Raw genomic sequence first — 60112 nt, forward strand, 5'->3', positions numbered from 1 at the left:
AAAATGAGGTCACTAGGGTGGGCCCTGATACAATATGACTGGTGTCCCTATCAAATGGGGAAATTTGGAGACAGAATTTTGTATGTGAAATTGCCCCGGGTTTGAACATCACAGCAATATCGCATCTTGTTTGGTCAATACAGTGCTTTAAGGCATGTTCCAATGAGCTGTGCAAAAGGAGGCTGCAAAGGAGGCTGGAAAATGTCTTTATCTTGGGCAGGCTTCTGCCCAGCTAAAGTTCAGGATTCTTTCCAAGGAAGAAGGAGACATGGATAGTGCCTTCATGGTACCAAATTACTCCAGTCTTCATGTTCACAACTCCTCGAGAGAAAGAGCAAGGCCAGGCGGTGTCTGCTGACTCAGGGAGCCTCCCTCGTTGCTTCCAGAACAAGGGATCTCTTGTTCCATAACTCTGAACCACCGTACTTCACGTCACTCTGATTGGGCCAATCTGAACCAATCCCTAAGGCCAAAGGAATGCGGCACTCTGATTGGTTTAGGTCTGGATGGCTGCCCATCCCTGATCCAATCACGGTAACAAGGGGTGGGACTATAAAATGGGAATAGCTAATGAGAAGCCCACCCAGAGCTGGGAGTGGGCTCAATCCCGCCTGAACCCCTGGAGGCCTCCCACTGGCGGAGCAGTGGCCGGAGCTGGGGAGACATCCACATGTCCACTCTACCAACATGAATCAACTAATCACATAATTAAGTTAGTAAGCTATGAAGAAGTGTATCAGGAGTCTCCTTGGCCTGGGCTTGTCAGAGAAGGCTTCCAGAAGGAGCTGGGAACAGAAGAATGAGCCAGAGCAATAGCATGGGGACAAGAGCATGCCAGGCAGGGAGCCGTGGGTGATGAGGCTGGGTGGTTATATGGGGCAGCAGGGGATAGAACAAGCAGATTCGGGGAGAAGGGGCTCCGGATGTTGCAAGAAGCCTGGGCAATTGGGGGAGGGGCGGACAGGGACTGGGAGGCTCCCTGAATCCACAGACACAGCCTCCACCTTGCCCCTCCTCCTGAGTCACTCACAGAAGCCACTGAATTTCCACTTGCTCTTGTGGGCATTCAATAAAGCAGAAGGTGCAGAAGTTGCTAGCACAGTGTCTGGAAGAGGGACAGCCTTCTATCCTCTGCCCAAATGCAGCCTCTCTTGGCCTTGGTTTGCACCTCTGCAAAATGGGCCAAATTTAGCCACCTCCCTGGGCTGTGGAGACAACTATCAAATATGCCCAAATATCAGACAAGTCTGGATATAGGCTATCCCCTTCCTCCTAATGACAAAATTAAATTTCAAAATGGGCTTTGGACATTTTGAACAGGAAAACTTTTAGGGAGATGAGTGAAATAGGCAAAGGTCGACTTAAAATATTTATTAATGTGATTACACTATTATATATATATATATATATATATATATATATATATATATATATATATATATATATATAGAGAGAGAGAGAGAGAGAGAGAGAGAGAGAGAATGTAGTCTATTTAGAAATAACAGTCTTGGGCTTCCCTGGTGGCGCAGCGGTTGAGAGTCCGCCTGCCGATATAGGGGACATGGGTTCATGCCCTGGTCCGGGAAGATCCCACATGCCGCGGAGCGGCTGGGCCCGTGAGCCATGGCCGCTGAGCCTGCGCGTCCGGAGCCCGTGCTCCGCAACGGGAGAGGCTACAACAGTGAGAGGCCCGCGTACCGCAAAAAAAAAAAAAAAAAAAAAGAAAGAACAGTCTTCACTACTCACACAGAGCCTGAAATAGCTCATTCCCACCATTCAAGGGCTCTCAGGACACAGGCACCTCTTTCAAAATCCACGTGCAGCGGTCACTAGGCTCTCCCCCTATGGTGTGACAAGATAGCTCCCAGTGGCTCCAGGCTTATATTCCACCAGCTCAGCCACCCCAGAGGAAAATAGTACCTTGTTCCTGATAGCTCCAACAAAAGCCCCAGGGCTGCCTCTCATTGTCTTAACTTAAATCACTATCTTACATGAACCAATCACCATGCCCAAGTGTTAGAATGCTCTGATGGGCCAAACTTGGGCTATATGTGTAGCCTCGGAGCCAGAGACAGACCCAGCTCCACATGATCAAATGGATTGAGAGTAGGGAGCGGTTCCCCAAGGGAAAACCAGACGTAATTGCTAAAGAATGGGAGTGGATGGTGGGCAGGCAAAGGCATCAGATGGTACCTACCTTTCGGGGAGGGGGTAGGTGGGAAGGAAAGGGGCAGGGGGCCTCTTTCCCCAGGGGACAGTCTATTCATGAAAAATTCCTTCCTCATGAGATCAGTCTCTTCAGAACTTTGTCTCCTGACCTTGATTCTGAGCTGGTTGCAGGTAAGCTGTCTAATTTCACTGCCACTCGGTAATCCCCAGAGAATGAAAGCAGCAATCTTGTCTCCTCCCTCAACTCTTCCTTATGTGTTAGTTTCTTGACCTTCATGATTCTATTTGTCTTTCTCCGAATACATTCTAATTTGGAGGGTGGGGGGGAGACAGACAGCTTTCACCTCCCAGCCCAATTCCGATCAGTAAATCGACACATATGTGTTGAGGGCCCGCTATGGGCCAGGCACTGCTCTAGGCGCTAGAGAGCTTGGTGGGAGAGGAGGTGGGGGTCACATCTAAGTTCAGTGGGAATGGATGCTGTGATTGATTAACAATGTCTGCCACAGTCATATCAAAGGGAGTGGAGGCACATAAGCCATCCCTGCTAGACATCCTTCTTAGCTCAGGTGATTCAAAAAGAGGTGATGGGACAGATTTGGCCCACAGGCCACAGTTTGCCATAGTCTCTAGAGCAAACTAAGCCTTAGAGACTGCAAAATGGCATAGAACTGGGCTGTGAATGGTGAAAAGTTCCCATGATAGGAAGCCTACCTGAATATCTTGTAATCTCCAGAACCAAAACTAGACACCACGTATCCTGACCCTCTGACCAGCTTTCTTTCCAACAGAGCCAATGATTCTCTATAAGTCTGAAATATTTCCAAATAAAAAAATTTTTAATTTTGATGGGTTTTTTAAGTTATAATATTTTTAGAGATTTTTTATTTTTTATTTATTTATTTTTGGCTGTACTGGGTCTTCGTTGCTGCACGCGGGCTTTCTTTAGTTGCGTTGAGTGGGAGCTACTCTTTGTTGCGGTGCGCGGGCTTCTCATTGTGGTGTCTTCTCTTGTTGTGGAGCACAGGCTCTAGGCACGAGGGCTTCAGTAGTTGTAGCATGTGGGCTCAGTAGCTGTGGCTCATGCAGGCTCTAGAGCACAGGCTCAGTAGTTGTGGTGCATGGGCTTTGTTGCTCCGCGGCATGTGGGATCTTCCAGAACCAGGGCTCAAACCCGTGTCCCCTGCATTGGCAGGTGGGTTCTTAACCACTGCACCACCAGGGAAGCCCTAAAGATTTTTAAAATTGATGTGGACCATTTTTAATGTCTTTTATTGAATTTGTTACAATATTGCTTCTGTTTCATGTTTTTTGGTCTTTTGGGGCACAAGGCATGTGGGATCTTAGCTACCTGACCAGGGATCGAACCCTCATTCCCTGCATTGGAAGGTGAAGTCTTAACCACTGGATAACCAGGGAAGTCCCTAAAGTTATGATATTTTTAAAGGCTTTGAATCACATGGTGAAAAGAACTCCTTTTTCTACTCTTTTTGCATGATTCTGATAGTGGCAAATGAAAGTCTCAATCAGGTTCTAGTTAGCCTTTAATGCCTTTCTAATACTTGCTAACTTTTACAAAGAGAAAATCAGCGACCATATAGAGCTACAAGTCTAAACCACTGTTTCACTTTATTTTCCCACTTTCAACTTACCTTGGGCTGTACAGTTTTCTTTTCATTCACAATGTAACAGCTTCAGCCTGGTCTCTGTGCTTCCATTCCTGCCCCCAAGGTCTGTTTGCCGTTCAGCAGCCAGAGAGACCCTGTTAAAATCAGTCAACCCTCACTTCCAAGATGGCAATACTTTCAAGAGTAAGCTCTCTGAGCCTGACTGCATGCCTTCTAGCTCACTTGGTACCAGCTTTGTTATACAATAAATTGTGTCCCCCCAAATTCATGTTGAAGCCCTAACCCCCAATGTGACTCTATTTAGAGGTAGAGCCTTTAAAGAGGTAATTAAATTTAAATGAGGTCATAGGGTGGGAACCTAATCCAGTATGACTAGTGGCCTTACAAGAAGAGGAGGAGGGAATTCCCTGGTGGTCCAGTGGTTAGGACTCAGTGCTATCACTACAGGGGGCCCGGGTTTGATCTCTGGTCAGGGAACTATAATCCCACAATCCACATGGTGCAGCCAAAAAAATAAATAAATATAAAAAAAAAAAAATTAAAATACCATTAAAAGAAAAAAGAAGAGGACGAGGAGACACTAGGGATGCATATGCATGGAGAAAAAAACAGGTGAAGTCATAACAAGGAGGCAGTCCTTTGCAAGCCGAGGAGAGAGACTTCAGGAAAAACCAATCCTGCTAACACCTTGATTTTGGACTTTCAGTCTCCAGAACTGTGAGAAAATAACTGTTGTTTAAGCCATCAAGTCTGTGGTATTTTGTCATGGCCACTCTAGCAGACTAATATAGGATCTTACTACAGCCTAGGAAATGGCTAACATTCCTTCCTCCTTCACCACGACAAAACCAGATTTAACTATAATGATAATAGCTACAGTGAAGAGGGCCTGGCCTTTATACCTCTCCATGTCTGAATTTCTTAAGTTCTCAGAATAGCCTTGGGAGGTGGGACTATTATATTCCCATTTTGCAGATGGAGAAATCAAGATTCAGAGAGGTGAAGTGACTGCCTCAAGATCACACACCAAGTATAGGAAATGCCAGTGTTGCAGTCAGGATGAGCTGGGTTATGCTGCAGTAACAAGCAACCCCACACTCTCCATGGCTTAGAACATCAAAAGGCTCATTCCCTGCTCATGCTACGTGTTCATGTCAGGTAGGCAGGTGTGACAAGGGTCAGGAGAGCTCTGTGTCACATCTCCTCATTCAGGAACCAGGCTGACAGAGGGACTGTCCCTACTATGCAGGGAACGGGAGGGAACCTGGCAAAGCATGCACTGGTTTTTAAAGGCTTCCACCCAGAAGTGACACTCCTACTCGCATTCCATTGGCCAAAGAAAGTCACATGGCACAATCTAATGTCAAGAGGGCTGGACAGGTGCAATTCAACCACGTTCCCAGAATAGGGAGAACCAAAATTTGTATGAACAGCCCAGTCAATACACCATCAGGATTCACACCAGAGCCCACACTCAACCACTATGCTTTCCTGAGAGAAATTTCCAGGCAGGCCTGCCCTCCCCCATCTATTCTTTCATGACTCATTCATTCATTCATTCATTCAGCAAGTGCTGGACCAGAGTGGTGAGGTTGGCTGGGGAAGAAGTGCACAGAGCTGAAAGATATTTAGAATGAAACATTGATAGAGTTTTGTCCTGGATTAGATGTGCGGGATGAGGGAGAAGGGTGTTGTCAATAATGTGTTCCTTCATCAATTCAATATTTATTGACCACCTGCTGTGTGCAGCTGTTTTAGGCTCTGAGAAGATAGCCGTGAACAACACACACAGAGATCCCTACCCCCAGAGATTTGACAACAAACAGCATCGAATGTAACGTCCAGTGGGGAATGATGCTATGAGGAAGAATGCAACAGGTGCTGAGGAAGCCCGGGTACTAGAGCAGAGGGACCCCCAGGTGCCTGGTTTGCCAATGAGGGGTAGGAGACAGTGGTGGCGAAGGGTTTGGGAGGACAGTCTTGAATTCAGTTCAGTGTGTTAGCAGGGGAAGGCAGCTGGAGACCCGGGGTGTAGGACTGGGGACAATGAACGTGAGTGCACCCTGCAGCATGGTCGCCCAGGAAATGTCTTCTTTTGTCACTGGTTGGTTTTGGGCTTTACTGGATCCGTCCTGGTTGCCAGACTTGCAGGCAAGACACGATTCAAGGCGGAGCCAGCAGGGGGTAGCAGAGAGCCACGCAGACCCACGGACCAGGGCCTGGCCGCGTGGTGTCCCGTATCTACCTGCCTCCAGCCTCCGCCCCTTTCTTTACCCTTTGGGGCTCCCAGAGAGGCCACACAGCTGCCTAGGCCCCGAAACATGGGCGCATCCCTCCCTCGGTCTCACTGGGGCAGGCACTGTACCCTGCCCCCTAGTCGCCTGAGCTGGACCTTGCCCCCCTCCTCTCTACAGCCCAGCCCTGGGCCAGGCTGCCGTTTTTTCTCCCTTTGCCTCCCCAGCCTCCTACCTGGTCTCCTGCCCTCTCCAATCCTCCCAGCGCAAGACAGCCCAAGGGATCTTTCTAAAGCCCAAACCCGACGCTGCCCCTCTCTGCTCAGAACCATCCATGGCTCCCCAGTGCCCTTAAAGTCTAGGCTCCTCACCACAGCCTTCAACTGACTGCCAGGTCTGGCTCCTGGGGGGCCTCTCAGCCTTACCTCTCAGACCCCTGTCCCTCACCTCCACCCTGTGGACTGTGATCTGAGGGACTGAACTTCTTCAAGAATCTTGCATATTCCCTTCCATGCCCGGAGCCACATCACTTCACTCTACCTGCCCCAGGTCCATATTCATCCTCCAGACTCAGCTCAGATGCCTCTTCCTCCAGGAAGTCCTCCCTGACTCCCAAGCTGGGTCAGATCCCCACCTCTGAGTTTATATCCACCCCAGCCCTGCCCACTCTGGGTCGCCACAGTCTGGAGATGGGCTTATCTCCCTGCTGGACTGTGAGCCCCCAGAGGGGGCTGCCTCAGTCACCTAATGGGTCCCAGCACCACCCAGCACAGGGCAGGGGCTCCAGGAATGCGTGTGGAATAAGTGAACATGTGTGGATTCTCATTACCTATATCCTTCCCTTCCTGTGCCCAGCATCTCCATTCATTCATTGGCAAATGTTTATTGAGCAACTACTATACATCAAGCCCTGTCAAATGAACTCAACTGGGCACCAGACCAGCCCCCACTCTCAGGGAGCTCAGAGTCTAGTGGGGGAGGCAATATGGAAGCCAATGTAATAATAATTAATAATAAACGTTTCTTGAGCATTTACCAAACGCCATGCACTACGTTAAGTGCTTTACTTATTTATTTTATTTGCAAAACAGTTTCATGAAGCAAGTACCATGATTATCCCTATTTTACAGACGCAGAAACTGAGGCTAAGAAAGGTCAGGTAAGGGACTTCCCTGGCGGTCCAGTGCTAAGGACTCTGCGCTTCCACCGCAGGAGGCATGGGTTCTATCCCTGGTCCGGGAATTAAGGTCCCACATGCCACACGCAGCCGGGGAGAAAAAAAAAAAAAAAGAGGTCAGGTCACACAGGCTGTCAAGGGACAAACTGGGAATGGAACCAAAGTCTTGCTAACATCCAAGCTTTATCCTGTGCACGTTTCCAGCCTGAAAGGAAGAGGGACCAAGATGTAACCCACAACCACTAAAATGTTGGGATCTGTATGGCCAAGCAAAGGGCACCAAGGAGAGGGCAATGCTTAACCCAAAGGAGGTATCGCTGATGGTGGGGTCAGTGTTTGGCCCAATTAGGAAGAGACCAATGTCCTTGGCTGGGACTGGGAGCTCCCAGGCTCATTGGCTCTCTCCACCCCATCTCTACCCACCAGGGGTCACTGCCCACCACTACCTACTTCCCGTGAGTCCACCGGCACGTCTAGATTCTCAGGGCTGTGGCTCCTTGTTTTACAAACGAGGAAGTGGCTGCATGGGGAAGGAAGTGGACTGGGCCATGACCAAGAGTGATTATGATTCATGGGGAAAACCCTTCTCTCCCAGATTCAACCCCTTTGTGTGCAAAAGGACATTGCACTCTGAAAGAGTCGGCCGGGGTCACATGGTGTGGGTAGCTTGGCTTCAGAGGTGTAAATGCCCCCTCACCACCCTCCACACCTTTGATGAGAGTGCAGGCTTGTCTCTGTATCTGGGGGAGTGGGCTGTGTTGAGACTGAGGTATTTTTATCTGCTGGACACACTGGGGCTCCATGGAGGATTTTGCTTGAGGAAAGCGTTCCATGGATGAAGCAAGCATTTCAAAATATTGAACCATTTTTGGATTTCGGCACCAGGAAACCCTTGGGGGTGATGAAAGGGTTCTAAAACTAGAATTGAGGAATGGTTGCACAAGGTGAATATTATGGGATGAAAAGTATGCCTCAGTGAAGCTGGTAAAGAGATTATGACATTTAGGAGATGATTGGAAATTTGGTCACTGACTGGGAATTGAAGATACTAAGGAATTGTTCATTGTTGATTTTGTTTTCACATTTTAGGCAAAATAATGACATTGTGAGGGTTGGTTTTCATTTTGTTTTGTTTTTTGTGAGTCCTTATCTTTTAGAGATACAGGCTGAAGTATCTCTGAATAAAAGGATACCATGGGGCTTCCCTGGTGGCGCAGTGGCTGAGAGTCCGCCTGTCGATGCAGGAGACGGGTTCATGCCCCGGTCCAGGAAGATCCCACATGCCACGGAGCGTCTGGGCCCACGAGCCATGGCCGCTGAGCCTGCGCGTCCGGAGCCTGTGCTCCGCAACGGGAGAGGCCACAGCAGTGAGAGGCCCATGTACCGGAAAAAAAAAAAAAAAAAGGATACCATGGCTGTAATTTGCTTTCAAATAAATGAGAAAGGAGCATGGGGAGGGGAGGGGAAATAAGATCGGCTCAAGCTGGGTGATGGATGTGGGGGGAAGGACATTGCTCTGCCCTCTGCTTTTGATGGGTGTGTAAACTTTGGAATTTTTCCAGAATAAAATATGGCTTTTAAATTGCTTTTAACCATAACTCTAAACCCAAGTCCAACACATCCCATATTCTTGATGGGAAAACTGAGGCCCAGAGAGGAAGGATACCTAGCCAAGTCACACCTCCCAGGTCCTTCTGGCCCTTTTGGGGTCCCCGGAGAACCCTGGCACTCTCTGCCCCCCTCCACCTCCCTAATTCTGCCTTCACTTCCTGCCCTCGACCACCTTCCTGAAAAGCCCAGCCCCTCACATGTACCAACCTGTCCCCCTGCAGCTCCTCACCCCACACTTAGACCCTTCCCTTCTGTCCCTCACTGGCTCTCATACCACAGGCTGGACCTTACCATCACCTGACGCATCTATAATGGGCCACCTCGTGGCGTCCAAAGTGCCCTGTTCTGGGTTCCCTGCTCCTTCTATAACCAGCTCCTCCCACTGTCGCCCTCCCTCACTCAGCTCCAGCCACACCCACCTCTTGCCATCCTCACACTCATCCAAGACCTTCCTGCCTCAGGGCCTTTGCATTTGCCGAGACTTCTGCCAAAAACACTCTTCCCCCAGATCGTCACAGTCCCCCTCGGTCACCTCCTTCAGGTCTCAGCTCAAACATCACCTCCTCAGAAAGACCCTCCCTGACCCCTCCCTACCAAAAGAGCAATCCCTGCCACTCCCGATCCTCTTGCCCTATTTCATATTTTTATAGCACTTATCTCCACCTGACATGATACGCTCTATCAGTTTCTTGATTATGGCCCATCTCCCTCCAATAGGATTTAGCCCCACAAGGAAAGGGATGTCTGCCCAACACAGCGTGGCAGATAGTCAGTGTTCAATAAATATTTGTTAAACGATCGAATGACTTGGAAAAACCCAGGTGAATGAGGTGAGATGGGGACAAAGAGTGGGGGGAAGGGACGGGTATCCAGCCAAAAGGAACAGCCCGTGCACAGGTCTGAGGCTTGCCCCTCCAATCCACTGTTCCCTCTGGCACAGTAGCCTGGGTGTTCTTTCGAGGGTGAGGAATTAAGGGGATATAACAGCCTCCCCAGGACCAAGGCCAGACCTTGCCAGGCCGGCACAGGAAGCCACACCCTGAAGTCAGATCCATGAGTAAATATTACATCTCCCTCAGCCCTGCTCTGAAGAGATAAGGGGAGCAGAAAAGGGGGGTCCAGAAACCCGCTTCAGCTTCGCCCAGGAGGACAGGACAAAGGTCCTGCCACGGGAGCCCAGGCCATCTTACAAATATTAAGTCAGTAGTGGGCGGGGTCTCAGCGGGGAGACAGAATGAGGAGGTCCCAGGTCACCTCCCGTTCCCTAGGGCATTAACGATGTGGCTGGTGAGAAAAGAGAGCAGGGGTGGAGGGAGAGAGCAGACAAAACAAGGTCAGAGAAACTTGTCCCCAGCTGCGGAAAAGATAACGACTTACCCACTCTAACCTCCTGAAGCTAAGGCCTGAGCCTCAGTTTTCTTGTCTGCACAATGGGTTCTCAGGGAGGGAGGGTGATGCTGGCTAACAGGGAAAGCCAACAATGTCAACATGGATAATGTATCATTAGTAAGATATATCAACAATCTGGCCACTTCTCTTCTCTCTGGTCCACCACCTCCTGCTTGGTCCCGGGCCATGCAGCAGATACGATGTGAGCCACATATACACTTTAAGATGTCCTAGTATCACATGGAGAAAAGCAAAAAGAAACAGGTGAAACGAATTTATTTTACCCAATCTAGGCAAAATGTTATCATTTCAACATGGACTCAATATAAAAAGTGAACAATCTATTTTGCATTCTTTGTGTGTGTGTGTGTCTGCAATAAATCTTCAATATTTGGTGGGGTTTTTTTTTCACCTTCAGAATCATTTTTTTTCCCAGTTTTATTAAGAAAAAGTTGACATAGGTAGTCCCCTGGCAGTCCAGTGGTTAGGACTCGACGCTCTCACAGCGGAGGGCCTGGTCAGGGAACTAAGATCCCAGAAGCCACACAGCATGGCCAAAAGGAAAAAAGAAAGAAAAAATTGACATATATCACTGTATAAGTGTACAGCATGATGATTTGATTTACATATATTATGAAATGATTATCACAATAGGCTTAGTTAAATCTATCATCTCCTATAGATACAATAAGAAGAAGAGAAAACATTTTTTAATCTGTAGATGTTATGAGATGAAGTTTTCATACCTCCACCTCTCCTCTCATCCTCGCCCCAAAATTTTATCATACTTTTAATTATATCAGTAATTAGCATCTGCACCATTATAACACTGTAAATATTGTTCACTGCAGAACCTATTAGGATACTGTGATTACGTGTCCTTTTTCTTCTTTTAGTTGAAGTGAAATTGACCTACAACACTACGTTAGTTCCAGGTGCATAACACAGTGATTCAATACTCCTATACATTACAAAATATTCGCCACTTTGGTATGTACTTTTCACTCACAGCTCATCTAAACTCGGATAAGCTAATGGTAGTGGCTACCACACTGGACAGCATGGCTAGACTCTTGCACTCACCTCACTGCCTCCCAGCATCTGCCTTCACCTCCCACAGTCTGCTCCCCACACGCAGCCAGAAGGTCCTATTGACACCTAAGTCAGCTGCTATCCTTCTTCTGCTCACATCCCTCCCAGGGCTCCCATCTCAGAGTAAAAGCCAAAGTCCTCCTGCGGCCCACAGAGCTCTGCAGGATCCGCCCCTGTTCCCTCTCTGCCCTCACTCACTCTGCTCCAGCCACACCAGCCTCACACTCACCAAAACACTCCTGCCTCAGGGCCTTTGCACTTGCTGTCCCCTCCGCCTGGAATTCTTTTCCCCCAGATTCAGCACAGCTCCCTCATTGAGTCTCTACTCCAGTGTCGCCTCCCAAAACATCTTCTCTTGGCCCTACATGAAACAGTGTCCTAGACACCTCCATCCCCTCCCCTGCTTTCTTCTTCTCCATAGCATTATCTCCACCTGATATATTATACCTGTTTGTGTTTATTTGTCAGTTGAGTATCTCCCCAAACAAAAGGTCAGCGCTACGGGGCAGGGATTTTTGTCTGTCCTATTTGTGGCTATAACCCAGCGCCTAGCTCAGTGCCCGGCACCTGGTAGGTGCTCAGTAAACGTTTGTTAAAAAGTGAATGAACAGCGGCCCCCACGTACCCGGTGCCCACTTTGGTGCAGGCACAGCGTTGAGCCTTCCACGCGCCTGCTGTCCCTCATGCTCAGAGGAATCCCAGGGAGGTCAGTGTCACGATCACCCACCACCCACCTCCCAGACAGGCAAAGGCCCCTGCCCAGGGTAGCCAGGTTTACTTTCTGCCCTCTGAGCCTGGCATATAGTAGGTGTTCAAGAAACCGCAGGGCTCAATTGGACCAAAAATCTGGACTCGTGTCCGGGAGCACCTGAGGAAGGGCTGGGGAGGTGAAGGCTGGGAGCGGATCGGGAAGGGCAAGGACAGCAGAGCAGGGTCAGTGTGATGCTGTGGGTGGTATGGAGCCATGGCGGAGTCTGGACAAAAGCCGGGATCTGCCCCCGAGTCTCTAATAGCCGCAACTCTTCTCGCTACTCAGCCAGACGGCAAATCACCAGAATTCTGGATCTCCCTGGAGACTCCTCCTCTCTCTGTGTCACCTACCCCTGGTGTCCCGTTCCACAAACACTCTCTCAGCCTCTGCTCTGTATCCGATCCTGTGCTGGGCAGTGCTGGGGACACGGTGGTGACCACAACAGCCCTGGTCTTGCCTTCCCACGACTCACAGTCCATTTGAAGAAACAGACCAACCCCCTGACAGTAAGGACCCAGGGTGGTCAAGGCTGGGACTGGGGATGAGGGGTGCACCTAACCCAGTCTGAGAGTCAAGGAGGGCTTCCTGGAGGAGGAGGAGGAGGAGGAGGAGTTGTTGAATAGGCAATGAAATAGAGCAGAGGGAAGCAGGGATGTGCTGGGTAGTGAGAGCGCAAGTGAGGCAGAATAACTGGAGCAGAGAGTTCCCAGAAGGAAGGGATGTTCCGTGAGGCTGGTCAAGCAGGCAGGGGTCAGGCCATGCAGGGCCTCGGTGAGGAGCTGGGCTTTCTCCTGAGGGCACTGGGGAGCCATAGCACGTTCTGGGCACCACAAGGGGGCCAAACCAGGGCCAGAGACCAGGGAGGAGTTGGGGAGGGGAAGCCAGACAAGGTGGGCGGTCAGGGAGACCTGGACCAGGGCAGGGGCCATGGGGAAGGAGACAAAGGCACACAGGGCATTTAAGAGGCAGGCGTGATAGGGCGTGGTATGCGGTGGGGAGGAGGGGATTGGACTTCAGGGACAAGGCCCAGTCTCTCTGTCCCAGTGACAGTGGATGGTGGCGCCAATCCCTGATAAGAGGACGGGAGGAGGAGCCGGTCTGGGGGAAGATGTTGTCGAGGTCAGTTTGGGACAGGGTGAGGGAGTGGTGCCCAGGGACATCGGGGGAGGGCGGGAGGCATCCTGAATGACACTTAGAACGAGGTCCCGGGCTCAGGGGAGAGGGCTGGGCCAGGACAGAGAAGGGTGAGGTGAGGTCACAGGAGGGGTGGAGGCAGCAGGAGATGCCAGGTCACCCACAAGTCACCTGGCCGCACCCGCCCCTCTCACCTCACACTACTCCCCCCCCGCGTCAGAGCCCCTCCCTGCCAGGGCAGCTCAGGACGAGGTGCTAGAGGAGCAAACCAGGACAGGTGAGCCACAGGTATGGCCCCCTGCCCAGAAGCAGGATGCTCGGGCCTTGGAGAAACCAGGACCCAGAAGCCATTAAGATACCGATAATAGCACGTTTGTCAAGGACGCTCTTCCCCCAGATCCCTCCATGGCCTCTGTCCAGCATCATCTTCCCAGAGACCTCCTCCCTGACCCCCCCACTCTGCCCCTGACTCCAAAATCACCAGTCCCCTTTCTGGCTTTTTTTTTTCTTTCATTTTCTTTTTCTTTTTCTTTTTTGGCCATACTGAGTGGCATGCGGGATCTTAGTTCCCCCACCAGGGACTGAACCCGGGCTCCTGCATTGGGAGCACGGAGTCTTAATCACTGGACCACCAGGAAAGTCCCTTCCTGGCTTTATTTTTCCCCCCCCGAAGCACTTATCTCCATCCAGTGTGAAATAGACTTTGTTTATTTGTTTACCCTGCAAATGTCAGCCCCATGAGGGCAGGGATTTTACCTACCAGCCTCTAGGACAGTGCCTGGCAGACAATCTATGCTCACTAAATATTTGTAGGATAAAGGAATGAGTGATTTCTTGAGGCTTGCTCCGTGCCAGGCATCGTGGTAAGTATTTCACACTTCATTTTTTACAACAGTCCATGAGGAGTGTACTATCGTGACTCCCATTTTACAGATGAGGAAACTGAGGCCCAGTGGGCTCCATAAGTTGCCCGGGGTCATGGAAGCTTGGAACAGTGGAACTAGGTCCAGTTACGTCAACCACACCTCATGTTTGGGACCCGACTCTGCCAGGTGCTGGCTAACTTCCTGACATGTAGCATCTGCTCTCAACAACCCTGAGTAGGGGCCACACCATCCCTCTTTTTCAGAGCAGTCAATGGAGACTCAGGAAGGGGCTGCTCCCAGCCCCACTTCCAGTAAGTGCAGAGCCAAGGTCAAAACTGGACTCCCTCTAGCCTCAAAGTCTCCACATAACACCCATTTGACATATAGAAAGAACAAGGCCTCAGGAGGAGAAGAGAGAGAATGCGGATTTCTCAGCCCCACGCAGGAGGCCAAGAAGCAGAGCCCCAAAGGAAGCGTGCAGCCACCAGCCTTCCCTTCTGTGTGACTTTGGAAATAGAGTCACACAGGCCTCCCCCGCCTGCAAGAGCTTGGGCAAGTCAGAGCCCTTACCTGGTGCCTCAGTTTCCCCATCTGCCAGTGGGGGTTCTGACAGTGCTCACATCACAGGGCAGCCACTGAGATGACACCTAAAGGTCACCCACATCTTTGGGGCTGGGAAAACGGCAGTCACAACAGGTGGGTTTTATCCCTTGGTGACCGCCAAGTTCACCATGGAGACCAGGGACTGGGCCGTGGGTAAGAACTGCCCTAAGATCTCCCCCTGCCCCTCCTTCCTCCTCCCTGATGACCTGGTTCTTCTCCTGGTACCAAACCTGGGCCCTCGGCACAAAGAAGTTTAGGCAGCGCCCCAGGAGGCCTGGCCAGGTCGTGGCCCCTGGCCCGTGCCTGCCACACCTGCCCTGGTACCCAAACGGGGCCCCAGATCCTCGGTGACTCGATCCCTCCAAATTCAGGTGATCTCCCCCGGCTCCAAATCACCGAACCCTCCCACGCCTGGCGCCAGACGGAGCCAAACCCCAACCAGGAAGGGTCTCGGAGCATCGGGCCGCCAACGCCGCTGTCTCCAAGAGCTGGGTTCGGGGTGAAAGATGGTGCTGACCAGATGCAGCTGGCTCCTCCTCAGTGGTGAGCGAGAATGGCGCCCCCAGAACCTCAGTCCCCGTGGTCTCGGGGAAGGGAGGGCATCCCCGGCCTGGGGAGGGACGGTGTCAGCCGGAAATCCAGCACGTCGGGAGGACAGCTCTGCTTCACACAGGCACGATTTGCTCCACTAAGAGTCACCAGTGTGAGGCAGGCCGGGGGCCGTCACCCAGAGAGGTTTTCAGGGTGGACTTTGGAGATTTCTAAGAGCGGGGTGTAAGCTAGGGCAAGGGAGCCACTGCTATGCCTTCATTCACGTGGCAAACTTACTGAGCTCTGGAAGCCTTAACTAGAGCCAGTTGTAACCAGCCACTCTGCCCCTCCCTCGGGCTATGGTTTGGGCAGTTGCCTTCCTCTTCTCAGCCTCAGTTTCCTCATCTATGAAATGGGCCTAACTCCTGGGGTCGTTTGAAGGTCATTCCAAGCAGCATTTACTAGTGCTTGCTGGGTGCTGTTCTAAATGCTTTCCACGTTTTCATAACCACCCTATGAAAAAGGCCCACCCATGACCCCCCACTCCATAGACCAGAAGCCTGAGGCTCAGAGAGGTCAAGGCACCAGTCAGGGTCACACAGCCAGAAAGCGGCAGGGCTGAGTGCTAGACCCAGAGGCCTCGCTCATAGTCAGCCTTTATCAGCACGGAAAGTACCAGAAACCAAGCCAAGCATGTAAGCACTGCTTACGTGAGAACCGCCGCGACTTCCCAATCCAGGCAACCGCACCGCCGCGGCTTCCCAATCCAGGCAACCGCACACAATTCAAACCCAGGCAGCCCCAACCAGCTAGTCAGGTTTGAGGCTTATCTGTTGGGTTGAGAACAGAAGGGGTGGAGTGTATTAATCACGGCCCTACTTTCTGCCTCTGGAGAGGCAGAGGAAGGGCGCTGGACCGGGAGGACCGGGAGTCGGGGCCCAGGGGCTGCACGAGGCAGCCTGATCTCGAAAGTGGAGGCCTAGTGACTCTCACAGCGGTGGAGGGTGGGGGGATCCCTCTGGGTGGTATCCAAGGTCCTGCAGGCTGAGCGGGTGCTATGAGCTTGCTATGCGCAAAGCCTTAGGCTAGATCCTTAGCACAGCCCATCAAATCCAATCCTCAGATCACAGCCCCCTCCCCAGGACTGAGACTCCACACCTGGCTGACAGTTACTGAGCGCTTACTTGTGGGAGGAACACATGTGCCAGGAGCCACGTCTCCTCCTCCATCAAACGTGGGGAGCGATCAAGTCCACCTCATCCCACCCCTCTGGCTCCTTTTCCTCAGCCGCTTTCCTGAGCGCGGGGGCCGAGATCACTATCGCCCCCGAGCCTGCCCAGCCAGCCGAGGGCGACAACGTCACACTGGCTGTCCAAGGGCTTTCAGGGGAGCTGCTTGCCTACAACTGGTATGCGGGGCCCACGCTCAGTGTGTCTTACCTGGTGGCCAGCTACATCGTAAGCACAGGCGATGAGACCCCTGGCCCGGCCCACACGGGGCGGGAAGCTGTGCGCCCCGACGGCAGCCTGGACATCCAGGGCGCCCTGCCCGGGCACTCGGGCACCTACATCCTGCAGACTCTCAACAGGCAATTTCAGACGGAGGTGGGCTACGGACAATTGCAGGTCTATGGTGAGACACCCCCCAGAGCCCCCTTTTCCCCAGCTGGGCTTTCCCATCTCCTTCCCAATCCTTCTTTCAACAACAACAACAAAAAAAAAAACTCTAAAAAATATTAAAACCATCAAAAAAAACTGACTTAAAGTAACATTAAAATGCTCACCTCCTCCCAGGTGGCTTCTGGGATTAAATCTGCCTCTCATCCTGTTCTTTGACCCTCTGGCTGGGGGTTCAGGGGCACCACCGGGATCCAGCCATGCCCCTTGCCTGGGGAAGGGGAGGCCCTGGAAGCAGGCAGTGCCCGGCCCCCTCCCCCTCTGTCTGTTGCCCCACAGAGATCCTGGCCCAGCCTGTGGTCATGACCAATGGCACGGCATTGGTGGAGCGCCGGGACACCCTGCACCTGACATGCAGCAGCCCCAGCCCCGCCGAGGTCCGCTGGTTTTTCAACGGCGACACCCTGCCCATCGCCCTCCGCCTCGGCCTGTCCGCTGACGGCCGGGTGCTGACCCGGCACGGCATCCGCAGGGAGGAGGCCGGAGCCTACCAGTGTGAGGTCTGGAACCCGGTCAGTGTCAGCCGCAGCGAGCCCATCAACCTGACCGTGTACTGTGAGTCCTCCTGGCCCAGCCCCTGCAGAGATACCCAGTGCCCCAACCCCATAGATGGGGAAACTGAGGCCAGGAGAGAGTGCCCAAGGGCATGCAGTGAGTCAGTAGGCCAGCTGGGGTTAGAAACCAAAGCTTCCCCATATAAGGCACTTGACCCATCTCCTAAGGACGAAAGACAACCTTTGAATTTGAATAATCCTTCCCTTTGAATCAATACCTCCAGGACTGGTTGGTTTTGAAAGGGAGCGGGGACGGCGTGAGTGGTGAAATGGGAGGGGAAATAAAATTAAAAACATAACCAAAGCATGGAGTCATTCTCAGGGGCAGCAGATATGCAGTGTGGCATCCAGAGAAAGGAAATCACTCAGGTACACGAGGGCCGGCAATGTAGAAAAACTTAGAACCTAGAATCCTACAACCAGGGCATTCTGGATTTAAGAAGCACTGGATTCTAGACTCTCAGAATCCTAGAAACTCTAGAAGCAGAGATTCTTAGAATCTTAGAATCTAATTCTAAAACCTTAGAGCCAGCTAACCCTAGAATCTTAGAAACATAGATTTCTAGAATCTTAGAATCCTAGAACATAGAAACATCTGCTCTTGGAACCCTAGAATTCTAGACTCTTAGAATGGCTTATCAGAAACCATTTAGCCTTTTTTTTTTTAATGGAACCATAGATTTCAAAAATATCTTGAAATGTTGTCTGGCCCAACACCCTCTTTTTACAGAAGAGAAAACTGAGATTCCCCTGAGAGGGAAGGTGATTGTCAAGATCTCAGAGCAAGTTAGAGATCCATGTGGGATTCGAGAAGGCCAGAGCTCTTTTTCCCTCCAGATATTCCCAGGGGCCCATCCTGGTGGAAAGAAAGCCAGGGGGGTGCCCACCTCGACCACCCTCTCCCTCCACTGCCCCATTTCTCTCCCTCCCCTCCCTCACAGTTGGCCCAGAACGCGTGGCCATCCTCCAGGATTCCACCACCCGCACGGGCTGCACCATCAAAGTCGACTTCAACACATCTCTCACGCTGTGGTGCGTGTCCCGGTCCTGCCCGGAGCCTGAGTACATGTGGGCCTTCAACGGGCGGGCCTTAAAGAATGGCCGAGACCACCTCAACATCAGTAGCATGACGGCAGCCCAGGAGGGCACGTACACGTGTATTGCTAAGAACCCCAAGACCCTGCTTTCTGGATCTGCCTCAGTGGTGGTCAAACTCTCTGGTGAGTCGTCCCCAGCCTGACCAACCCCACCCCTCTCCATGGAGGCCCAGCTGGACTCAAGCTTTGGCTGCTCCACCCGCCATTAGGCCACCATTTGCCCAAGAGATGATTGGAGAGTGAGAGATTCTCAACCCATTCGTTGGCCAAGTGACAAAGTGGCATATCAGGTGGACCCTCTTCATCCAGATGACAAAAAGAGGCAGTCTGTGCCTTGTCACCCAGAAAACAACGGACAAATCAGGCTCTCTTCCTTGAGGGTTGGCAAAGTGAGAAATGGGCCACATGTCCCAAACCGTGCAGCTGCAGAGTGGGAAAACATTCGGATGTCCCTTCCTATGGGTGCCCATGTTCTAAATTCAGTCTGTCACAGCTGCTCCAGGCTGGACCCACTCCCTGCCAAACAGACAGCTGAACCTCAGCGCATCCAACTAGATAACCCAGTTATCTGGCCCAGATGCCGGTGTGCGCATGCGCACACACACGTACACGCATACACTCCTGGAAAATCACAGCCAGCCGTTGGCAAATGGAAAAACACAGCGAGAGAGGCACTGTCTTGCCTCTGTCCTTAAACAACCTGGCGGTGGGGGTAGTGCAGACACAGCTGGTGTTCTCAGAGGCATCAGGATCCTCAGGGGACATTTTCTCATCCCCTGGGGATGGTGGCTTTGAACATTAGGGCCTCATTCATTCCGCCTTGGTTCCTTCCCAAGTGGCCACCATCTCCCAGGGACAGTGGGAACGGTCCTTCCCTCCCTCCTCCCTCCCTCTTACTAACAGGCTGGGCCTCATCCAAAGGGTGGATACTCTTTCACCCAAAGCAGAAATGGCATTCCCAGAGGTAAGTGTAACTCCTGCCCCACCCTACTGGGGCCTTAGCAGCTGGTCTTGGCAGGAGACAGGGGGGTGGACCGGATGACCTCAGGCGCTGTCCAGAGCCCTGTCTGTGCAGGTCAAGATGGGGGGGGTGTCCAAGGTGTGCAGGTATGTGCAGGGAGTGGGTAAAGCACCCCCAATGGCCTCCTAAACTATCAGCACCCCTGTGGCAGGTGCCAGGGGAGAGACAGAGGAAAGGGAGATGCCACCCTTCTTCCACCTGGGGGAGACTGATCTGATGGAGGAGACATGGTCTCTGCCCTTGCAGAGATGGCCTTGAAACAGGGAAGCATAGCCTCCCTATTCAAGAGCTGCCAGTCAGGGAGAAGAGGCAATGCCTCATACTCCATTCTAGCAGTGATGAAGGAGACATGACAGCCACCCTCAGTGAGCTTCCAGTCAAATGGAGGAGACACAGGAGACACTTGAGGAGATTTTGTATTCTGATGGGGGAGACATGGTCTTGAGGAGACATGGCTTTTTTTTTTTTTTTTTTTTTGAGAATTCCTAGTCTGATGGGGGAGACACAGTTCCCACCTTTGGGGTACTCCCAATCTGATGGGGGAGTACAAGCCCCCCACTTTCTAGGAATTTCCAGTCTGATGGGACAGACATGCCCCCATTCAAGTTCTGGGGTCCCCAGCCTGACTGGAAAGACCCAGCCTGATAATAATCTGGAATTTCCAATCTGATGGAGGAGACATGGCCTCCCACTCTCTGGAATCTTTCAATCTGATGGGGAACTATAGCCCCCATATTCTGAGGTCTCCTGAGCTGACAGAAGGGACAACACCTGGAGTACACAGCTCCCAGCCATCCAATGGGGGAGACACGGCCCCCGTATTCTGAGAATTTCCAATCTGATGGAGGAGACATGACTCAACCCTCTAGGGTCTTCCAGTTTAATGGGAGAGATATTCCCCCAAAGGCTGGAAATTCCTAGTCTAATGGGGGAAGAAACAGCCCCCATTGGGGTTTCTCAATCTAACGGGTGAAGACAGCTCCCTGGCAGGCAGGCATTGCTGAGACACAAAATCCACCTCCATACCACGCAAGTCACCTCCTTCCTCTGTCTCCCTCCCGCCAACCCGCATGGGGAGTGCCAGCTGGGGGAGGCATATGTGAGCTGGCCGGGGGTGGGCGGGGGACGCTCTGCGCCGCCAAGGCCCAGCTGACCCAGCCCCCCTCGCTCTCTCCCCAGCGGCCGTGGTCGCCATGACAATCGTGCCGGTGCCGACCAGGCCGATGGAGGGCCAGGACGTGACACTGACCGTACAGGGCTACCCCAAGGATCTGCTGGTCTATGCCTGGTACCGCGGGCCTGCCTCCGAGCCCAATCGGCTGCTCAGCCAACTGCCGTCGGGGAACTGGATCGCAGGCCCCGCGCACACAGGCCGGGAGGTGGGCTTCGCCAACTGCTCGCTGCTGGTGCAAAAGCTGAACCTCACCGACGCCGGCCGCTACACACTCAAGACCGTCACGCTGCAGGGCAAGACTGAGACGCTGGAAGTGGAGCTGCAGGTGGCCCGTGAGTGTGTGGGAGGGGACGGGGAGAGGGGGGCCTCTTTTCAGACAAGGGCTCCCAGAAGAGGGGCTCTGCTTTCTCCATCTGACTTGGGACTCCCCAAATGGAGCTCCAGCCTCTTCTGTCAAACTGATGACCTAGACCAGGGGTAGATCGGCTTCCTCCATCAGACTGGGGACACTAAACGGGGCTTCCATGCCTTCTCTCTTCTGTAAGAGGCACACCAGACCAAAGGTTTTAAAATACAGTGTGTAATCTGAGGGTAAGGCATCCTTTTTCCTGGACCATAAAACACAGGAGATATTGCCTCTACCACCATACTGGGGGAATAGGCTACTGATGGTCGTTTACCTCTCCCATCAGACTAGAGGTGTAGAGGGCGGATCATGCCTCCCTCTTCAGACTGGCATCCTAGATAATGGGGAGCATGTTTCATGCTTTGCGTTACAATAAGAGTGAGAACAGAATTCCTACCCTCAGAAGGTAAATTAATCTCTCAAACTGAAATAGGGACGATCTCCTCCATCAGGATGGAGATTTCTAGGTGGTGGGAATTGTGTTTCCTCTTCAGACTGGAAATTCCCTGTGTTCAGGAACAAGGTCTCCTCCATCAGACTGGGAGCTCCCAGATGTTGGGGACCATGACTCCCAGTCAGACTGGGAGCTCCCAGAAGTCAGGAACAATGTCTCCTCCATCAGACTGGGAGCTCCCAGATGTTGGGGACCATGTCTCCCCATCAGACTGGGAGCTCCCAGAAGTCAGGAACAAGGTCTCCTCCATCAGACTGGGAGTTCCCAGATGTTGGGGGCCGTGTCTCCCCATCAGACTGGGAGCTCCCAGAAGTCAGGAACAAGGTCTCCTCCATCAGACTGGGAGTTCCCAGATGTTGGGGGCCGTGTCTCCCCATCAGACTGGGAGCTCCCAGAAGTCAGGAACAAGGTCTCCTCCATCAGACTGGGGGCTCCCAGATGTTGGGGACCGTGTCTCCCCATCAGACTGGGAGCTCCCAGAAGTCAGGAACAATGTCTCCTCCATCAGACTGGGAGCTCCCAGATGTTGGGGACCGTGTCTCCCCATCAGACTGGGAGCTCCCAGAAGTCAGGAACAAGGTCTCCTCCATCAGACTGGGAGCTCCCAGATGTTGGGGACCGTGTCTCCCCATCAGACTGGGAGCTCCCAGAAGTCAGGAACAATGTCTCCTCCATCAGACTGGGAGCTCCCAGGTGTTGGGGACCGTATCTCCCCATCAGACTGGGAGCTCCCAGAAGTCAGGAACAAGGTCTCCTCCATCAGACTGGGAGTTCCCAGATGTTGGGGCCCGTGTCTCCCCATCAGACTGGGAGCTCCCAGAAGTCAGGAACAAGGTCTCCTCCATCAGACTGGGAGCCCCCAGAAGTCAGGAACAAGGTCTCCTCCATCAGACTGGGAGCCCCCAGATGTTGGGGACCGTGTCTCCCCATCAGACTGGGAGCTCCCAGAAGTCAGGAACAATGTCTCCTCCATCAGACTGGGAGCTCCCAGATGTTGGGGACCGTGTCTCCCCATCAGAATGGGAGCTCCCAGATGTTGGGGACCATGTCTCCCCATCAGACTGGGAGCTCCCAGAAGTCAGGAACAATGTCTCCTCCATCAGACTGGGAGCTCCCAAATGTTGGGAACCGTGTCTCCCCATCAGACTGGGAGCTCCCAGAAGTCAGGAACAATGTCTCCCCCATCAGACTGGGAGCTCCCAGATGTTGGGGACCATGTCTCCCCATCAGACTGGGAGCTCCCAGAGGTCTGAGATGTCATGTCCCTGGAGCCTTGCCTCCCCCATCAGACCATGCAGTCTCAGAAGCCATGTCCCTGAGTTAAGGACAGTGACCCCCCCTTCCTCAGACTTGAAGCTTCCAGGATAAGGGACCCAATCACTGACAGACACCCTAGCACCCTCCTTCACCCATTCACTCATCAAACCCTAGTTTCCTGGGTCAGCGTTGGGGGAAGAAGGCTGGTCAATGACAGCAGGCCACCCCCGATGAAGCCTCGGAATTCCTTTTCACTCTGTCTCTCTTCTCACAGTCAACCTCCCTTCCTCGCACAAGGACCAACGCCACCTTCCTGAACCTGAACCTGGCACAGGCTGAGCATGGGGCGGGTGGGGCCGCTGGGAGGTCAGGGTTGGGCAGGGGAGCAGAAGGAATGGGGGCACTGGGGACCTGGTCCCCTACCTCCCTGATGGCCTCCTCCACCCCTGTGCCCCATCCTCCCCCACAGCCCTGGAGTAGCACCATGGCCCTGGAGACCTCCAGAGAGACCAGCTCTTCGTGCCACCCTACTTGTTTCCTCCCCCTGAGTGGAGGACCACTTGCTTCCAGCAAGGATGCAGGACCATGGTTCACGGTTCTCCTGCTTCCACCCTAGAGTTAGAGCCAACAGGGCCCTGCTCCTTCACTGAGCTGTCGGAGAGCCACAGAGGCTATAAACATCCTGGTTAACACACGCCTGTGTCAGCCTCTCCTTCCACCACTCCCAACCCTGCCATTCCTGGTCACCACACTTGCTTCTTTTCCCACCCAAGATTATTCTCAGTCTGGCTGCATGCATGCACAGGGGTGCCCAAAGCACAGGGATCCAAGCCCCCTGAGGGTCCTGCTTCCCAGTGGCCCAAAGAGTGCCCCTCCTGTGGCACCAAACAGCTGCCCTGTTTGAACACGGTCCTCCCCTACACTGCACCTCACTCCATAACCCAGGGACTGATTTGTGCACAGGACAAAGAATGACCAAATTTCTCAAGAAGATTTCCAGCATTTTCTGGCCCTCATCCATTTAACCAAAGATGCCCTTTTGAGTCCTCCATTGTCCTGGGATTCCCCCACCCCCACCCCCACCCCATGTATCTCAAACATCACTTGCACAGTCCTAAAAATATCTCCCTCCTCCTCTAAACACACAAAAAAGCCCCTATGAATAAATGAATGCAAATGGGGAAGGGGTGGGGTTGAGGGGTGGAGAGCAGGGGAGTGGGAACCAGAAGGAGTGTGTCTTCTAACTCCTCTCACTAGTAGGGTATGAGCTGCAAGCCTAACCCAGTCAAGATGACCTACTATGGGGAGACTCTTGGTGTTAGTCAGAAGTGGTAATAGCAGACTCCAGGCTTGGGGTAGAAAGAGAGATTTGGGCAAGGATGGAAAGGCCTAGTAGAGAGATTTCCCAGAAACTTTCAAGACAGATCCTTTCTGGGGATGGCCATGTTGAGCTGAAATAGTGAGTGGTGAAATTCACCCAGAATGAGGGTTATAAAATCTGGGTTAGAATCCTGCATTTGCTATGGGTTCACTAGACTCTCAATTTGTCCGTCAGCAAAAATGTGTGGACTTAGGATAGACTAGAGTTTTCCAAACCATTTTATTAGCCTCAGAGCCCTTTCTTCAAATGCGAACTTACATGGTAGTTCAATATATTATTTAAAATAGCAATGCAATAAAAGTAGATATCAATTCAAAAGCTATAGTTCTCCCCCTCACCAAATTTCTACACATTTTTGAAAAGTATCCTTAAATTTAAATAATACTTGGATTACAGAGGCAATTAAAATGCAAAATACCAACCAGAATCAATTGCCAGTGAAAACATTACATATATATATATATATATATATATATATATATATATATATATATATATAGAGAGAGAGAGAGAGAGAGAGAGAGAGAGAGAGAGAGACAGAAACTGTGGGATATGGCCAAAGCTGCACTTGGAGGGGGAATGATAGCCTTAAATGCTTAAAGGCATTGAGAGTACTAAAAAGAAAAGATTTTGAAATTGAGCAAAATAAGGTTGCCACTCAAGAAACTAGAGAAAGCCCATGAAATAAACCAAAGTAAAAAGGTAAGGAATTAAAAAAGTAAAAGCAGAAATGGATGAAGTATAAAATAAAACATAGAGTTAGTCAATAAAGCCTAAAGCTGGTTCTTTGAAAATACCAATGAAATAGACAAATTTTTGCAAGTATGACAAGAGAGGAGACTAATATATAAAATAAAAGAGAAACCATTCTGATCGAAGTAGAGCAGGTTAGATGCTCAATAAATATATGTATTGAGGAAAGAGAATAGTTCCCCAACAGCCACTCCCCCCTCCTCTTTCATGAAGGCAGGCACTGCCTCCCATAAAAGAAGCTGAAAATGTCAGGTACTCAGTTTCCCCAACTGCTTTGCAGCTATTGGTCGCCATGTGACCAATTCTGGCCAACGAAGGAAGGAGAGAGCTAAAAGTTCTGTCCACTGACTCTGCCCCACCTGAGTGGGCACTAAGGGAGCTCCATGGAGTTTGAAACTTATTAGCTAAATCAGTGTTCTCCAATATGAGGTTTCCAGGCAATGGCACAGCTAGGAAGTGAGGATAGATTTAAGCCCATACTCAACCCCAACAACAGGAACAGCCCCAAAATGGGAAATAGCGTCCATATTCTCCCCACCCCTCCATATTCACATAAGAGTCAGTAACATATATATCAGTTAGAATTTTTCTTCAGTGGCTAGTAAGAGAGACTGGAAATAACACAAACAACAAAGAGAGAGGACATTAATATATAAGATAAAAGAGAAACTGGTACATGTAAGAGTAGCTTACATGGATAGAAGATTATTTCTCTCTCACATAAAAGGTAATCATAAGCAGATTGTCCACAGTGTCATTAGGGACACAGCTCGTTCTGTCTTTCTGCTCTATCATTCTTAGCTTGGAGCGTCCATTCTCTTGATCACCTCATGGTCCAAGATGGCTGCTGGAGTCACAGCTGCCTCATCCATGTTCCACGCAGGAAGCAGAAAGAGGGGGACAAAGGGTAAAAGAAGCCCCATGCCCGATTATGGACTGTGCCCCTTTTAAGGAACTTTCCCCACCCTACAACTTCCACTTACATCTGATTGACCAGCTCTTAGTCATGTGGCCACCCTAGCTGCAAGGGAGGCTGGGACATGTAGTCTTTTCCCTGGGTATATTGCTGCTCCAAAGAACTTCAGGGTCCTGCTCTCAAGGAAGACAGGAAGGATGGATTCCAGGTGGGCAGCTGGTAGGCTCTGCCATGACACACCTTGCATCTCCTACCTTCCAAGCTGAACAAAATGGCCTTTCTCACCTAAGCCCAAAGCGAAAGAGCCCCAGGCACAGTAGCCAGGATTTGGGAAAGCCTGGGGTTGTGTTCCAGCGGGGCTTGTTTTGTGCAAGGCAGAATGAGGCCAGCGGGAGGGGCCCAAGGAGGCGAGGGAGTAGCAGCTCAGTTTTCTAGGTCAAGCCAGATCCCATATCCTCAGGGTGTGGGGGCTCAGATGTCCCCAGGACCAAGTCTCCTGTCCCGCTAGGCCTCTCTGGGCTTCTGAACTGAATCCTCCAGGCAGTCCAATCCCCCTCCTTAACAGTCCAGGGAAGAATAACAGCAACAAACACACAATAATAATAGCTCCTGTATCTCCAGCGTTGATTTGGTTCCTTTGTACCTCTGTCTCAGTGAATTCCTACAAGAACCCTCATGAGTATTACTGGCAGTTCCTCCATTTTACAGGTGAGGAAACTGAGGCCCAGAGAGCCAAAACCTCACTCCATGTTCCATAATTCCCACAGCTGCTGGGAGGAGGCTAGCTGAGGAGTCCCCATCACTCCTCAGCAGGGCCGGCCAGGCAGGGGTGCAGGCTCAGAGCCCAGATGGAGCTGAGGTGGCCACCTGAGCTGAGGGACTCCAGGCAATGTGGCTTTTCCTCACTTGTAAAACAGAGATAGTAATAGTACCCACCTCCTAGGACTGTTGAAAAAATTAAATGAGTCAATACGAGGAAAGAATCTAGTTACATAAATGCTTGATAAATGCTTTTTAACTCACTCAGGTGTTAGGTTTGGGCGACAGGCTGATGGAAAAGCCAAATATAACCCTTTTTCTATAATGCCTTCTTCCTGGGGGACTTAATTAACCCTACGGCACAGGTTTCCCTCATTTTATGGAATACAGGATGGAAATACAATTTATGGGAAATTGTAATCACCTGAAAATGGCTTACAAGAAAAAAATACCCATGTATAAGCTTTTAGAATCCTGATGCTGAAAAGTTTTTTAATTTAAAAATAAAAAATAATGAGGAATTTCCTGGTGGTCCAGTGGTTAGGACTCGGCGCTTTCACTGCCCGGGGTGGGGTTCCATCCCTGATCAGGGAATTAAGATCCTGAAAGCCACATGGTGCAGCCAAAAACAAAAAAGAAAGAAAGAAAGAAAGAAAAAGAAAAGTAAAGAAAGAAAGAACAAACAAACAAACAAAAATTAAAAAAAGAATCCCAACGCTGATCCTCACAGGTGCTGCTGATCCTCACAGGTGCCAGAGGAAACGTGCCCTCAACACAGATTCCCTGACTTGCTTCTCACAGCCTCCCTTTGAAATGGGGCCCCATTTCCCCAGTCTCCTAGCTGTTTATTAAAAATACACCTCCCAGGTCTCTGCCTGGGCCCAGGAAATCTGTGTCTCCAGGGAAGGGACATGGAAACTGGATTTTTAAAATAAATAGCCTGGGTGATTTTTGTCAGCTGGCAAGTTGGGGGACCCAGATGCGGGGTCTGTTGGACAAAAAAAGGAAAGTAAGGCACAAAGAGAGGGAGGCAACTTACCCAAAGTCACTGATCCAGGAAGGGGCAGGGCCAGGGTTTGGCCCAGGATCACTCAGCAGGTTTTCAGACTGAAGGCTGAGACTGGGACTCCCTTCTGCCCCAGGGGGCTCATAGCGGCTCCCCATCTCCCTCCCCCACAAAGCCCGGAGGGTGCTTGGGGTCCTCCTGGGCCCTCAGATTCCACTAGCCATGGGTGGGAGCCAGGCCAGACCTCCAGAGCAGTCTCTGCCTCTCTCTCCCCCATCCCTCCCCCTCACCCAAGGTGCCTTTTCTCAAGTAACCTTTCTGCAATGGGGAGGGCAGGGGTGGGGTTTAGGGTTGACCTTGAGGCCAAAGCACACAATGGCCCAGTCAGTCTCTGGAGCCCCGCCAGGGAGAGGAAGGAAGCCTGCCCTGTTTTTCTCCCCTGGGCTGGAATGTTGATTCAGGATGGAGAGAGAGAGGGAGGGTGAGAAAGAGGAAGGAGGGATGAGGATAGAAGAGGAAGGAGGAGGTGAGGGAGGAGGATGATAGTGAGAAGAAGGAAGAGGAGGAGGGAAGAGGGGGTGCCTGGCACCAGGGTGCCAAGGCTGGACTTTGGGAAACCAAGCAGGGAGTCTGGTCAACTCCAGCCCATCCTGACACACACTGCAGAGTCCAGAGAGGTCATCCCAGCCCCTCGAGGTTGCACAGGATCAGGGCAGCCAAAGAGCCTCACCTGTTCCACTAACCACAGGCAGAAGCTCCCTGAGTTCCCACAGCGGCCTTCAGAAGCAGGTGTCAGGTGCCCCCAGAGGTAAGGTCACCTTTCTGGAATCATCTCCCCTATGGATCACAGTCCTTCTCCTCCTCCTCTCCTTTCCTCTCACTCCACTCTGGCCACACTGGCCTCCTGACTATTGTTTGAAGAAACCACGCAACTCCTGCCTCAGGGCCTTTGCACTGGCCTTTCCCTCTGCCAGGAATGTTCTCACTGTGGATGCCTGAATCACTCCATTAAGGTCTATGCTCAAACCCCCCAACACCCAATGTTGTCTAGCTTTGTTCTTCAGATCATTTATGACACACACATGTTCCACTTCATATTATATATTTCTTTTCTTTTTTTTTTTTTTTGGCCATGTGCATGGCTTGTGGGATCTCAGTTCCCTGACCAGGGATTGAACCCAGGCCTCTACAGTGAAAGTGCCAAATCCTAACCACTAGACCATCAGGGAACTGCATATTGTATATTTCTTTCTTCACTTGTTCATTATCTGTCTTTTCCACCAGACTATGAGCTCCATGAGGCAGGAATTTTCCTTCTTTTGTCTATCACCTTAAATCAGTGCTTGACACACAATATGTGCTCAATAAATAGCAGTAATAATGATAAGGAGACTTGCCCTACCAGATAACAAAACACACTGTAGAGCTATTATTGTATCAGCTATCTACTACTGCATAACAAATTACCCCAACACTCAGCACCTTTATTATCTCAAAGTTTCTGTGAGTCAAGAATCCGAGAGTGGCTTGGCTGGATAGTTTGTTTTTGTTTTTGGCCGTACCTTGTGGCATGTGGGATCTTAGTTCCCCAACGAGGGATCAAACTCATGCCCCCTGCAGTGTAAGCACAGAATCTTAACCACTGGACTGCCAGGGAAGTCCCTTGGCTGGATAGTTCTTACGCAAGGTCTCTGGTGAGGGTACAATTAAGAGGTTGGCAGGGTTACAGTCATCTGAAGGCTTGGCTGGGACTCGAGGATCCGCTTCCTGGCTCGTTCACATGGCTGTTGGCAGGAGGCCTCAGTTCCTTGCCACATGGACCTCTCCATAGAAGTCTCATGACAAGGCAGCTGGATTCTCCCAGAGTGAGTTGCCCCATGGGTGAACAAGGATAAAGCCACAGTGCCTTCATGACTTGGTCTCAGAAGCCACACGCCATCACCTCCGCCATATTCTACCGACTAGAAGCAAGTCACTACATCCAGCCACATTCAAGAGGAGGGGGGTTTGTCTCCACCTTTTGGTGGAATATTTTTAAACCACAGTAGTCGTAAAAAGTAAAGCAGTGTGGAATAAGGAAAAAAAACAATGGAGAGACAATAAATGCTGAAGGGTATCTGAGCCAGCTCAGGCTGCAGTAACAAACTACCACAGACAGGGTGGCTTAAACAAAAAACATTTATTTCTCACAGTTCAAGAGGCTGGGAAGTCCAAGATCAAGGTGCCAGCAAGGTAGGTTTTCATGTGAGTCCTCTTCTTAGTGTCTTGCAGGTGGGTCCATCTCACCATGTGTTCTCATGTCCTCTTTGTGGGCTCATGGGGACAGAGAGAGGGCAAGTTCTCTGGGGTCTCCTCTTATAAGGACACTAATCCTATCAGCTCAGGACCCCATCCTTAATTACTTCCTTATAGGCTCCACTCCCAAATACAGGCACATTGGGGGTTAAGGCTTCCACATATGAATTTGGGAGGGGACACAAACATTCAGTTCATAATAAGGAGTGACACAAGGGCAGAATCACTGTCTGCACCCCCCACTTCCAAGAACAGTGCCAGGCAAACACTTGGTACTCAGTAAATACTTGATAAGTATAATAGATGGATGAATGGATGAATCTGACCAATATCTGTTGAGTGTGTACCCTCAGCAGGTCCCGTGCAAGGTCACGGGAGCACATACTGACCAAGACAGGTGGGATCCTGGCCTCACACAGAGCTCATAGCCCAGCGTGGGGGACAGGTGTTAAAAGGTCATTACAAAGGGTCAGGACACTCTGATGGAAAAGGGTGGATTCTGAGAGAGAAACACCAGAGCATGTAATTTAGGTGGAGGCTCCAAAGCAGCCTCCCTGGGATGATATTTAAAGTGTGTATATTGGGCTTCCCTGGTGGCGCGGTGGTTGGGAGTCCGCCTGCCGATGCAGGGGAGACGGGTTCGTGCCCCGGTCTGGGAGGATCCCACGTGCCGCGGAGCGGCTGGGCCCGTGAGCCATGGCCGCTGGGCCTGTGCGTCCGGAGCCTGTGCTCCGCAGCGGGAGAGGCCACAACAGTGAGAGGCCCACATACCACCAAAAAAAAAAAAAAAAAAAAAAGTGTGTATCAGTTTCCTTCGGCTGCTGTAACAAATTGTCACAGACTTAGTGGCTTAAAACAGCAGAAATGTATCCTCTCACAATTCTCGAGGTCAGAAGTCCGAAAGGAGTCCTACAAGGCTCACATCAAGGTGTCCACAGGGCTGGATCCTTCTGGAGCCTCCAGGAAAAAATCCGTTCCTTGCCTCTTCCAGCTTCTAGTGGCTGCCAGCATTCCTCGGCTGTGGCTGCATCACTCCCATCTCTGCTCTTCTTGTCATATCACCATCTCTTCTGTAGTCAAGTCTCTCTCTGCCTCCTTCTTAAAAGACACTTGTGATTACATTGAGGGCCCACCCAGATAACACAGGATAATCTCTCCACCTCACAGTCCTGAACTTCATTGCATCTACCCAGTCCCTTTTGTCATCTATTTGCAGGTAACATTTGCAGGTTCCAGGGATTCAGACCTGGATCTCTTTGGGGGGCATTATTCGACCTATCACAAGGTGAGACCTGAAAGGTCAGAGGAGCCGGGTGGAAAGTTGGCAGGGAAAGCATTTCAAACCAAGGGCACAGGATGGGCAAAGGCCAGGAGGCAGGAAAGCAGAGTCAAGCCAGTGTGTCAGGAGTGGAGTAAATGTGGGGAAAGTGGAGGAGGTGAGGGCAGAGGGGAGCAGGGATTGTGCAGGGCCTTGCAGGCTGCGGTGAGGACCTTGGCCGTCACCTCGAGTGAGGTGGGAGCCCCAGGAGGGCTCCGAGCAGAGGCTGGATGGGCTCTGACTCAGGTCCTAATAGGATCCCTCTGGCCGCCTCTTGGAAGAGACCGTTGGAAGCAGACAGAGGCAGGGAACCCAGTGAGGAGGCAACAGCAGTGGTGACAGGAGGTGATGACAGCTGGACCAGGATGGTGGCCGTGGGGGTGGGGATAGATTTTGCAGGGGGAGCCAGCTGCATTCGCCGATGGGCTGCACTTGGTGGGAGGGAAAAGAGGAGTCGAAGGGATCTCTAAGCTTTTCCCTGAGCAGACACAGGATGGGGCTGCCTTGCGTGAGGCTGGAAGGCTGCAAGCAGAGTGGGATCTGAGGTTGGAATGAAGACGTGTGACATTTCAGAGGCCAGTGATCAGGCAGACGGCCTGGCCCCCAAGGCATACAGGCTCCGGGAGGGAAGTTGGCACAAGTTGTGGACTGTGGTTTTCACCCACCTCCCGGGGCCCCTTATCCTCTCCCCCAACTTCCCCTCACACCCGGGTGGAGCCAGCCTTGTTTGTTTCCCTCCCATCATCCGTTCTATGATGGGGAAGGCTGGTTTTCCCCTAACCCAGCAGACACCTCTTCCCTCTGCCTGTCCCTCACCCTCCTGCTTTGGGAAGCCCCGCGCCGGCCTCCTAAAATGTCCCGGCAAGATGGGGCCCCTGCCACCCATTCATCCAGCCAGATGGGCCCCAAAAGGGGAAGCGGGTCACCCACGGTCACCCGGCACGCGGTCAGCTCAGGACCCAGGGTCTCGTCTTCTCAATGTCCCAACACAGCCCTGGGAGGCTGGGGGAGGAACCAACCATTCTTTTCACATTTCTCACGAGAAAACTGGGGCTCCAGGAGAGGCCCACGCTCACCCGAGACTCTCCACGAATGGGGAAGTCGGGACTGAAACCCAGGTCCTGACCGAAGGATGCCTCTGTTGTAAGCTCCGAGGAGAAGGCAATGGGTGAACAGAACCCAGTCCCGTCCTCCCAGGACCCAGTAGGGGAGACAGACCTGTCACAGACAGTGACAACCCAGCATTGGTCAGGGCTGAGATGAGGGAGCCCAGGAGTCTGGGTTGGGGGATGCCTGACCCAGCAGGGGGGTCAGGGAGGACCTCCTGGAGGAGGGGATGGCTCACTGAGACCTAGAGGATGAAAGGGCGGTAATAAATGCAAATGTTCCAGGCAGACGGAACAGCATATGCAAAGGCCCAGGATTAAGAGGGAACCTGAGGGGCTTCCCTGGTGGCACAGCAGTTAAGAATCCGCCTGCCAATGCAGGGGACGTGGGTTCAAGCCCTGGTCCAGGAAGATCCCACATGCCACGGAGCAACTAAGCCCGTGCACCACAGCTACTGAGCCTGTGCTCTAGAGCCCGTGAGCCACAACTACTGAGCCCATGTGCCACAACTACTGAAGCCCGCGCACCTAGAGCCCGTGCTCCGTAACAAGAGAAGCCACTGCAATGAGAAGCCCGTGCACCGCAATGAAGAGTAGCCCCCGCTCGCTGCAACTAGAGAAAGCCTGCGCACAGCAACGAAGACCCAACACAGCCAAAAATAAATAAATATAAAAATAAAATAAATTTTTAAAAAAGCAGGGGGAACCCAGGGACTTCTAAGCCTGACCTTGTCCCTCCTCTGATTAAATTCTCCTATGGCTGCTCTGGCAAACTCTTTAGCCTGGCATTCACTCATTCATCCACTCACTCACTCATTCAAACAAACATTTCCTGGAGTTTGTAGCTAGTGTCAAGCCCTGTGGGGACATAGCCCTCCCCATGGGACTGTGACCCTGACTCGGGGGATCAGGGAGGGGCTCCTGGAGGAGGAGGCCTCTCCTCCAAGACCTGAAGGAGGAGAATAAGAGATGCTGGGAAAGAGGCAGGGAAGGGTGTTCCAGGCAGAGGGAACAGCCTGTGCGAAGGCCTGAAGGTGAGCTCTGAGTAGGACATGCTCCCAGAACTACTCGTGTTCAGCTGAAGCACAGGGTGCTTTGGGAGAGGCTAGAGAGGCCAGCCTCGCAGCCCTTGTGTGGGCTTCCCTCCAAGGCACTGGGGAGCCACGGAAAAGTTGTGAGCAGAGGAGAGACAGGAATAAGCTTATGTCAGAAAGACACTGCCCCCCAGCCACCTGGAGGATGAACATGATGAAGCCTCAGAATCACAGACTGGTTTCTTTTTTCTGGGGGTGTGGAGGAGGTCGGAAGGAGGGGGTCCTGACCTTCTGGGGGCTCTCCTCCAGCTCTGAATGGGAGGCCTGGTCTGAAACAACCACTAGGTGGCGCCAGGATCCCACCAGCCAGGTCTGAGCTCACACAGTGGGGTCAGGCCCAGAGCCCAGCAGAACTGCCTCTGGGTCCGAGAAGCAAATCCCACATGCCCTTTGCCTCTGTGTCCCTTGGTCCTGGCCCCCTCCAGAGCTGGGGCTTGCTAATGGTGGCATTTCAAGCATTCAGGAGCTGCTTGGAACCCAGGGACTCAGGAAAGAGCTGGCTGAGCTGCAGCAGACATCCTTTATCTCTCCTCACGTTGGAAGCTCAGACTGGAGCCTCTTGTTTCCCACTTCGGGGTCATGGAGGGGTGGGGGGATTCTTACCCTCCATCAGACTGGGGCTACCTGTCTCCTCCCTCATCATCTCACACATCAGAATGGGCTCTCCTTACCTTCCCCCAACAGACTGGAAAACCAGACTAGACACCTGTTCTCCATCCAGGGAAATGGGGCTTATCTTCTCTATCTTATTTGGGAAATCCTGTCTCTCTCATCAGACTTGATGGGAGTGCTTTATCGTCCCCAGCAGGCTGGAGCTCCTTGTCGTCCCCATCAGACTTGGGAAACTCTGGCTCCCAGTTAGACCAGAGGGGAAGATTCCTCTGTTGTTGCAGGTCCTTCTTCCGTCCATTGAAGGAGCCGTGCCCATTTTACCGAGAGGTAAACTGAGGCACAGAGCAGCAAGGCAGCACAGCCCGGTCGAGCTGCAGACGTTCGCCTTCCCCCTTTACCCCCTTCTCCGCACCTACCCTTTGCCCTCCGCACCCTGGGTAACTCCCCTGGCACTGGGAGTAGGGGAATTTTGCCCGCAGGCCCTTGCACCGTTTGCCCGCCTTTTATTGGCGCAGGCAGGCGGCTGGGGATAAAGTCCAGAGCTGGGCTTGGGGCTCAGGCTGCGGAGGGAGGGAGAGGTGGTGGCTTAACCCCCCAGAGGATGCCCCTGGAGGGCAGCAGGGTGGGTGGGGGATGGGCAGGGCCTCATCTTGGCCTCGCGGAGGGAAAGAGTGTGGGTTCAATTCTCCCCACCCTTTCCCGACTGTGTGGCCTTGGACTGGGAACTTTGCAGCCTCTCTAAGCCTGTTTCCCCCAGCTGTGAAAAGGGGATGCTTCTGTGGGTGTTGTGAAGACTCGCTGAGTTCGTACATGAGAAACCCTTGGGACAGTGGCATGGTGACCCCGGAAGTCAGCATGGACCCCACCATCTGCCTTCCCCAGGAGGTTGCCTCCTAAATCTCTAGAATTGATCCTCTTCACTCCTCCTTCACATACCCTCCCAACCCAAGCCACCTTCTGTCTTGAGGCACAGCCGGTCCCCCTGCACAGCCAGAGGGGTCTTTCCAAAACTCAATCCTTGGGAATTCTCTTGTGGTCCAGTGGTTAGTGCTCCACGCTTCCACTGCAGGGGGCACAGATTCAATCCCGGGTCGGGGAACTGAGATCCCACAAGGCACTCGAAGTTTGGCCAAAAGAAACCATACAACAAAACAAAATTCAACCCTGACCCCTGCTTAGAACCTGCTATGGCTCCCCAGTACTCTCGGGAGGAAGCCCAAGGGCTGCACCTCAGCTCCAGACCTCCTGGGCACTGTGTGGCCTGACCACTGCTTGTCTCCACCCTCCTTTCTATTTTTCTAAAAGATCCTGGTGTTCTCCTCTTTCAAGAACTTCCCCAGCTGCTTTAGGTCTCAGCTGAAACATCAAGGCCCCAAGGATGTGTTCCCCGATCTCCACAAACCAGCCCTGGTCCTCTCATTCCTCCCTCTCCTGGTTCCCGGTACCTCTCCACACAGCCCCTATTACAGGTAGAAATAAGATGTATTGGGGTGTCCACCTTCAAAGTAGCCTCTGAATTCATTCACTTCTCCCCATCACCACTGCCTGCCTCCTGGTCCAGCCACCATCACATCGCCTATGGCCTGGACCATTGCAGTCTTCTCCTCACTGGGCTCCCTGCTTCTGTCCTTGCCCCCCGCCCCCATGCAGCCAGAGGGACCCTGTTAAATCCTCAGTCAGATCACGTCCATCCCCTGCTCAGGATCCTCCCATGGCTCCCAGGTCCCTCTGAGTAAAAGCCAAAGTCCCTGTAGTGAACCACAAGACCCAAATGATCTGTTCAACCCTCCCTCCTGCCCTCATCTCCCCAGTCTCACTTCCACTCTCCCCCCTGCTCACTGGACTCCAGCCACACTGGCCTCAAACAGCCAGCACAATCCACCTCAGGGCCTTTGCACTTTCTGTTCCCTCAACCTGGCACATTCTTCCCCCAGATGCCCATATGGCTCCTTCTCTCCCCTCCCAAATGTCACTCCTTATATGGGCCTCTGGATTTAAAAAACACTTCAAACCACTGCCCATCTCTCCCCCACCAACCCAGTCCCTCGACAGCTTTTTTTCTCCACAGTAAATACTTGACACTGTTTATATTTTCCTTGTCTTACTGACAATCTGTCTTGAGAGCTAGACCCTGACTCCCCAGTTACCAGACCTTATTTGTTCACCACTAGAGCAAGGCCTGAAATACCTGTTGGTGGAGTAAATGGATTACATGCATCTATTTTGAACCTGTAAGACATTCACAAGTTTCAAAATCCAAAAAGCACAAAATGGTAGTGAGAAGTGCCCTATCCACCATGACCCCTGCCCCACCCCTCCCCAGTGCTGTTCTCACCTCCCAGTTTCTTGTGTTTTATCCCGGAGATAGTCTACGCACGGACAAGAAAATATGTAGACATACGTCCTCCCCCTCCCCTCTTTCCACAAATGGCACACACTCTTATCCTGTTCTGCACTTTCCTCCTAGCAATACATCAAGGGGATCACACCACATCAGTCCAGAATCGCTTCCTCATTCTTTTTTTTTTCTTTTTAAGCAACTGCATGCATGGTGACCAAGGGGGAAAGAGCTTTTGTCGCAATCATTGTTTTCCAGGAGCGGTGTGGCTTGGTGGCCAAGCCCTCAGATCCGTCTCAGAGCCGGACTCACATCGTGGTTCTGCAATCAGGTCTCTCACGCCCTGCTGTTGGGCTTGCAAACCAGAGTAGCCACTTTGGAAGACAGTTTGCCAATCTCCCCGGGGTTTAAGTATACACTTCTCATATGACCCAGCAATTTCATTCCTGGGTACTTACCCAAGAGAAATAAAAACCTCTGGACACACAAAAAACCTATACGCGCATGTTTCTAGCAGCTCTCTTCAGAATCAGCCAACAGCTGGAAACAGCCCAGAGGTTCTTCAGCTGGTAGATGGAGAAGCAAACTGTGATCTATCCACACGTGGCAATAAAAGGCAACACGCTTCTGATACGCTAACCTGAATGAATCGCAGATGCACTAAGCTGAGCCAAAGAAGGGAGACTCAGAAGTCTCTATTATTTCATTTACAAAACATTCTGAAAAAGGCCACTCGATAGTGACAGAAAGCAGATCTATGGTTGTGAGGGTGGGGTGGGGGAAGGGTGTGACCACAGAGGGCCAGCAGGAGGGGATTTGGGGGGTAATGGAAACCATCTGCATTTTGATTCTGGCGGTGACTACGGCATGCGTGTCACAAAGCTTATAGAACAGTAGAGAGAAAAGAGTGAAGTTTGCTGTATGCAAATTCTTTCATGAGTTTTTCTAAAAGGGTACATAATGTATGATCCCATTTATATGACATTCTGGAAAAGCAAAACTATAGGAATAAAAAAACAGACCAGTGGCTGCCAGGGTTTGGGGATGAAGGGAAGGTTTGACTGCAAAGGAGAATAGGGGTAGTTTTGGGGCGATGGAACTGTCCTATATCTTGCTTGTGATGCGATAATACGACTATAAACTTTCATCAGAACTCGTCCTTGGTACACACTTAAAATGAGTGCATTCTATTGTATCTATTGTATTGTAAATTACACCTCAATAAGGTTTGGGTTTTTTTTGGTTTTTTGTTTATTTATTTATTTATTTGTTTGTTTAATTTTTGGCTGCATTGTGTCTTCGTTGCTGTGCGCGGGCTTTCTCTAGTTGCATTGAGCGGGGGTTAGTCTTTGTTGCGGTGCGCTGGCTTCTCACTGCAGTGGCTTCTCTTGTTGTGGAGCACAGGCTCTAGGCATGCGGGCTTCAGTAGTTGTGGCACATGGGCTCAGGAGTTGTGGCTCGCGGGCTCTAGAGCGCAGGCTCAGTAGTTGTGGCACATGGGATTAGTTGTTCCGTGGCATGTGGGATCTTCCCGGACCAGGGCTCGAACCCGTGTCCCCTGCACTGGCAGGCGGATTCTTAACCACTGCGTCACCAGGGAAGTCCCCTCAATAAGGTTTTAAAAATCCTATCTCCCACTGCCCTTCTCTGGCCGTGGGACCTTAGGCAAAGCCCCTAACCTCTCTGTGCCTCCGGTGAAGGAGGAGGGATTCGGGGAGGAGGTGGGTGCTGAGGTCTCTGGTCTCACCGTGGGTACACGGGTACACAAGTACACGCAAGAAATGTTTACAAACAAAACAGAAGGGCTTTATAAGGCTTGAGGGTGAAACTGGGGGCAGACAGCTGAGCCGCTGACAATGGCTCCTGTGTCTCAGGAGGGCAGGTCCTGGGCTGAGCACTGTCAGGCCTTACCTGAGTCCCTTTGAACCACTGGGCACTCCTTGTTGACCTAGAAAAGCGAGGAGAGCCATCCCTGGGTCCCAGAGGGATGGCATCAGGGGTGCACAATTCAGAGCATTGTAAGAAAGTCTTTTCCAATAGTCAGGCGGAGCTCAAAGAGCAGTTCCCTTCAGTCTCAGCTGTTCGGGAAAGAGTTTGGGTATGTACAGCCCCTGGCCTGCCCTCACAGGCTCACACGTAGGGGAGATTGATCTGCGCCGAGACAGTGACATCTCGGAATGGCTGGGACTTGGGCTGTGGAATCCAGAGGGGGGCACGACCCAGCCTATGGAGAGAAATCAGGGAGGGCTTCCTGGAGGACAGGCTGCCAGAGCGGAGCCCTGATATGTTGATTGAACACCTGCTGTGTGCCCTGGTTCGGATCTCAGGGCAAGAGACGGATTTTTGAGGCTGACGTGAAAGGGGAGCGTGTGGGCAGGAGGGTGAGGGGAAAGGCCACTGCTGAAAGCTGGGGTGTGCGTGAGGGCAGAGCAGCGGGAGATAAGGCAGGAGGGAGGTGGTGCCTGGTTCAGGGCCTCTGGGGCAGGAGCCTGGACTTTCTCCCACTCACGCCCCAGGCAGGAATAGCTTTCTCAAGATCCATCTGTGTGTGCGGGGAGGACGAGGCGGGAAGAGGCCGGAAGGGTGAGCGGAAGCGATGGGAATCAGGTGGCTGCCAGAGCCGCACGGAGAAGCAGGTACAAGTAGGATGAGAAGGCAGACGCCTTGTCTTTTAGGTCCCACCTGAGACCCTTCCAAGAGCTAGGAGGCCTCTGCCAATTTTCTAAAGCATTAAAGCAGTGAGTCTCAGGTTTGCCAAAGACGCTTTTCGATCTTTCTTTAGTTCCTAAGACTCTCTGACCTGATCTTTCTTCATTACTTAACTTCTGTTCGTCTTCGCTCCTGAAGTGCCACAAAGTATCTTGGATCCTTGGAGTCTCAGATTCATTCATGCAGTAACTATTTATTGAGCCTCTAGCCTGTGTGAGGTGACAAACACAGAAAAGAACAAAATGGATGAAATTCCTGCCTTAGGGGAAACCACACTTCCTGAGCGTTCACTATGCACTTTAATCCTGTCCACAACCTTATGAGTTAAAGACATGAGCAGGGCTTCCCTGGTGGCGCAGGGGTTGAGAGTCCGCCTGCCGATGCAGGGGACGGGGGTTCGTGCCCAGGTCCGGGAAGATCCCACATGCCGCAGAGCGGCTGGGCCCGTGAGCCATGGCCGCTGAGCCTGCGCATCTGGAGCCTGTGCTCCGCAACGGGAGAGGCCACAACAGTGAGAGGCCCACATACCGCCAAAAAAAAAAAGACATGAGCAATCCCCATTACTCAAAGGAGGAAACTGAGGCACAGGATTCTGGAATGCCTTGTTCCTAAAAGTCTGGGACTCTAGAATTCTTTGTCCCTAAGATTCTAAGGTCCCAGAGCTGTTGTTGTTTTTTTTAAATTGAAGAATAGTTGATTTCCAATGTTGTGTTAATTTCTGCTGTACAGCAAAGTGATTCAGTTATACATATATATATATATTCTTTTCCAGATTCTTTTCCATATGGTTTATCTAAGGAGCTAGAGCTTTTTTTTTTTTGCTGTACGCGGGCCTCTCACTGCTGTGGCCTCTCCCGTCGCGGAGCACAGGCTCCGGACACACAGGCTCCGCGGCCATGGCTCGCGGGCCCAGCCGCTCCGCGGCACGTGGGACCTTCCGGGACCGGGGCATGAACCCATGTCCCCTGCATCGGCAGGCGGACTCTCAACCACTGCGCCACCAGGGAAGCCCGAGCTAGAGTTTTTTTGTCCTAAAGATTCTGTGTGCTTGGATTCAAGTGGACAGTGCACTCAACCTCATTAAGGAGCGAGGAATTGCAAATTATAACCACTATGAGATTCACACACAGGCACGAATATCGGGATGTCTCGTATTTTCAAAGTCTGGCCAGATCCAGTGCTGACAAGGATGTGGGGCAAGGAGAACTCACAGCAGACATTGGAGATGGGAGTGAAACTTGGTGCAAAACTGTCTGACTGTATCTTCCACAGCTGGACATCTGCACACCCTATGCCCCAACAATTCCACTCTTGGATTCTGGGGGAAAATGCGTGTACTCATGGGTGCCAGGAGATGCACACAGCATTGTCAAAAGAGGCAGAATCTGGAGACCACTCATATACCCATCAACAGGAGAATGGATTCACAAACTGTGGTTTTCCATGCAAGAGAGTGATACACTGTCATGGAAATGAAGGCAATCCAACAGACGTAAGAATATGAGTGAACATCACAGACATAATAAGATTGAGTACAAGAAGCCAGATCTAAGGTTCAAAACTGTGGGGATGGGAGTAGGGGTGGGATAAATCAGGAGTTTGGAATTAACATAGACACACTCCTATATATAAAATAGATAACCAACAAGGACCTACTGTATAGCACAGGGAACTATACTCAATATTTTGTAATAACCAATAAGGGAAAAGAATTTGAAAAAGAATGTATATATATATATATATATATATATATATATATATATATATATATATCTGAATCACTTTGCTGTACACCTGATACTAACACAACATTGTAAATCAACTCTACTTCAATATAAAATAAAAAAATTTTTTAATTAAAAAATTTTAAATAATAAAAAAATAAATTAAAGAAAAAAATACAGCTGATGTTTGTAAATTGACCTAATATTCTAAGACTTGCTGAATTATTATGGTGGCTTTTCATAGATATGGGATTTTCTATGTACACAACCATGTCTTATGTGAATAAAGACAATTTCAGTCCTGCAAAATAAATAAATAAATGAATTCAAAACTGTAGTGGTCAGGCTTCCCTGGTGGCGCAGTGGTTGAGAGTCCGCCTGCCGGTGCAGGGGACGTGGCTTCGGGCCCCGGTCCGGGAAGATCTCACATACCGCGGAGCGGCCAGGCCCGTGAGCCATGGCTGCTGAGCCTGAGCGTCCGGAGCCTGTGCTCCACAATGGGAGAGGCCACAACAGTGAGAGGCCCGCGTACCGCAAAAACAAAAACAAAAACAAAAAAAACTGTAGTGGTCAAGTGTGTATTCGCAGGTAGTAAAAATAAAGCAGTAAAAGCATAAAAGAATGAGTCACCTTGGGCTTCCCCGGTGGCGCAGTGGTTAAGAATCCGCCTGCCAATGCAGGGGACACCGGTTTGAGCCCTGGTCCGGGAAGATATCACATGCCGCAGAGCAACAAAGCACGTGTGCCACAACTACTGAGCTTGCGAGCCACAACTACTGAGCCCGCGAGCCACAACTACTGAAGTCCGTGCACCTAGAGCCCCTGCTCCGCAACAAGAGAAGCCACCACAGTGAGAAACCCGCGCACCGCAATGAAGAGTAGCCCCTGCTCACCACAACTAGAGAAAACCTGAGAGCCTCAACAAAGACCCAACGCAGCCAAAAATAAATAAGTAAAATATTAAAAATCTAAAAAAAAAAGAATGAGCTACCTTGAGAGGAGGGAGAAGAGAGAGAGTTCCGATTTGGAAGAGGCCTGAAGAGGCTTCTAAGGAACTGGCAGAACGATTTCTGAGCCTAACTGTTCACAAAATGGAACATTCTATGTCATGCAATTCTCCACATCATGGTCCATAATTTTAAAATATATATTCTTTTTCATCCCACGATTCCACACCTCTCTGTTCCTCAGATGACTTGGTTCTCCAGGGGGCAAAATTCCTGAGGCTGGGGCAGGAGGGTGCGGTGAGAAGCCACAGAAGAGAATTTGGGATGTGAAACACACGATACAATTTGATTTTCCCAGAAGTGAGCGAATGTCCTGTGACCGTGTGACCACAGGAGACCAAAGTGACAAGTTCAGAGGTGGGTAATGTCCAAAGGAGATGCCACAAGCCAACCCTCACTCCCATCTCCCACGGAGCCTGACAGTAAGAGGTCCCGTGTACCCCAGCTGTCACCAGCCAGCCCAGAGCCAGGGCTCCAGGTGACCAGCCCCAGGCTTTCAGATGTAGAAACCCAGCCCGCCCAGGGTTGAGCAGCTGGGAGGCTTCAGTGCAGTGATTCGCTCGCTCCCAGCCTGCGACCTGATTCCACGGGGCAGGAGGGGTAGTGGAGACACGCCCGCCCGGTCCTCACTCTTGTGGGAAAGTGTTGCAGGGCAGGGGTGGCCCCGACTGGGACAGCGGTTGGGGCCAGGGAAGGTGAGTCCACCGGGGCCCCTGTCAAATGAGGAAGGGCCTGGCGTGACCTGCTTTTCCAGGAGCCTGGGGAACTTTCGCATCTGCGTTTTTAAGCTGTGGTGGCTGCAGGGGAGGTTGTGGCCTCGGGCTGGGGAGGCACCGACTTCCAGGGAAAAGGCCAGCTTTTCAGGGAAGGTGGTGTCCCTTCCTCAGAGATAGGCTCTGTGCTCTGCCCTGGGAAGGTGGGCTTGGGAAGGAGGGGGTTCATCCGGGGAGGGTCATCCATCTCAGGGAGTGGTTAGGCTGATGGGTGACACAGGCACCGGCTTCCTCCTGGGTAATTCATAGCTTGCCCTTTAATACTGGGGACAAGACTTAATCTCACTAAGTGCTCCTAGTAAGGTTCAAGCTACACCACTCAGTGAGCTAGTCTGATGGAAGACGCAGGACCCAGAGGGCCAGACCAGGCTTAGAGGGCAAAGCACTTGGCAAGGGCCACAGGGCTGGAAACTGGCAGAGTGGAAGGTAGACCCAGATTCGATTCGTCTCACTCCTTACAAATGAGGATGATGGAGACAACAGTGCTGAAGGCGCTATTGCTAACTCACTGGATCCTCTCAGCCATCACGTTATCATCCCCATGACTCAGAGGGGGAAACTGAGGCCCAGAGAGATCAGATGCCACTCCAAAGCCACTCAGGCAGAGCTGATACTCACACTCAGGTTGTCTGACTCCAAAGCCCATTGTCGTGGATGGGGTCCCCCAGAAAGCAGACACTTACAATTAGGAAGGCAAAATGTTTATGAGAAAAGAGGGTGGGGGAAGCAGAACTGGGGAGGGGGACCATCAGGCCATGATGCCAGCCCCAGGGGGAGCCCCTGAAGCAAAGACTGCCCATGAGAGGAATCCCACAGTAGGTGGAAATGGCCAGAGCTTCCAACCCTGCCTGGCTGTGTCAATGGCCAGAGGCTGCCCAGGAGACCAGGTCCCCAGTTGGCAAGCTGAGGGAGACCAAGTTGAAGGAGACAACTGTTAGCCATCTGCACACCTGGCAGCTGGGCCACAAGTCCTTTCTTAAAAGAGGATCCAAGCAGCATGGCTCTGTGGCAGCCCTCCCATACCCTATATTAATAACAGCAATCATTTGAAAATAACAGCTTCCATTTACTGACAACTTACTCCACGCCAGCCTGTGCCAACGTGTGCTAATTCATTTGACCCTCACAACAATCCTGTAAGACGTGCATTGGTTTTACCCCATTATATAGATGAGTAAACTGAGGCTCAGGGAGGGTAAGTCACTTGCCGAGGGTCACACAGCTGCTAAGTGGCAGAGCTGGGGTTTGAACCCACACAATTAGAGTGAGCCCCATTTACAGATGAGGACACTGAGGCTCAGCATTATACCTCCTGACTGTCCACCATCAGCTCACTGGGACCCCTCTGCCCTACACCTGACCTTCCCAGAACACCACCCCCTCTACCCCCGCCCAAGGCAGATGCTGATATCCACAAACCTCTCCCACCACATCGCCCCTGTCTGATCAAGGCAGTGAATGCCGGGGAGGGTGTCCAGTCTCAAAGCCTGCCTGGAGAGGATGTTGCAATCCTCTGACTCAGCAGAGTGCGTGCAGACCCAGCAAGAGGGAGAAAGGGGAAGATTAAGTCTTGGCCCAAGTCCCAGATGGGCTGATCCTGCCTAGTGCCAGGGATTCCAGTAGCCACCAAGGCCCCAGGGTGGGGAGGAACCAGGAGGTGCAGGGCATGCTCCAGGAAGCGGGCCTGCACTCACCCCTGGGGGTGGGGTGGAGCCTCAGAGAACAGAGCCGCCTGCCAACCCAGGGTGGACTTGCAGCCCAGAGCCCAGATGGGAGGCTGTGTGACCTTGGGCAAGTCCCTTCCCATCCTGCTCACCGTCTCTGTTTTCCTCTGTCTGCAAAATTCACTTGCTCTCCCCAAGCCTCTCTTAAAGCTAACTTGATTCCCTCCTGCTGCAATGTGACCTTCTCTCCGTCGGCTCAACCCTCCCTGGCCTGCAGAAGAGCACTGTAGGAAGAGTGTAGACCCTAGGGCACATGACCTTGCCTCTCCTGTGCCTGAGTTTCCCCATCTAAATCATTTCTTCCCAGGAAGTGTCTAGAATTAGAGCCGAGAGGGAAGGCCTGCGGTCTCTGGGACCAATGACCACCTCTCCCAGGTAAGTGGTGCAGCAACCAGGATGCTGGGGTCACAGAGACCTGGCTTAAAAACATGACTTCCCCTGTCTCTCACATTTCCCTAGGCAGTGACTTCACTCCTTTGTGCCTGTTTCTTTCTCTGTAAAATAGGGATTTTCACTGACTTTTCCTCACAAGGTGTCAAGAGAATGAAGTGGGTCAATTCCTAGTGGGAGCTCAGCTAGACTGAATATGTCCATCTTGTCCTATCTCTGGGTGGAAAACGGTGACAAGAAAGACCTGACCTGGTGGGTGAAGGCAGGCAACGTGGAGACGAGAACAGATATCATTCATTCATTCAGCCATTCATTCTGCACACCTGGTCTCAATCTGCTCAGCAGTCCTGGGAGGCAGAAGCTGTTATCATCCCCAACCATAACGTCACGACAAAGGCACAGAGAGGGAAAGCTACCTATCCAAGGTCACGCAGCCAGCACATGGCAGAGCCAGGGCTCAAACCCATGTCTCTAAGCCCAGCATGTTGAATCCTAATTTCCTCAATGGAATGGGTCCTGCCGTTGACAATTTGGGTTAACTGATAATAATAATAATAATTGTTATTATTCCTATGCCAAGTTATAACAGGAAGAATGGTTATAACAGGAAGAATAACAATGGCCGCTATGTTGTATTGAGCACTTTATAACTCAGGACCTACAGAATGGAAGCGTATTTTCTTGATTTAGTCTGTTTTCTAAATGAGGAAGCTGAGACTCTGTAAGGTTAAATAACTGCTGCAAGTGACAAAGCTAATGGAAGCCCGAGACAGGACTTATACCCAGGCCTCAGTCAGAAGCAAAGAGGAGAAGGCCCAGGAAAGAAGCCAATAGGAACTTAGGGTCTGACCAGCCCAATCTTCTCCTCTTAGGAGAAACTGAGCTCTCCCCACCCCGCCGACCCCACCAAGAGCAAGAAAGCTGTTCCAGGATCACAGCCTTCTAGCTAGGACTTCATTTCCCTCTTGGGACCTTGAACAGGTATAATCGTGGCCCTTCCTCCCCCGGGGACGTTTGGGGAAGGACAAGGGGAGAAGAAACAGTAGGAGGCAGGAGATCTGAACAGGTACAAAGGGTGGCCTGTGTGAGGGAAAGTGGTGAGACACCAGGCAGGACTTCCGGGCCTTCTCTGGGAAGTTTCTGGGACTCATCCAGGGGCCGCCCCTCCCGGTGGGGGACCTCCAGAGCTCAAGGCCCAGAGAGGGGAGACCCTGGCCCTTCCCACCGAGGGCGCAGGGGGCAAGGGGAGAAAGGAGGGGGGAGCCATCCTGGTTCCTCATCCTCCGTTCCCGACACTGGAGGGAGGCAGCTGTGGGAGCTGGGGCTTTCCTGAGCAGCAGAAGATTCTGGGAAATCAGAGACAGCTGCGGGGCGGGGCTGACTCCAGGCCTCCCTTCTCCTCCCTCCCCTCAGTCCCTGCCGGTTCCCCGAGCACGCCGCTCTCCCCTCCGCCACCCTCAGACCCTCTGCAAACCTCCTCTTCCCTCGGATCTTTCATCCTCTAACCGCCCCCCACCCCCACTCTCTCCTCTTCCCTCGGAGCCACTGTCCTCACTTGGTCCTTCGCAGACCTTCCCCCTCTCCCTCAGACCCTCACCTCCTCCCTCAGACTCTCTCCCCTCCCTTAGACAACCGACGTCTCTCTCAGACCTGTCTTTCTCCTTCAGATCCTCCTCCCTCAGACTCTTTTATCCCTCCTCCATCCTCAGACTCAGAACCCCCAGCGCCCTCTCTCTCAGCCCCTCCAAGCCCCTGTGGGCCGAGCGCAGACACCCCCTTGCCCTTATCTGGGCCCACAGCCATTTCTCCACCGGCCGCAAGGGAGCCGGGGAGTGGGAGGGCCTGAGGCAGCCGTGCAGCGCTACTTCCTAGGGTCATCACCTGGACAAGCCCCGCTGCTCCGAGGCCCAGGTGCCCTCTGTACAGCAGGGTTGTGCTCTACATCGCAGTCCTCCCCTGTGTTTGAGAGTCCCGGGAGGTGAGGGCTGGGTAGGCGGGGACCCCAGACTTTCCACCCTAATTCCCTCGCCTTTTCCCTTGTAGCCACAACTCTGCGGGCAGGGGGTGACATCAGCCCCATTTTCCAGAAGAACAAACTGAGTCTCAAGAGAAATGACCTGTCTAAGGTCCACTGTCAACAAGGGGTGGAAGTGGGACTTGAACCCAGGTCTTGGCCCCAGTTGCTCTCCCATTACAGGCGGCCGAGGGGGGAGATCCAGAGAGGCAGAAAGGAGAGAAGGGGGAACAGGGTGAGGCTTGTGTCAGCCCACAGATGCTCCTCACATCCCGGTTAACGATCCACTGGGGTGGGGCCCCAGTCTTGGGCAAAGTCCCTTTCTGAGAACCGGGGGCCCACACCCATTTTCAGGGTCCCAGGAAGGGGAGACGAGGCGCAGCCACAGATCGGGAGACAAAAATATGGGACGGGACTGGAGACAGAGAGAGGGAGGCCAGGGATGGAGATGCAGAGACATGAGGAGACACACAGAACCAGGAGACCCTGTGAGCCGCCTGGACAGACCCGGGGTACAGCACCCATTCCCTCGCCCCCTTAGGTCCCCAAAGCCTTCCGCTCCGCCTCCGGTAACTCCGTGACCGGCACTCAACCCCAGCGACGGCCCCGCCTCCAGGGAAATCCGGGAAAGCCCCGCGCGACTGGGGCCCCTCCCCGGGGCGGGGAGAAGGACGGCCGGGGAGGGGACACGGGAGAAGCCCGCCTCTGCTCTTCCCTCCCCCCCTTACCCCACCCCGCCCAGCCGCCCGCAGCTCCTGCCTGCCTCTGAGTCATGCCCCCAACCAGCCTGGCCTGTTCCCCACCTACCAACCCCGCCCGGGATGGGAGCGGGACGTGGGGCAGAAGGAGAGCCAGGCGGTCCCCGCCTCCTGGGCCCGGGCTTTGGTCGCTGTGACCCTGGTCTTGCGGCCCTGCGGCTCTTGCTATGTCCCCGTCTCCCTCCTCCTTAGTCTCTCACGACCTCCATGCCCCTTTCGCCACGTCTCTTTCTTTCTCCGTGCATCGAGGATTCCCGGAGCACCCACCCTGTGCCCAGCGGCTCCGACTGGGTGCAGGGACCCCGCCGGGAAGAGACGCGTTCACTGCTTCCGGCGCACTCCCCACCGAACACCACCCCCAGCGAAGTTCAGACCCAAAGCTGAGGAGGGACAGGGAGGACGCAGAGATGGGGGCAGGGCAGGCAGAGGGATAGTGCCTGGGCGCCTGCGGAGCGTAGTCCCTGCCCCGGGTGCGTCTTTTCGCTCCCACAAAGGAGGAAACGGCTCACAGAAGGGAAGTGCCTGGTCAAGGTCACCCAGCGAGGAAGTAGGAGTCGGGAATCGAACCCCCGAGTTAGCGACCCCAGGGCCTCAGGGAATTGCCTCCCTGGGGGAGAGGCTGAGAAGCAGACAGCACTCGAGTGACAGAGAGATGGTGAGGGAAGCAAAGAGACGATAGAGACAGAGACACTGAGAACAGAGACACAGAGATAGAGAGACATCTATCCAGACCCGAAAGCCAGAGAGAGAGAGTTACAGACTGAGAGATACAGAGGCCTATAGCCAGAAAGACAAAAACTCGGAGACAGAGCCTGACGCCCGCAGCCGCAGGGGTGGGGACCCCGCAACCCGCGACCCCGCCTTCTTCCTACCCACCCCCCGCCCCCCGCCAAGACCCGGCCGCTCCGGGAGCCACGGGGCTGGGAGGGGGCGGGCGCGGGGCGCGGCGCGGGCGGGGCGCTCAGCAGGCTGCACCGCGGGACGGCGGGAGCGGCGGCGGGTCCAGGAAACCCCTGGGGCGGACGGGTGGCCCCGGGGGGGGCGGGGGCGGGGAGGCGGGCTGTCGGCACCGCCCGGGCCGACAAAAGTCCCTTCAGTTCAGCCGGCAGCAGGGGAAGTCCCGGCGCTCGGCGCAGCCACCCTCCCGTGCCGCCAACCCAGCCGCACTCCGGCCGCCCGCTCGGCCGCCGTCCCCGGCGGCCCCATGCCCCGATGCCCCGCGGGGACCATGGACGAGGGGCCCGTGGACCTGCGTACACGGCCCAAGGCCGCCGGACCCCCAGGCGCCGCGCTGCCGCTCCGCAAGCGCCCTCTGCGCGCGCCCTCCCCGGAGCCCGCCGCCCCCCGCGGCGCTGCGGGCCCCGTCGTCCCCCCGGATCCCCTCCGCGGTGGCTCAGACACGCCAGCGGTGCCTGCGCCCCCCCACGGCCTGGCCCGGCCAGAAGCAATTTACTACCAGGGTGAGTGGCTTCCGCAGGTCATGGCCGGGTGGGGGCCAGGCAATAGGGGGCCTCGGGCAGCTGAGGGACAGAAGCCAAGGTCCCAAGGGCACAGATATGGGGTTCCTGGGGAGCTGGGCGCACAGCCTGAGGTCCCAGGGGTGCAGATATGGGAGCTTCAGGGAGCAGTGCCTTGGGACACAGATATCGGGGTTGTAGGAAGGCTGGGTGTCAGGGGGCCCTGAGGGATAGAGCCCAGGGTCCGAGTGCCACATATAGGGAGCTAGGAGACAGTGCCCAGCAGTACAGAAATGGGTTCTTAGGGAATCAAGCCCCAGGAACACAAAATTATAAACTCTTCAGAACCCAGATATCTAGGGTTATAAGGAATCAGCACTTGGACCCAAGAAACTAGGGTTCTTGGCATCCCGAACTATATGTGGGGTCAAAGGAAGTCAGGGGCACAGAGACTGGGGTTCTAAGGAAACAGATATTAAGGATCCCCAGATGTCAAAATCTCGGGAACCAAGATATCGGGAGACGACGGGAATTAGGAGAACAGCGTTGGAGTTCTGAGCACCCCAATATCTGGGATCACAAGGACCCAAGGAAACCGATCCAGATACCAGGGGTCCTTAAGGAGCCAGCAGGACAGAGATCTGGGGTTCTGAGCACCCAGTTCTGTGTGCTTGCAAGTGATCAGTGTCTTCACTGGGGTCACAAGGTCAGGTGGCCTTAGGGGGCTTGGGCTCAGTCTAAGAATTGGGGGCAGGACTGGGGAGTTCTGGGACTCAAGGGTTTAGAACCAGGAAGAAGGATTCAGGGGTCACCGGGCAGAAGGCCTCAGGGTGTCAAGGCCTGGTATTGGACATGCAAGGACCAGGAAACTTGGGGGTTCAGGAATGGGAGCCCCCAAGGACCAGGAGATGACAGAGAAGGCCAGAATCCATTTTCCCGATCCTGCCTCCGTCCCTGACCTCCAGGAGGGGGTGGCCCCTCCCACAGCTGTGCCCACCTCACGATCTCGGAGTGACCCTCAGAGCTGCAGAGACCCCATGCCTAGTGCCTCCAGACCTTTGCCTAGTTTCTGCACCTTCCACCCCCTCAGAGTACAGCTTCAAGCTGTGCATCAGGAGGCCTGTCACAGCCTTCTCCTTTTTCCCATTCCCCCGATGAGAACCCGGGCCTCAGTTTTCCCCATCTGTGTGATGGGTGGATATGGATTTGCCTGCTACCATGGTCCCTTCCAACAGTTTGATCTGAACATGTTTTTGGCAGCACTCCCTTTCCCCAAACTCTGTACACATTCACCCCACACCCTGCATCCAATGCTTCATCCATCCTTACTTCCCTCAGCCACAAATTCACTCAGCAAGCAGACCCTGAGGTCCCCCTGCTGAGTGATGATGGGGGTTCAGTCCTTAAGGGACTCTCTGCCTAGTGGGAGATGGGGCATCAGACACAAGTAAAGATGTGACAATGAGAGTGTCCAGGGCTGGGGCGGGAAGCTGCGGGAGCCCAGAGGAGGGATACCGTAGAGGAGTTTGTCTTGCGCCTTGAGGACTCAGTAGGAGATGCAAAAGGGACCTGGGAAAAGGGGCAGGTGACACGCAGTAGCGAAGGCCGGGAGGTGGGGGGTGGGTTGAAGACCTGTGGGCTTGGTCTCACGCATGTGCTTTCTCTGCCCAGGACCTTTACTGTCCCTGTACCCCACCCCGACAATGGGCTCCCCCTTTCCTCTGCTGAACCTGCCTACACCCCTGTACCCCATGATGTGCTCCATGGAACACCCCCTGTCGGCTGACATCGCCATGGCCACCCATGCGGACGAGGACGGAGACACGTGAGTGACAGTCCCCCATTCATGGAGGGCAGTAGGGAGTGGGGAGACCACCCTTCCACCCACATCACCCACCCACCACAGCACAGGGGCACTCAGCGTGGGCTTTCAAGTTACCTGCACCTGAGTTAGAACCCTGTCTCCACCGCTGTCTGTGTGACTCTGAGCAAGCCCCTTTCCCTCTCTGGGCCTCAGTTTCTTCTTCTGAAAAATTGGGCACCCTGAGAGCAGTTACCTCCCAGGATTGTTTTTGGAGCTGTGGGCTTCAAATGTTTTATCAAAATCCCCAAATGAGGAAGACATCTCACTGACCGATTTATTATATGAACTATACATGTTAATCTCCTAGCACTGAGCCTCGCAGATTGCCTGTTCAATATGTATTAATTACTGGTATTATTATCGTTATTGCTTTTTACTAAGCCCAGCACATACACGCACATATAAACTTGAAATAAAAATTGCACAGAACAGGGCTTCCCTGGTGGCACAGTGGTTGAGAGTCCGCCTGCAGGGGACACGGGTTCGTGCCCCGGTCTGGGAAGATCCCACATGCTGCGGAGCGGCTGGGCCTATGAGCCATGGCCACTGAGCCTGCGCGTCCGGAGCCTGTGCTCCGCAACGGGAGAGGCCACAACAGTGAGAGGCCCACGTACCGCAAAAAAAAAAAAAAAAAAAAAAAATTTTCACAGAACAAAGCAACACTCACCCTTACGACTTGGGATCTACTTTGGGATTTTCTATTCCAGTCTTGTGTCATTGTTTCCTGGTCATAGCCCACTAAATTAATTTGACGAGCCCTTAAGTTGACTTCCCAAATCTCATGGTTTTATCATCTGCCGTTTGAGGGACATGCTTCTGAGCAGCATGAAGCTGCTGAGAAATCCTGCATGGGACGGCCTAGCACATAGTAAGCACTCGATATACTTGACCACCATGGTTATTGTTATTCTATCGACCTCGGTTTGAATCTCAGCTGGCCACTTTCTCACCCCTCTCTACCTCAGTTTCCCCCTGTAAAAACAGGAAGCATAAGATGAGGGTCTCTGTGAGGCAGAAGTGAAATGATTTCTATAAAGCGATTATCTGGGAATGGGTTTGGGGACTGGACACCACAGGTGGAGATGGGATGGACAAGCCTATTTCTACAAGGAAAGGGAGGGCCTCCACCACTGGCTCCTGGGTGACTTCACATCCTCGAGCCTCAGTTTCCCTATCTGGAAATCCGGGCTCATAATCACAATTAGGATTCAGTGCAGTGATGTACATACATACAGTGCATAGAACGGGGGGGTGGGGCACACAGTAGGTGCTCAGTACATGGGAGTGGCTTTTGGTTGGTTGAACAGAGCTCTCAGGGTTGTCGTGGACTTATCCTTGTGAACCCAAGCAGGAGAAAGTGCCTGAGATATACATATACAGGGCTCGCTAAAGCTAGTTCCTGCCCAGTCTGGGTACGATGTCTGGGGTCATCAGTGAAATAGATTTAATTTGTATCTGTCCCCAGGGGTGATTCGTTTGCAGCCTGTGAAAGCAGGGTGCACCAGAGGCGACCTGGCACACCAGTCTCCAGCCCCACGCCCCAGCCGCCCTCCCCGCCCTCCCCGCTCTCCCCCAAAGCAAACACTTCTGCCTCAGCTGCCTGTTGGGGGAAATCCCTTCCCGCAGAACCTGACCGCAGCCCAGCTGCTCTGCCTCCCCCACGTCAGCACCCGTCACTCGCAGCCTCCCCCTCCTGGCGCTCCCTCTAACCTTAACCCCTTCCGCTGGGGCCGAGACTTTACCGGAATGGGCAGCAGGCGCAGGCCAGGCAGGGGCGGGGGAGGGGGGACACGCTAGGTCTGGGTCCCCAGAGCAGCGAAGCTATGGTTGGGAGGCTGGACTTCTAGGGATTCAGGGGAGTAAGATCTCAGGGCATTCGGACAACCTCCCCACCCCCCTGCCACCAAGAAGTCAGGAGGCACTGGGGAGATGGAAGTCTGGGTCTCCATGAGAGGGGGGAACGCGTTCTGAGTCCCAGGGAGCAGAGGTTGGGGGACTGCATTCCGTGACCCCGGAGCGGGGAAGGAGCAGCGGGCAGGGTATCTTGGGGATCTAGAACTCGGAGGGAAGGGGAAAGTCCGTATCCGCAAAGCGTTAGGGCACCGTATTCCCGGGTCCCAAGAGATCTTGGGGATGGATGCCAAGATGTGGGGGTTAGGGAGCCAGCTGGAGTCGGAGCCCTGGAGGGTGGAGTTCCAGAGGGGTCCCCTGGCTGGAGAAGTTGGGGCCCTTACCCCCAGGGTAACTAGATCGTTTTGGATTAGGCTCCCCTCTCCGCCCTATTCGAGGATGGAAGTTGGGGTGTCCGGGTGGCCGGGGTAGATCCCCGACGGGACAGGCTTCCCTCCCCCGGGAGCAGGAAGCCGAGCCCCGCCCAGCAGACCTGTTACTGGAAGTCCGAGGGCTGGGCCGCCCCTCCCGTCCCCACTTCCTCCAGCCCCGCCCCACCCCCTGCGGCCCGCGCGTTTATGGGAACTCAGGCCTGGACGGTTTCTCTGAAATAATTTTCTCCCTCTGCCCTCACTTAACCCCTCCCGCCCCGAAGGGGGCCCAGGCCGGGCGTCCTGGGAGATGCAGGGAGGGGAGGGATCCCTTCCCAAGGGGGCCCTGGCCCAGGTCCGACCCCTCCCCCAAGATTTCTGTTTAAATTTGGCTTTCTCGGCTCAGGATCCAGGTTCAGCGTTACACCTGCATAATCTCCTACTGGGAGATGGGCGTTCTTGTAGGCTATACTTTATGGAGGAGAAACCCGAGGCCGTAAAGGGCCACCTAGCCGCACAGCTAGAGAGACTTGTAACGCAATTTGCAACCCTGGCCCACTCAGCCCCGGCAGAGCCCCCAGGGCTGCAGGATTTCTCTGCCTCCAGTACCTAGGGAGCTGGATTCTGCATGCAGATTCCATAGTTGGGAGAACCGCTGTTCACCCCTCTTAGCCACGCTCTGGTTTGTCAGCAAGCAGTGGTGGGTGAGAAAGAAGTTGCTCTAGAAAATGGCCTTTAAAGAAAGGTTGTAGGGACTGTGTACCTCCAGTCAGCCTTGTGCCCTCAGCGCTAATGTCCCCCACCCCATACAGTCGTCCCAGATTGCTCTCCGCTCTAAATGGCTTTTCCAGGTTGGGGGCCCTGGGAAGGGGCAGGACGTTTATTGAAAAGTGTTATCCAGATCAATGCCTACCGAGATGGAGGAAGCAGGACTGGGCACAGGGAGAATTTGAGCTGCTACGTAGTTTCATCAGGGCCTCAGTTATCCCACAGGGAATATTGCAGCTGGAGTGGCCTTCAGAGTTGGGGCCAGAAGCCCAGGCCTTCGACGCCCACACGGACCAGTCACTGGATGCCATTGGGTGGCATCTACCCACCTCACCCCCATGACCTGGGCAAGCAGCTCTTTTCAGCGGAGGGTAATTCCCAGAGAGAGCCGAGAGCTGACAACCTTCCCAGAAGCTGAGGGAATGAGTCCTTCAGTCCAGAAGGGGGGGGACCTGGATTGCGCAGTCCAGCTTCCCAAACAGTGACTAGTTTGTCCCACCTCCCTTCTGGGCAAAACTTCCTCCACATACATACCCTTGGGATGGAGGCTGACCGTGATCTCCAGTCACCACTGATGGAGACCTTGATGGTATCGAGTTCATCCCCACCCATTCCACAGATGAGAAAACTGTGGCCTTGAGCGGGGTGGGAATATGGTTACCAGCTTCAAGGACGGCCAGGGATCGTTGAGAGGGACTCCTCTATTCAGAGCGTGTTTGTGGAGCACCTGCTCAGCACCAGCCACTGTCCTAGGCACTGGGCAGTGATGGAAGCGCACCAAACGCTCTACCCTGGTGGAGTTGACATTCTATCTGGGGAGATTCAGACAGGAAACAAGTAAAGTGTACCACATCAGGTGATGAACTGGAGGAAAATAAAGCCGAGGGTGGGGGAGGGAGCCGCTGCTGTACCATTTTAGCAGAGGCCCAAATGAGGGGAGCTAGCTCTGCAGGTATGGGGGGAAGACTCTTCCCAGCAGAGAGAACAGCCAGTGCAAAGGCCTAGGAGGCAAGCATGCTTGGTATGTTTGAGGAACACCAAGGAGACTAGTGGCCAGAGTGGGCTGAGAAGAATGGACAGAGATGATATCAAAAGGAATTGAGGGGCTTCCCTGGTGGCGCAGTGGTTGAGAGTCCGCCTGCCGATGCAGGGAACACGGGTTCGTGCCCCGGTCCGGGAAGATCCCACATGCCGCGGAGCGGCTGGGCCCGTGAGCCATGGCCGCTGAGCCTGCGTGTCCGGAGCCTGTGCTCCGCAACGGGAGAGGCCACAACAGTGAGAGGCATGTGTACTGCAAAAAAAAAAAAAAAAAAAAAAATGGAATTGAAGAGCAGGAGGCAAGATCACACAGGGCCTGTGGGCCACGGTGAGGACTTTACTCTGAGGATTCTGTGCAGAAAAGGGGCATGACCTGACTTAAGTTCTAAAAGGGTCCCTCTAGCTGCTATGTGAGGGACAGACAGTAGAGCAGGATGGAAGCAGGGAGGCCAGCGAGGAGGGGACAGTCCAGGAGAGGAGATGGTGGTGCCTGACAGGATGGAGTGGGGGTGGGGAGCAGTGGTTGGATTCTAGAGACACTTCTAAAGTATCCTGCACATTTTGGAGTTAGCACTGCTAAGAGTATGGGGGTTAGAGGTGACCAGCCTCTAATGCCTGTGATCCTCCACCCCCAGGCCACTCCACATTGCGGTGGTGCAGGGCAATCTGCCAGCTGTGCATCGGCTAGTCAACCTCTTCCAGCATGGCGGCCGGGAGCTGGATATCTACAACAACCTCCGGCAGGTGAGGCTGGGGGCCTGGGGGCCTGGATCTAATGGAACAGGGGTTTGGGAACCCGGACTCCTGTTTCCTACGGGAAGAAGAGCTGGGGGCCCTGACTCTTGAATCTGAGGGAGGAGGTGCTCCAGATTTCTGGTTCCTGCCTAAGACTACAGCTGGGGGTCAGGACTTGGGAATTCTGAGGAAGGCAGGACTGGGACGCAGGGCAGGGAACGGGTCCCTCACAGTCTCTGTTCCCCAGACACCGCTACACCTGGCTGTGATCACCACTTTGCCGTCTGTGGTCCGGCTCCTGGTGATGGCCGGTGCCAGCCCCATGGCACTGGACCGCCACGGCCAGACGGCAGCCCACCTAGCTTGCGAGCACCGCAGCCCGGCCTGCCTGCGGGCCCTGCTGGACAGCGCGGCCGGGGGCACCATGGACCTGGAGGCCCGCAATTACGACGGTGAGCATCTACCCGGGCGCGGGGTGGGGCTGTCCGGCAGGACCTGGAGTCCTTCTGAGGCTGCAAAGCCCCAGGCCCAGGTTTAACTGAGTCTCCCTCTCCTTCAGGGCTCACCGCCCTGCACGTGGCCGTGAACACCGAGTGCCAAGAAGCGGTGCTGCTCTTGCTGGAGCACGGCGCGGACATCGACGCGGTGGTGAGCGCGATTGGGCCGGGGGAGGGGCCAAGAGGAGCAGAGAGGGGCGGGGCCAACGGGGCGAGGCTTGGGTGGGAGAGATCCCGAATGGGTGGGGTGGGGCTTGAAGAATCTAAGGGGATTGAGATGCTGGACCAAGCGGTTAGGATGCGGGCCGCCGGCTGTTTGGGCAGTGCTAGGAGACGCTTAAAACCTTCCCTCCCTGCCGCAGGACATTAAGAGTGGCCGCTCCCCACTCATCCACGCCGTGGAAAACAACAGCCTTAGCATGGTGCAGCTGCTGCTACAGGTGGGTAAGGCCCCTGCTCGTGGACTCTCGCCCACCCTTTCCTCAGACACCAACCGGCTGTCGCCCCATCCCCGCTACCGACGCCGCCTTCCAGTTCTGGCTCTTGCTCTTGCTGCGCTTCCAGCCCCGACCTTTCCTTCTAGGCCTCGTTCTGTCAACCCTAGGACTTTACCCCTCCAGGCTACGAACTAGTCCCGGGTCTTCTCCCATCCCTCCTCCGGCCCCAAAAGGTCCCAGGCCCCAACCACCTAGAGTCTTGCTGATCCTGCCTTCCGGCTTTGGCCCTGTCCCCGCGCTGTCCTTCCGCCCCGACTCCGTCCAGGATCAGGCCCAGACTCTGGACCCTTCCCTTCTCTGGCTCCGCCCCTTCTTTGGCCGGGGCTGCCGAGTCCAGCTCCGGTTGATTCGGCGCCGCCCCTCCAATCCCGCTCTGTCCCGCCTTTGTTTCCAACTTCTACCCTTCTATCACCCAACCCCGATCTGGCCCCGCCCCAGGTTGTGATTCCCACCCTCACGCCCGGCCCCGCCCCTCGCTGTGGCCCCGCCCCCTGGGTTCCGCCCCCCTCCACCGGGACCTGGCGGTGGTCCTGACCCGCGCCTCCCCGCCCGCAGCACGGTGCCAACGTGAACGCGCAAATGTACTCGGGCAGCTCGGCGCTGCACTCGGCGTCAGGCCGCGGGCTCCTCCCGCTCGTGCGCACGCTGGTCCGCAGCGGCGCAGACAGCGGCCTCAAGAACTGCCACAACGACACGCCGCTCATGGTGGCCCGCAGCCGCCGGGTGAGTGAGTGTGCGCGCTGGTGGCGGCGGGGGTTACAGGGGTTGCAGGGGTGTCTGCCCGAGCGCCGGTCCGCGCGGATGTGACAAGTGAGTGGGCACGTGCGTGCAAGGGGATGCGGCGGTGGGCGTGTGCGCGTCTGTGCCAGGGCGCGGAGGCGAGTCGGTGAGCCTGAGGGCGTGGGTGTGAGTTCTAGACAAAGGAGTGACTGAGGCACAAAGAAAGGAAGTGACTTGTCCCCCTGCACGTACTGAGAAAGAGGCGGTGCTCCCTGAGCTAGGAGACCCCGTGAGCTAGGAGAGATGGAGAGAGGCAGGGCTGTGTGGGCAGGGGTGGCCTGGTGATGACACCACCCCCCCATCCCCCGACAGGTCATCGACATCCTGAGAGGGAAGGCCACACGGGCTGCTCCTGCATGCCAGCCAGAACCCTCCCCTGACCGGAGTGCCACCACCTCCCCTGAGAGCAGCAGCCGCCTCAGCTCCAATGGTGAGAAACCGGCTTCCAACTTCCAGCAGCCCAGCTCCGCCCTCCCTCAGAGCCCAGGAGTGGGGGTCCCCAGCCCCCTTCTCCCTGGATCCAGCCTCTCGCTGCCCTCACCCCTCCTCTCTCTTCTCTTCCCACAGGTCTTCTGTCAGCATCACCACCCTCCTCGCCCTCCCAGTCTCCCCCCAAGGACCCCCCTGGATTCCCCATGGTTCCCCCCAGTTTTTTCCTTCCTGCCTCATCTCCACCGACCTTCCTGCCCTATGCCGGGGTCCTCCGAGCCCCTGGCCGGCCGGTGCCCCCCTCCCCAGCTCCAGGAGGTAGCTGAGAGGGATGGGGGGGCAGATCTCGGACTCATGAGGAGGGACCTCGCTGCCCTACGGGGTCTCAGCCCTCCCGGAAACTGTGAAGATCTCTCTCTGCCCCCCCCAATCTTCTGGACCAGGATTTGCACAGAGGCACATATATTTACCTGTAACCGCCCCCCTCTTCTCAGCATGGATATTCCCCCATCTCGTCCCCACCCCCAGCCCGGGACTCTTACCCTATTATTCTCAGGCACCAGTCTCCCATCTGGAACTTCACCCAATCGTTCATTTCCTTCTCCTCTCCCAGAGCTGGTGGAACCAAGGAACAGCCCTCCCCTCTGGCCTTGACCCAGTTCAGTAAGGAGGGAGAGATGGGCTGTAGCCAGGCACTGATATCAATGTAAATTATTAGGCTTTTTGGTTGGATTTCTTTTGTAATAAACTATTTTTGTACCATATCCGTGGCTTTGCTAGGCCTCTTTCATGAGGAGGTCTGGAGAAAGTGTGTTTGTGTGTGTGCCCACCTGAGTGCTGTATCCAGCTGATTCTATGTGAGTCTCAGACTGACAGTGACATGTGTGGGTGACTCTAGGACTTACGGTGTGTTGTAAATGTTCTGTCATTGTGTCACTGTGCCTTTGTTTCTGGGGACGACGTGAAGTGTGACATCTTTCCAGAGGACCCTGTTGGATTCCATAGTGCATGTGTGTGTATGTATGCTTCTGAAGGATTCTGCGGTTTGTGGGTCCCTGTGGAACCACAGCTGACTGTTGCGTACCTGTGGTAAACTGTTGATGCCAGTTGCCTCTGGGTCTCCGTGCGTGTAGCATTTGTGAGTGTTCCTAACATTGCGACCTGCGGTCATCGTGTGATTGTTTCTATGTGACTGCCTTGCTTGGTGTGTCACATTTTATTCAGTGGCTCCAGGGCCCCCCTGACATACATATATATTTTTGACTGTCTGGACGAGTCTCTTACGTATCAGGGTTTGCATGCATTTCCTGTTACCACGGTAAAAAAGCACCACAAATTCAGCAGCTTAAAACAACACAGATTCATCCTCTTATAGTTCTGGAGGTCAGAAGTCCAAAATCAACTTGACTGGACCAAAGTCAAAGTGTCAGCAGAGCTGGTTCCTTCCGGAAGCTCTAGAGGAGAATCTGGTCCCTTGCACTATCCAGTTCCCAGAGGCCGCCTGCACTCCTTGGCTCATGGCCCCTTCCTTGTATCACAGCACCTTCTTGCTTCTATCTGTACATCTACTCTGATCTCCTGTTTCCCTCTTAGGAGGACCCTGTGATTCCCCCAGCTCCCCCCAGATAATCCAGGATAATCTCCCCATCTCAAGACCCTTAACTTCCTCACACCTGCCAAATCCCTTTTGCCATATGAAGTAACATTCACAGAGTTCCAGGGGTTAGGATGTAAATATCATCAGAGTCTTTATTCGATCAGAGAAGCAACATCACTAGGCAGTGGGTATATGGATAAGTGATTTGTTACAGGGATTCGCCCGTTGGGAAGGGAAGATGGATGTACAATGGGGTGGGGGGGGCAAGGACAAGCTGGAACTCCTAAGAAAGGGCTGGACCCCATGTCAGCCCCCAGTGCCTCCAGCCTTGGAGAAAGGGGTGTCCTTTGGGAGAAGCTGGCAACCTTGGTCCCATTCTATTGGTCTTCTTGAGTGACCACGTGTTTGTGTTTCTGAGTGATGCTGAGTGTGGGTTTTTCAGTCTGGCGGGCCCTCCTTGGGCCTCTGGGTCTTTGTATGTCTTGGTGATTGTGAACATTTCTGCTGCGATGACTCCAGAACATGCTGTATCTGTGGGGCCCACTGCCTTAACGTCTTCCTAGGAGACACTGTTGGGTCTAGGCTAGGGGTGTGTGTGTGTGTACACACATGCACACACATCCATGCACACGCACTTCTGGGGCAGCTCTGACTGGGTAGCCCACGTGCACATGGCCCTCCTGACTTA

The 60112-nt window shown here is 53.4% G+C and overlaps 2 protein-coding genes across 2 annotated transcripts; both read left to right on the forward strand.

Annotated features, from left to right (window-relative positions):
- Positions 1-15160: 15160 nt before the first annotated feature.
- CEACAM16 (CEA cell adhesion molecule 16, tectorial membrane component) lies at positions 15161-39053 on the forward strand (the record flags this gene model as incomplete). Its single annotated transcript, XM_081216053.1, has 8 exons — positions 15161-15197; positions 16473-16817; positions 17141-17416; positions 18357-18635; positions 20713-21039; positions 38068-38123; positions 38730-38783; positions 38919-39053. The coding sequence occupies 8 exons, from the start codon at positions 15161-15163 to the stop codon at positions 39051-39053; spliced, it is 1509 nt and encodes a 502-aa protein (XP_081072179.1).
- A 9449-nt stretch (positions 39054-48502) lies between these two features.
- Positions 48503-58591, forward strand: BCL3 (BCL3 transcription coactivator). Its single transcript, XM_081216929.1, has 9 exons — positions 48503-48961; positions 50630-50783; positions 55525-55633; positions 55872-56076; positions 56184-56272; positions 56484-56561; positions 57174-57341; positions 57711-57828; positions 57966-58591. Exons 1-9 carry the CDS (start codon positions 48706-48708, stop codon positions 58151-58153), a joined length of 1365 nt encoding a protein of 454 aa, XP_081073055.1. The 5' UTR covers positions 48503-48705; the 3' UTR covers positions 58154-58591.
- The last annotated feature ends 1521 nt before the right edge of the window (positions 58592-60112 follow it).

The sequence above is a fragment of the Mesoplodon bidens genome (genome assembly GCF_964165515.1).
Source record: "Mesoplodon bidens genome assembly, chromosome: 18".
In the NCBI taxonomy this organism is placed as follows: domain Eukaryota; kingdom Metazoa; phylum Chordata; class Mammalia; order Artiodactyla; family Ziphiidae; genus Mesoplodon; species Mesoplodon bidens.

Coding starts and splice junctions, on each gene's coding strand:
- BCL3 (XM_081216929.1), top strand. CDS start 48,706: ATGCCCCGATGCCCCGCGGGGACCATGGACGAGGGGCCCGTGGACCTG. Junction 48,962..50,629: donor AGAAGCAATTTACTACCAGG/GTGAGTGGCTTC, acceptor TTCTCTGCCCAG/GACCTTTACTGTCCCTGTAC. Junction 56,273..56,483: donor GCGCGGACATCGACGCGGTG/GTGAGCGCGATT, acceptor TCCCTGCCGCAG/GACATTAAGAGTGGCCGCTC.